The following is a 72089-nucleotide window of genomic DNA, read 5'->3' as shown; positions in this document are numbered from 1 at the left end:
ACAGAGGAATCATTCATGAAAGGATGAGTCCATTGATGTGGCAAACTTCATTGTTACCTTATAAGAAATTTCCACAGCAATCCCAACCTTCAGCAACTACAACCCTGATCAGTTAGCAGCCATTAGCATGAAAGCAAGACCCTCTCCCAGCAGAAAGGTTATGACTCACTGAAAGCTAACATGATGGTTAACATTTTTTAGCAATAAAGTATTCTTTTAGCTAAGGTATCACATTGCTTTTTAAGACATAATGCTATGGTACACCTAACAGGCTATAGTATATTGTAAATATAAATTTTATATGCACTGGGAAACCATAAAATTCATTTGACTCACTTATTGTAGTATTTACTTCATTGCAGTGTTCTGGAACTGAACCCAGAACATCTTTGAGGTATGGCTATATATTATGAAAAGGGTAAAAGGGAACCTTTTGAGATTGGCTTTTTTACAAAGCATAATGCCCTTGAGATTCATCCAAAATACTGATAGTTTGTTTCATTTTATTTCTAAGTAGTATTCTACAATATAGATATATCTGAGCTTGTTTTACCATTGAAGGATGGCAGAATGTGCCACCTCAATATATGCCACTTTGGCATAAGTATTTTGAGCTAAAGGCACTTGAAAAACAGCAGATGCAAGAAGGGTATTCTAGTTTCCCTTTCTTTTCCTGAAAATAAGAGATAAAAACTTCATGTGAAAAATACCTTCCTTGTACTAGGAGATGAATGGATGTGGCATATATATATATATATGATGAAATACTAATCAGCTATAAAAAAGAATGAAATCTTGCAATTTGGGACGACATGAATGGATCTTGAGGGTATTATGCTAAGGGAAATAAGTCAGACAAAGAAAGGCAAATACTGCATGATTTTACTGCTATTTGGAATCTAAAAAACAAAACAAAACCCAGATTCATAGATACAGAAAAGGCTGGTGGTTGCCAGGGGGAGGAGTGTTGGGGAGCAGAATGGGTGACAGGGATTAAGAAGTGCAAACTTCCAGTTATAAAATAAGTAAATGATGGGGATGTAATGTACAGCACTGGGAATATAGTCAGTAATATTATATTAACTCTGTACAGTGACAGATGGTAACTAGACTTATGGTTATAACCATTTCATAATGCATACAAATGTCAAATCACTATATTGTACACCTGAATCTAATATAATATTGTACATTGATTATACCTCAATAAAAAAACAGATAACTACAACAAAGTGATTTAGAATGATTGAAAGTAAAAGAATATGCGAAGATGTGCAAAAATTGATAGCAGAAGATGACCTTAGTATCAGACAGGTTGAGTCTGTGGCAAAAGCTTTAAATGAAACAAATATATATCATATAATACTAAAAGCTACAATCACAATGATGTTATAACAATTAAGAATATCTGTACCTCAAGTAACATGGAAGCAACATTTATATAATCAAAACTACAGGATACCAAAGAATAAGTAGACAGAAATGCAGTATTGACAGATTTATTTATTCACTCATTCCATGTCAGGCCAGTGGACAAAGAATTAATATAGAAAACCACAATTAGTAAGGTGTAGTTATTTGTTATGTATCATATACTCGAAATACAGAACAGTCGTTGTATTAAACGACCCTTGGACTATTCTAAAAAAAACTGTATATTTTGCTAGGAAAAAAAATCATTTTTCAAAATAAAAGAAAAACAAAACAATTGTGAACAATACTTATTAATTACAACTCAACAAAAGTAGAAGCTAATAACAAAACCGGGAAACAAAAATATGTGCTTTTAGACACTTTCTCTTAAACAATTCAAGGAGAAAATGAAACCTCAAATTAGACTATCTAATAACTGATGATAGTAGAAACATTACATATCAGAACCTATATGATGCTTCTAGAGCAGTGTTCAAATTAAATTCCAGTTTTAAATGCTTATATTAACAAGAAAACTAAAAAAAAAAGATGAACCATCAAGCCATAAAAGGGAAAAAAGACAAATAGAAAATCAAAGGAAATAAAAAATTAGGAATTAAAAAGATAAAAGAAAAATTAATGAAGTTTTAAAAGGGTTGGCTTTTTGAATAGCAGTAAAATTTATAAGCAATTAGCAAGGATGCGGAGAAAGGGGAACCCTCCTACACTGCTGGTGGAAATGTAAGCTAGTTCAACCATTGTGGAAAGCAATATGGCGGTTCCTCAAAAAACTAAAAATAGAAATACCATTTGACCCCAGAATCCCACTCCTTGGAATTTACCCAAAGAATACAACTCAGATTCAAAAAGACATATGCACCCCTATGTTTATCGCAGCACTTTTTACAATAGCCACGATATGGAAGCAACCTAAGTGTCCATCAGTAGATGAATGGATAAAGAAGATGTGGTACATATACACAATGGAATACTATTTGGCCATAAGAAAGAAACAAACCCTACCATTTGCAACAACATGGATGGAGTTGGAGGATATTATGCTCAGTGAAATAAGCCAGGCGGAGAAAGACAAGTGCCAAATGATTTTCCTCATTTGTGGAGTATAACAATGAAGCAAAACTGAAGGAACAAAATAGCAGCAGACTCAGAGACTCTAAGAATGAACTAGTGGTTACCAAAGGGGAGAAGTGTGGGAGGGAGGCTGGGGAGGGAGGGAGAAGGGGATTGAGGGGTATTATGTTTAGTACACATGGTGTGGGGGATCACGGGGAGAACAGTGTAGTGCAGAGAAGGCACATAGTGGATTTGTGGCATCTTACTACACTGATGGACAGTGACTGCATTGGGGTATGGGTGAGGACTTGATAATATGGGTAAATGTAGTAACCACATTATTTTTTCATGTGAAACCTTCATAAGAGTATATATCAATCATACCTTAATAAAAAAATTAATAATAAAAAAATTTATAAGCAATTAACTAACCTGATTAAAATAAAACATGGGGTGAGTTTAAAATAAAGAATGATAAAATAAGCACAGATGGAGACATCCTAAAGAATAACAGACTACTTTGTTCAACTCTGTGTAAATAAATTCAAATACCACTATGATATGGATAATATTTTAGAAAAATATACCAAAACATACTCGAGAAGATACAAAAAACCTATAACAAGCACTAGTGGTCAATAATTACATAGCATTTCTTCTTCTTAGAATTTATCTTGCAGATAAATTTGCAAGTAGGAGAAATAATGTATGCACAAAGTTGTTTACTGAAGGATTATTTATAATAGCAAAAAAATTGTACAACCTAAATGACATCTGAAGAGAACTGGTTAAAATGAATTACAGTTCAGCAATATAGAGAAATACTATGAAGCTGAAAATGCAAACCATAACAAACACATGGCAGCTTTTTGTGTTATAACAGAACAATCTCTAAGATATATCTTAAAGTGAAAACAAAAATTAGGTGCATAAATAAGTATAGTACATTAGCAGAGCCTAAAAAAGATCACTGTATTTGCTTTTGTTTGTTTGTGTATGCATACACATATATATGCATAAAAGTTTTCTGGAAGTATAACAAGAAACTAATAACATAGGTTCTGTGCATTAGAACTGAGTACTTAGGGGACAAGAGTATGAGAGAGGTTTTCATTTAATATCCTTTTGTACATGCTGACTTTTGAAGCATGAGATTATGTCACCTATTTTTAAATAAATATAATTAATTTAAAAATATAATGAGGGAAAAGCAGCAACAACAAAAAATTCTTTATAAAGACAGGAGCTGAAAATTAAGGGTGGCTTTAGGTACCTCTTACAATATACAAAGCAAAACTGGAAGAGCCTGGTATTTTTCTATTATACTGAATCACCTTGTCCTTCAGTTTCAAAATGAAATGAAAAGGTTAATATATGTGGAGAAAAAAAGGAATATATTTTTAAAATTCAAATTAAACTTTAAAATGACTGAAAGTCATTAGGAATAAAATCAGTTTCAAAATCTTACTCATATATAGTTTATATTCTACAAAGAAACAAGGCTTTGCCATGGAGACCCCAATTTGTAGCACATACCAAGGGAGAGGTGAATCTTAGTTCAGGTTTAATAACTCCTCTTCAGTTAGCTGGAAATTTTCAGCTACATTTCTGATGTGCTACAAAAATGAAAAAGTTCTGAAGACCTTTCTACCTCAATTATAGTCAGTGTTTAGGAAACAGGAGAGAACTTGTGGAAAGCAGAACAAGGTTTGGTAAATCCTAACCTTCTTTATTATTTCATTAACATATCATTAAGAAAAGTCAGTTCTTGGGGTCTAATTTTTTTTCAGAAAGGTAATGCAATTTGCACTTTAAATTGCTCTAGTTGGTGGCATGTAACATGGGTCTCATTTAACCATTGGAAATAGAATTATTTTAATGTTCTTCACAAGGTCTGTTTTTTATTTCCAGGAGTGTAAACAGCTACCTCTATAACATTGGATGACTCATAATATTTTGATGTCTAAGTCTGAATCCTTCCAAATTGGGCTGATAAAAATCAATGGCTTAAAGCCATCTTTTTATAACGTTCTTAACAAAATAATGTTGAAGCAATGGATAGTCTTGGATTGAAACAATCCCTTAGGCTCAAACAATACAAGTTAAAGTGATTTAACTTGCTGCAGAGAAAGTAAAATTATGAGAACAGTTTTAGACTATCAAGAATCATTTTAGCTACAACCAAGTACAGAAGCTACTTTAACTGTATTGCATAGATTGCTTGGTAAGTTAGGACAGTCAAGTCCATCACATGATCCATTAATCATGTAGTATGAAGTGATTAATGGCCAATTATTTTAGATTGGTCAAAGTGTTTGCTATGTATAATTTCTGTGAGTCTTTTTTTTTTTGAATTTCCTTCACCTTTACTAATTATTCTGTTTAGTAAGCAAAAACCAAAATTCTTTTCTAGAACAAGCATTTCTAAAAAATATCTTGTATTCTTCAGCTTTCATGTCAAGTAGAAGCTATCTTTCATGATAGTCTTTAGGAAAATTTTCATCTTCAATCTGCAGATTTAAATCCTGCCATTGTACAAAAATATAAATTTAGATTAATGGAACAGAATAAAGAGCCCAGAAATAAACTCATGCTTATGTGGTCAATTATATGACAATGGAGGAAGAATATACAATGGGGAGATGATAGTCACTTCAATAAATGGTGTTGGAGAAACTTTGACAGCTACATTTAAGAGAATGAAACTGGACCAGTCTTACACCATACACAACAATTAACTCAAAATGGATTAAAGACCTAAATATAAGACCTGGAACCATAAAACTCCTAGAAGAAAACATAGGCGGTAAACTCTCGAACTTCAGCCTTAGTAATTTTTTCCTGGATATGTCTCCCCTGGTAAGGGAAAGCAAAGCAAAAATAAACAAATGTAGCTACATTAAACTAAAAAGCTACTGCCCAGCAAAGGAAACCACTAACAAAATGAAAAGGCAACCTACTGTATATATTTGCAAATGATATATGCAATAAGGGGCTAATATCCAAAATATATATAGAACTCTTACAACTCAACACCAAAAACCCCCAAACAATCCTATTAAAAAATGGGCAGAGGACTTGAATAGACATTTTTCTAAAGCAGACATACAGATGGCCAGAGGTATATAAAAGATGGTCAACATCACTAATCGTCAGGGAAATGCAAATCAAAACAACAATAAGATATCACGTCACACCAGTCAGAATGGCTAATACTGACAAGAAATAAGTGTTGCCAAGGATGTGGAGAAAAGAGAACCCTCATACACTGTTGGTGGGAATGTTAATTGGTGCAGCCACTATGGAAGGCAATACGGAAGTTTCTTTAAAAAGTAAACATAGAAATACCATATAACACAGTAATTTTACTTCTGGGAATTTTTCCAAGGAAAACAAAATAACTAATTAAAAAAGATATATGCACTCTTCTTTGTCACAGCATTATTTACCATAGCCAAGATATGGTAGCAACCTAACTGTCCGTTGATAGATGAATGGATAAAAAAAATGTGGTACGTATATACAATGGAGTATTATTGAGCCATTAAAGGAATGAAATCTTGCTGTTTACAACAACATGGATGGGCCTAGAATATATTATGCTAAGTGAAATCAGTCATAGACAAATACCAGATGATTTCACTTATACATGAAATCTGAAAAATAAAACAAGTGAACAAACAAAACAGAAATAGACTCATAAACCCAGAGAACAAACTGGTGGTTTCCATAGGGAAGCAGGACAGCAGGATGGGTAAACTAGTGAAGGGGATAAAGAGGTACAAACTTCCAGTCATAAAATAAATTAGTCATTGTGAGAAAAGTACAGCATAGGGAATACAGTAAAATTATTGTAATATTTTTATGTGTTGACAGATGGTAACTACCCTTATCATTATTAACATTTATAATATTTTAATTGTCAAATCAATACACTGTACACCTGAAATCAACATAATATTGTATGCCAACTATATTTAAATTTAAAAAAATTTAAATCCTCCCATGGTGTTTTGTGTTTTGTTTTTAAACAGCTTTAATGAGGTATAATTGACATACAATAAACTGTACATATTTAAAGTGTATGATTTGACAAGTTTTGCCATATCTCTACACCAGTGAAACCATCACCACAATCAAGGTAATGAACATATCATCCATAACTCCCAAATCTCCCCAAGCAACCACTGATTTGCTTTTTGTCAATACAGATTAATTTACATTTACTAGAAATTTATATAAATGGACTCGTAAGTATGTACTCTTTTTTGTCTGCCTTCTTTCACTAAGCATAATTATTTGAGATGAATCCATGTTGTTGGGTTATTAGTAGTTAATTCCTTTTTATAACTAAGTAGTATTCCATTGCATGGATATACAACCATTTGATCATTCATTCACCATTGGGTTACTTCTAGATTTTTGGTTATTACATATAAAGCTGCTATGAAGAGTTATGTACAAATCTTTGTGTGGGAATAAGCTTTCATTTGTTCATTTGTCTTGCTTAATGACCTAGGAATGGAATGCTGAATCATATGGTAGGTAGGTATGTTTAACTTTTTTTTTATTGATGTCAACTGACATATATAATGTTTAAATAATGCATATATATAGTTTCAGGTGTAAAACATAATGATTTGGTATTTGTGTACATTGCAAAATGATTACCATAATAAGTCTAATTAACATCCATCACCAAACATAGTTACAAAATTTTTCTTGTGATGAGAACTTTTAAGATGTAATGTCTTAGGAACTTTCAAACATGTAATACAATATTATTAACCATAGTCACTATGCTGTACATTTACATACCAATGACTTAATTATTTTATCACTGGAAGTTTGTACACTTCACAAATTTTTCCCACCTCCCCCATGTCCTGCCTCTGGCAACCACCAACGTATTTCTGTACCTATGAGCTTTTTTTAAACAGATATTTTTATTTTAGCAAATATATATAAGATTTATTATTTTAACCATTTTAAGTGTACAGTTCTGTGACATTTAAGTGTACAGTTCTGTGACATTAAGCACAGTCACATTGTTAGGCAACCAGCACCAGCACCCACCTTCAGAATTTCTCAGCTTGTAAAACTGAAACTCAGTACCCACTAAACACTAACTCCACTCCCCTCTCCTCCAGGCTGTGGCAACTACCATTCTACTTTCTGTCTCATTGCATTTGACCACTCTAGGTATCTCATTTAATGGAATCATATAATATTTGGGGACTATACAATATTTAGGCTTTTGTGACTGGTTTATCTCACTAAGCATAATATTTTCAAGGTTTACTCATATTGTAGCACGTGTCATAATTTCCTGTGTTTTTAAGGATAATAATATTCCACTGTATGTACATACCACATTTTTTAATGGACTTTTAAGTTGTTTCCACCTTTTGGCTGTTGTGAATAATGCTGCTATGAACATAGGTGTACAAATATCCATTTGAGTCCCTCTTCTTACTTCTTTTGGGTATATACCAAGAAGCTAAATTGCTGGATCATGTGGTAATTCTATGTTTAAAGTTTTTAAGAATCACCAGACTGTTTTCCACAGTGGTGTACCATTTTACATGCCCATCAGAAAAGCGCAAAGGTCCAAATCTCTCTATATCCTCGCCAACACTTGTTACTTTTATTTTTTTTAAATAAAGCCACCCTAATGAGTATGAATTTATAATCTCAGTGAATATTGATTAAATGAAATGCAGGAAAACTTAATTGAATGTTCAGCATTATTTAACCACTTTAAAACCATAGAACCCTTTGTTCAAACAAACTATTACATGAAAGCTTACCCAGCAAGAGATACAATGTGACCATTCTGTTTGACATGAGGGTGGGGGCAGCAAAGCTCTGCCAATTTTCCAGGATCCCAGCTTTCTATCTTTCCCTGTGGCACTCTAAAGCAATCAAAAGTGTCAAATGGCTTGAAATATCACCACTTAAAACCTACAAGTGTTGAGACTTGTAACTTCTGCTTTGGTAATTAGTATAGCCACCATTTCATTCAGTAAAGTTCATTTAAAAAGTTAAGGCAAAGAACTAAAAACTCAGAGCTAGACTTAAAGCTACTAAATACCCTGTGTAATCCTAAAAGTGCCCTCACCTTCCTTGGTATCTCAAAGAACCTGGCAAATCCATACTATCCTTTAGTCATCTCAAATTGACTTGAAATGCATTGACATCATTAAAAACTAATTTCAAGCTGATGAACCCTTCACTGTCCTTGTATTTTAAATCTGAATAAGCTGGAATCTAAATTGCTTGAATGTCCAATCACCCTTATATGTGTGATTTTCCAACAAATATACTCTATAGGAGCCAGTACTTAGTAGGTCCCCAATGCCCCATTACTCTCTTAGTAAAATGCAAATTCATGAACTCTTTTTAAATATATAGGCATAGCAGACTTTCTGAGCGAGTCAAGAGAGTGAAAGGTCTTGGGGCCTCAACTTACTGATCTGTTAAATAGGAATAATGATATTGGAACCTATTTCATATAATTGCAATGAGGATTGACTGTAGTAATAAATAAATACTTATACTGTAATTAGAAGAGTGCTGGGCATATAGTAAACACTGTAAATAAAATTAGATGAAATTTTTTCCTTTATTGACAAAGGTTATATTTCCTTAGAGATGTCTCACATTCTACACAGATATCCCTTGACTTACAATGGAGTTACATCCTGACAAACCCATTGTAAACTGAAAATATTTTAAGTTGAAAATATTATAAGACAAAATGTACTTAATACACCTACTGATAATCATAGCTTAGTCTAGCCTAACTTCAACATGCTCAGAGCACTTACATTAGCTTCCAGTTAGGCAAAATCAGCTAACACAAAGCCTATTTTATAATAAATTGCTGAATAGTTCATGTAATTTACTGAATACTGTACAGCAAGTAAAAAACAGAATGGTTGTCTGGGTAGAGGACTGTTGTAAGGTTGCTGACCCTCATGATCTCAGGGCTGACTGGGAGCTGCCCAGCATCTCAAGAGAGCATCATGTTGCATATGGCCCAATCAGCATCTTTCTACAAAGTGTTTTAAATGCCAATAGAATGGGAGAGGGTTACTGAGAGTGCTTGCCTCGCTCCATAATGTAGTGCCTACTAACTTTTCTTGCCGTCTCCTGCCAATCTCTAACACCTCTTTGATTCAACCAAAATGAAAGACTTACAGTTATCCAAAGTAATCATGCTTTTTCAACCTCCACACCATCTCACATCCTGTTCTTTCTTCCTTAATCATCCCTGTAACATTTATTTGTCTAGCTAAATCATATGCAGTTTCAATCCTGACCGAGAAATTGTGATTAAGTGGCGAGTTTTATTTGAGTTCTGGGCATGATAACCGACTTTCAAAACAATCCTTAAATCAAGACAACACCATGGATAGATAAGAAAAGTAGAAGATAGTTCGTATTAGCTTTCTCAGCACGTGATAGTATAAAATCCATTCACTCTAATATACAACTTATTTCTCTATAGAAAAAGAAACAAGGTTGCTATGTTATATGTAACCAGAGCATTGGTCTCACTTCTGCCTTTTCCCCATTGTCCCTTTTCTCTCTCTGGACTTTGTCCCTTGGCAATGTTGCTTAGTGCTCCTGGATCAACTATAGACCATTATTCACCACTTGTTACCCTTTAGAAATTCTGGACACAGTTGCCTCATAAGTTGCCATTCTATTTCTGTGCATGCCAGTGGCAATTCCTGACTACATTGCTGTAACTACCACCAAGACACATAGAAACATATTCAAAACCTTCTTACTACTTCCCAGTCAATAGCCCCTGACATAACCACTACTCTGACTTCTACCATCATATATTAGTATTGGCTCTTTTTAAACTTCATATAAATAGAATGCAGTGTGTACTTTTTCAACATTAATGTAAATAAGATGTATTCATAATGTTCTGTGTAATATTTTCATTGTTGTTCCCTCATATGAATGCACAGAAAGTAACTTAAACATGATATCATTGGATATTTGTGTTATTTTTATTTTTGACTATTACAAGTACATTTTATGAAGTTTTTTTACATGCCTTTTCATACAGATATGCCCTTATTTCTTCTGCATATATACCTTAAAGGGGAATTTCTGTATAGTAGGAATGCACACACACAAGTGTGCACACAAATGAGTATGCACACACACACACCGAAGCTCTCAAGGACATGACTCTAAACCCATAATGAGTAAGAGATTCAACAATCATTTACTAGGTGATTCCTGTCTTTCATGACCTATACTAGGCATGACTGCCCCATAGTTTGTAAGAGAGATTGTTTTCTGATATAAGTCAGATTAACATGATGAATAGTCTTGGTTCCTTTCTTTCCCTACTCACCACTCACCTAAGCCTCTCAAATTTCACCCCTCCAGACATGCTTTGTATAACAAAGGGCCATAATATTGCTATGAATGTTCCTTAATATCTACTCTACCTAGGGAAACTTGGGATGCCAATAATTCTTAACTAAGGGCTTGTCTAGTCCTTTGTCTCTGAATAGCAGAGGGGGGAGGTGTGTGGTATACTAAGAGATGCTTTAGTTCTTCTGGTTATGTAAGGATCATGTAAATATGTCTAGTGAAAGGAATATGGCATTTTTCCAACTGTGCTCCAAAGGTGTAAGATATTGGTGAGTATTATGAGGAAAGAGGTGTTCTAGATTTCTGGAAAATGATAGCCTAAGAAAATTATGGTAGGTTTCTTTACTACAAGAATTATTGGGGTTTTTAATGTTTCACGAAGTTTTAAGTTAGCAGTGCAGACTTTATAGTTTCTCCAACTTAATGATCATGAAGCTATTTTCTCAGACTACCTAATAACATATTTTTGGAATCGATGATTATTAGAACCCAGTTTGAGAAATACATTCATTGGGATGTGATGGATGGCATGTGGCCAAATGAACTGAGTCCATTGTTTCCCTCCAGAGGGGCTAGAGAAGAATTCTACAGTGTCCTTCTGCTCAACAGTTATTTCCTGCCTGACTAACATATTCCAGGCCCTACCCTGGGTACAGGGGATATAAACATGATAAGATTCAGGCCCTTCTCTAGAGTCGCTCACAGGCATAAGAAACATTGACTTAAGCAAGAATCATCTTATTCAGGGCTAGTATCTTAGAGCAGCTTTCATATCTGGAAACATACCTAGGAGTATAATGTCTCCTTAGGGCTGAGTTATTCTTCCTGTTTCTATAAATCAAAGTATATAGTGCCCTTAATTCTGACTAGCATTTGTAGTAGTCCTGGCTTTTAGAGTTATAAGATACTTCTTCTGGGTAGTACTTTATATTTTTGCAAGATTTTGCATGTTCTGTATCTCATTTGAACCACATACCTGCTATGATTATTTGGCAAGAGAGGTGGTTAATTCTATTAGATACATGGAGAAATTGAGAGAGAGAATTAATATGGAAGTCAGCATGGTGGAGTAGGAAAAATAATTGAATGAGGTGAGAGGAAACATATGCCCTGGTTCCCTGGCAGACATTATCTAGCTGTAGGACTTTCTACAGTTACTTACCTGTTTATTCCTCTTTTGAAATGACGATAAAATAGATGCTATGTACCTGTCAGGGTTGTTGTGACTTATAATAAAATGCACATAAAATACTCTGCAAAACTTTAAGCACTAAACAAATGTTAGGTGTTCTAGCTGACTTGCTCACAGCTATAAACTCATTAGGGGTGCAGTTAGTATAAGAAACCAACCCTCATGGGTGACTCTAGTGTCTGCCACCTTATTAAGATGTGGGGAAATAATGCAAATATAGATTCTCAAATATATTCTTAGGTGTTTTTCCTGATTTCATGCTTGAGCTATAGTAGCCTGAGCAAACTTTTTAAAACATGGACATTTTTATGTCATCTCCCTGCCTAAATCTGTTGACTTCCCATTGCACTACAAACAAAATACACACTCCTTTTCATGATGTCCAACACCCTTATCTGGCTGATGCCTAGCTTACCAACTTCTATTTATTGTTTCTCTCATTTACTATACTCCAGACACATTTATTGTACTTCCTCACATTCACCAAGCTCTTCCCTATCTCAGAGCTTTTGTTCATGCTAATGCCTTTCTTGAGATGACCCCTCTGCCTTCACCTGGCTAATGGCTGCTCATATTTTGGACCTCAGATTAAATGTCACTTCTTCAGAGAGGCATCTGTGTGTATTATATAAATCATGGTGCTTTCTCTCCTAGCACACATTTTTATAAATGTCACAGTCTTTATAATCCTTATTTACCAAAAAAAATGAAGTATTTGGTTTTTAAAAATGTTTGCTTTCCTTGATGTACTATCAGTTTCACGAAGGCAGAGACCTTGTATGTTTTGTTTATCAGGTATTCACAATGCTTATCATGGTAACCAACAAATAGTAGCCATTCAATAAATGTTTGTTGAATTGTTTGTGTACTGCTTTTTATCAAAAGGATCAATGTTCTCTTTTGAGAACAAAGAATGCTACTTTCTGAGGGCAAACTTGTGACTAAGACTTTATTTTGAAAGAATATTCATAACAGTATCAAATGTTTTAGACTATATTACTAACTTTTTAACCTGTGACCCCCATCTAAATCACACAGCACTTCTCTCCTAGCTCACTGGCAGCCCCCATCCCCTTTTGTTTTTACTGTGGGTGCCTACTTCTCTGATTTCACACAAACTGGGAGAAAACCTATCCTCCTGACAAATGTGAATTTGTTGGGTAAGAGAACAGAACCACCACTAATGGGAAGGATATATTAACTCATGCATCCATACAGTATGCTATTTTTAAAGGAATTCTTGAGCATTGAATAAATATTTCCCTTAATCATATGCCATTTTGATCATGATATAAAAGGACTAGAAAAAAAAATTTTATTTATATGATATGTGCTTTGTACTAAATGGCTCCAGCAGACAAAAATCAAATGCTGAGTCATCAGATGGGATTTCATTGTACTCCTTCCTTTCTCCTTATGTCCCAAAGGACTGCTCCTGCTTTCCAAATATTTCAGTTTAAATGAAACAAATGGCTCATAGATCATGCTGCTGCTGGGGATGTCTTGCAAAGACCTGTATGTTTGTTAATCTTTGAGTCCATCTGTGGTCTTTCTGTGCCAACCCTAGAAATTATCTGTGAAATACTTAATATCTTCAATGTTTCTGGATTCCCAGTGATACCAGGGTAGTAAGCTTTGACTATAAAATATCTTCTAAATGAAGGGAAAAAATATAAAATAAAGCATGCTTTCAATTTCTATTTCTTTTTTTTCTTTATTAACACATTGTCACTAATCAATAGTTCAGTATAGTTGCAGGTCTCTATTTTGTTTATTTATCCATTCATTCCCTCATTCATTTTAAAAATTTTTTTATTTTGAAACCATTTTAAATTAATGTAATTGCAAGCATAAATAGAACAGAGATACCCCATGTGTCTTTTGCCTGGCTTTCACCAGTGACAACATCTAATAAAACTATAGTGCAATTAATTACCTCACTAGGAAATTGACATCAGTGCAACACAGATTTTATTCGGATTGCAACAGTGTATGCATCTTTTTTTTTGGTGACTAATTCTGTGAAATATTATCACATGCATAAATCCATGTAACTACCACCACAATCAAGATACAGAACTGTTCCATCACCCTAAAGTAATTCTCTCATCCTGTCCTTTTTATAGCCACACTCTTGGCAGTTCTACTCCCTGACAAACACTGATCTATTGTCCAACACTAAGATATTTCATTATTTTGAAAATGATTCATAAACGGAATCATAAACAACATAATCTTTAGAAATTGGCTTTTTAAAATTCAGTATAATGTTCTTCAGAGCCATACATTTTGCTGTATGTATGAATAATTTGTTCCATGTTATTGTTGAGTAGTATTCCATGGTAATCCACTCACCATTTGTAGGACATTTGGGTTATATCCAGTTTTTGGCTATTATAAATAATGCTGCCATAAACATTTCTCCTAATACCTAAGAGTGGAATTGCTGGGTCATCTGGTAAGTATATGTGTAACTTTCTGTAAAAAAAACTAACATATTTTCCAGAGTGACTTTGCCATTTTACATTTCTGTCAGAAATGTATGATCCACTTTTTCCATATCCTTACCAAAATTTCTTGTCACTAATTTCTATTTTAGTTATTCTTTTAGGTATACAGTACTATGTTATTATGGTTTTAATTTGAATTTTCTTAGTGGCTTATGAACTAGGACATTCTTTCATGGGCTTATTTGCTATCTATATTTCTTTTTTCTGAAATGTCTATTTCTGTCTTTTGCCCATTTTCTAACAGGACTTCTACCTTTTTACTGTTGATTTTAGGTAGATTTTTTTTAAATGCTCAGGATGTAAGTCCTTTATTGGACAGGTGACTTGCAAATATTTTCTCCGACTCTATGGCTTTCCTTTTCATTTCCTTCATAGATTTTTCCAGAGTGCCATGGTTTTAAATTTTAATGAAATCTTATTTTCTTTTTGTCCTTTTATAGATCATGACTTTGGTGTTGATTCTAAGACTGCTTTGCCTAAACCTAAGCAACAAATATGTTTTCTTATTTTTTCTAAAAGTTTTACAGTTTTACACTTTACATTTAGAAGCATGACCCCTAAAAATTATTTTTTTTTGTATAAGGTATGAGGTTTAGGCTTTTTTCTTTTTCCAACCTATGGATATCCAATTTTTGAAAGAACTGTTTATCCTATCTTCCTTGAATTGTTTTTGCATCTTTGTGAAAAATCAGTTGGCCACATCTGTTTGGGTCTATTTGGAACTCTATTCTGTTCTATTGACCTATGTGTCTATTCCTCTGATAATACCACATTTTTTGATTACTGTAGCTCTATGGTGAGTCTTCAAATTAGGTAGGTGATCCTCCAAACATGCTTTGTCAAAACTGTTTTATGCATTTTACATCTTCTGCTTTTCCCTATGAATTTTTAAATCAGCTGATTGATAATTACAGAAAATCCTGTTGGGATTTTGATGAAGATACATTAAACCTGTAGATAATTTTAGACAGAGGCAATATTTTTGCTACTTTAAGTCTTCTAATCCATGAACACAGTATGCCTTTCCCATTAGTTCAGTCTTTTATTACTTCATCAGTTCGCAGTTTCCAGCATATAGACAATATATGTTAGACATATACCAAAAATATTTCAGTTTGGGGATATTGAAAATGGCATTGTATTTTAAATTTTGATTTCCATAGGCAAAACTTGATTTGTTCATTGCTAGTATGTAAATGGCTTCTTATTACGTTATAACCCTGTGTCTGTGAGAATGCTAAATTCCCTTGTTAAGTCTAAAAGGATTTTTTAAAAATATATAAATTCCTTGGGATTTTCTACATGATAATCATGCAGCATGACTCTTTGGTATTCAGTTTATAATACAACTTTGTGAGTAGGAGACATAATGCTTTTCTCTTTTTTTTTTTTACAGACTGTTCAAAGCTTTAAAACTTTTTCTTTCTTCTTTAATTCTAAGGCCCTGAATCAAGTAATAACACTAGATAAGGTTTTGCATCTCTAACATTCTATTCCTGAATTGGAAACTCTGTCTCTTTCTCCTCCCTCATTTTGACCTGATTGTAATATCAAAGGTTATACTGATGCCATCTGCACATTTCTACAGAAAATAATTTTTGAAGCATTAAAGTGTGGAGATAAGAACCTCATAATAAAAATAGCCACAGAGGCAAATCTTTCTCTCTTGTGAAAAATGTAACAAATAACTGCAAGTTTCTTTCCAAGTATAAAAGTGTGCTTTTTATTTAGCCATTAAATATTATAACCATGAAGATACAAGACTTTCTCCAGATATGTCCTTCTCCAAGATGTATATCTAATAGCAGAAATCACATTTGTCAGCTGTTCTCATTATATATCTTATTTGCAGATGAAATATATGCGTATAGTTGTCTCTTCTGCACATCTAAAATTTCCACCATTTACCTACCTAAACTTCTTTATTATAAGCCAACTTGTACTTGCAGGACAATTAAGTATTGCATGTGGGAGTGTGGTTCAAATTTATTGCATCTGTTCATGTTTGAGTTCTTTGTTGGGAAACATTCCCCTCAGAGGGGATCAGAATCCTATGCGGTGAATTTGGGTATGTTGGTTCAAAAAGCAGCCCATTGATCACTGCCACTCCTTGAGAACTACTAGATAATATTTTCTGTGTTTGGGGTTGTACAGGGTTAACAAGAGTATTTTTAACCTAATAAGCATGGTTGTTGAAGGTCTTTCTTTCCCAACTGGATTAGTGCCATATTTTAAAATCCCACAAGGGATATATACTATTCATTGTTTCTTCTGTATCTTTGCTTAACTATTCTTATGAATTTCTTGGTGCTGATATAACATTAGTTTTGAAAATCCCTGTACAGAAGAGGAAGTTGGCACTCTTTCCCAACTTATGACATCTACCTTTAAGTCAGATGAACTGAAAAAGTACTGAACAGCTATGTTATTATTTTAAAAATAACTAAATTCTAGTCAGTGTTCATTTTAAGAGATTTTTGCCAAAATCTTATTGTTTTAGTTCAATTAGCTCAATTAGTTCAGGTGCCTCTGAGGTAAAGTCAATGTCAACAACAAATTCAAGTGGATAGAATTGATGCTAATAAGATTTTGAAATAAAAGTTGGTCTGTAGACAAGAGTGAATACATGTTTATATGATGTCAAAGTAGGACTTTTTGGTGGGGGGCAGATTTTTTTTCAGAAGGTAAACCTTACTAAAGACAATGCAATAAAATTGAGCTAATTGAATTAAAACTAAAATTCATGATGTAGCTTACAGAAGTGTGTTAGCCACTTCCTGGCAGATTCCTATTTCACTGATTTTAAAGCATTTTAAAAATAAGCATTATTATTGTTATTTGTTTCCCTTCAATTTTAATGTCCTGAGCAAAGTCCTAGTCACCCTTCCCTAGTTCAAGCTTTATTTATAAATCAAAAAGTACCTCTGTTAACAAAACTCAACTAACCACTATACTCAAGTTACTAAATTTTGCACTCCACCAGAAAAGATCAGAATTTTAATTTTTAAAAGTCATATAAAAGAAAAATTAATCCTGTGTAGCCAACCCTGGGTCAGCGTACATTCAACCCAATTTCCTAAATCAACTACCTCTACGTATAATGTTATGAATAATGAGAATGGATCTTCAATCAAACTGATAGCCTTGAAACCTTCCTTAATTATAAAGTCAGACAATTTGACAAACATATTCCATGGGACACAGAAAAGAGAGGGAGCGTGTGCTATTCAAATGTTAAAATGAATGAATGGAGAGGTAGTGCATATGTGGGGGAAATCTCTGTGCCATTTGCTTAATTTTTCTCTGTACCTGAAACTGTTCTAAACAAGAGTCTACTTAAAAAAAAAGTAAGTGGCACTTTCTGCTAATCTTCAGCTACCCTGAAACTCAAATAACCAGAATCAAACTCCCCTAAGTATGCACCAGTTTAATATGGCTTCTCTTTTTTTCTCTGTATATCAAATCAAAATGATAAATTATCAGCCATCTGTGCTCTAGGTATGAGTCCTACATCAACTGAGGCTGATAGAGGATTCTACTGAAGGCTCATGAAGCTGTACAGCATTTGGCAGTGATAAACACATTTGGCTGACAGTAATAGAGACTCATCAGCACTTGGATACTGAGTTTCATTTGGGCAACACTCAAATGAGGAATAGCTTGTAAAACACTTTTTCATGCACTTATGTTTTCTCTGCCAGTAAAGAAAAAGTATTGTGAGCATTTTTGGCTACCTCATCAGCAGGTACAGACTGTTTTCTAAATTCAGGAGTAAGTTTTGGAAATCTCAATTCTGATGGTCCCCTCCTGCCCCAATAGCTAATTATGTTTTCTGTTTCCTGGAATTGCTTCTGCAGTTGCCTGGGAAGACCCTCCTTATTAAAAAGGGTATTAGTTAATGTCAATGCAGGCTTTCAGGCTTGTAACATTTGAAAAATCAAAAGGCATGGAAAAGCAAAGAGCTTTAGCAAAAACAAGGAGAATGATAAGAAACAAAATATCTATTTGGGGAAATCTATAGCCTAGCCTGTGTGTATAAGGAGGGTAGCCCATATTCCTGTAGTTTGGAAAGCCTAAGATATAAAAGGATCCATATTTTCCTTCTATGATATACTCTAGTGGGCAAAATACTTGCCATGTAATTAGTTTTAAGGGTGATAGTTGGGAGGCTGATTTTTGTCACAGTGTTGTTCCAGTCCTAGAGCTAAGCCAATTTCCATGGCAGCAATGCTATAAAGAGAGCTAAGAGTATTTGAAAGCAATATGCTAGACTCAAAGAATATGCTAGATTTAAAAAACCGAACATAACTGTAAAGAAAATTAGAAATAATTTTAAAGTAGTCTTTTTTTTTTCAGAAAGCTTATGAATGTGTAGTGAAATAAAAAGAAAGGCATCTGTATCTTTTCCAGCCAGTCCAAAGGCATACAGCCAAACAGAGGTTACTGGCAGATGCTTTGTCTCCACTCATTAATCTGGACAGAAACAGATTTTTGCAATTGAATTCAATGTGTGCTTTCCATAATATTGCAAATACATTTTAAAGTACTGCACTTATATTGCAGTTCCAGAGTTGTTGAGGAGAAAATATGCCTGGTGTTCTTTGGAACTTGCATAGCCAATGCTTTTCAAAAGGGACTAAATCCCTGGCATCTTTCCTAAGCTTATTAAAGTGCTGTATTTGCCTTCCAAGTGTCACTTTTTAACCAGAACAGTCTCATAATTCTACCCTAACTCCATGACAGCTCCCATGTTTAAAGCAGCAGGAATTTTAATGTTATATACATACAATAAAGGAATAAATGGCCTCTCCATGAATAATTTTCATTTTGTAGAATATAACATTATTAAGCAGAAAGCTTCATTAGATCCACTGTCGTTTTAGAGATGAGAAAAAGAAATAATATGTAAGGTGATATGACTAACTGCCACTGAACTGCCCCAGTAATACTCATTAACTTCAAGTGAGGGACCATAGATTTAAAAATCCACTCCAATAAATTAGGAAAAAGTCTGTTCTAAGTGATTGTTTCAAAGAGGTTACCTTACAATCATACAATAAAAATACAAAATGAATTGATAAAATAAGTCTCAGCCAAATAAATGAAATATGGAATCAAGCTTCTTAGAATGCCTGTCTGTATCTGGAGAAAAAGATAGCAGTTACATTAAAGATATTCCACATGCAGAGAGAGAGAGAGAGAGATCTAACTAGCTAACTAGGTGCACAGTTGTGGGTTGTGTTTGACCTCCAGTGTAATGATGCAGGGAATATTGAGGTTCTTTATAATGGAGGTTTTTTTCATATATATACCTATGATATTAACAATAAGTCTGAGGGTGAATTTCTCTTTTACATTAGGAAACAAGATAACACCATGTGCTCTCAAAATTGCCCTCTATAAAAGCTTTCTCAAAGAGTCACTGAGAATCCCCTGGCTGCCAGAGAAAGTACTCTTTTAGGGGAAAAAAAATACATCCCCTGCACTAGAGAGAAAAATTACATTGCTTTATCACTTGTTATAATTGAAATAAAGTTTTCCTGAAGTGGAACTAGAGGATGGTGCCATTTGTTACTCTTCTATTACCACTTTTCATTGTCCTTATACTGTCAAATAAGTGAATAGGACATATTGATGTCTGATGCCACCTAAAATTTTACTTCTCTCAAAACTATCCTTTAACTGAGGATCAAAGGAATAAGTAAAAATAATTAAATATAACCACAGCATCTCTGCCAATTTGGGGGTCCAGGTGTATCCTTGGACAAGGGATTTATCTTAGCATAAGAATGTCCATAAAGTCATAAGAAAAACCATAAAGTCACATCATACTACTGCCATCATCTCTGAACAAGACTAATACTAACACTGAAGTTCCATTTTTCTTTTGGCTACAAATATGATAGCTCTGAAAATGCATAAGAGGAAAGCTGTACCTCATGAATAGGTATCGATACACTCCCTGTACATATAAAAGAATGAGGCATCTTAACAGTCTTACATTATCTGTCTTAAAAAAAACCTGGGATATCAAAATTGGAAGGAATCTTAGAGACCACCTAGTTGAGCCACCATATTTCTTACAGATGGAGAAACTGAGGCTTAGGGAGGGATTATACAAGATAACTCTACTAGTTAGTGATAGAATTAGGACTGGATCCCGTATCTCCTGATTACTAATCTGGAAAGATACCTCACATAACCAGACAGTTTCCCAGTTTCCTTTCTGATATTGCAGATGATTACCTAAACATAATATGTAATACGAACTTCTGTTTTTCTTTCTCTTGAAGATGAAAGAGTGTATATTTCACGACCAAAGAGAACCACATGTTCTCCCTAATGGTTTTCTCTGATAGCTGTATTTTCACATTCTATACTGAGTTGAATGAGCCTTGATATTTAGTATTGAACTGTTTCTCATTACTTACCTATTGATTCAAGGTTTCTTAATAGTATAACACATTTTTATTTAAAGCACTTTGACCATGAACTCCCAGGAGCAATACTAAATTCTAAAAATAGGAAAAATTATAAATGCATAATTTGGCAAATTCCTATCTCAGAAAAATATTGATTTTTGAGTACTTGTCCATAAAATATTTCTCAAGGTACACTATTAGGGTTTAAGTGCAGAGCTCTTTCAGTATTATTTGCATTTTAATAAGGGACCAAAATTCAGTCTCCTAAAATTTGTTAGACTAATGCATGCGTTCTCATATTATTTATTATTGTGTATGCTTCCTCTCTCCTTAGCTATATTATATATGCTTCTTTAAGTGTAGGAGTCACTTCATCCAACCCTTCTTATATTTTTTCCTGTATCCAACACTGGGTTTGTCACACAGTCAGCATTCCATACATAGTTCTTGAATGAACAGATTTATTACTTATCTCCAATATAGTGGCTACATAGTGTTTCTGAAGTACACAGGCTTCAGACATAGACAATTTTGGATAGGAAGATACAAATTCAACAGCTATGGGATCTTGCAGAAATTACTTGACAAGGCAGACCCTCAATTTCTCACCTGTAATACTGAGAAAAATAACAGTGATTTTATTACCTCATAAACTTATTATGAAATGAGGTAACATTTCTGAACTATTTAGCACAGTTCCTGCTTTTCACAATGGACATAAACAATAAATATTCAGTCCCTTTTCTTTTTGATTGGAATCAAGTAATTACAGAAATGACCTGAAAAGATCCCAAAGATCTTAGAGTTTCTCTTTAACATAATTCATTCATATAATTGATATTTGTTGTCTTTCTGCTATGTGCCTGGATACTCAAGATATCTGGTCTCATTGGGATCCTATTTGGAGGAGATGGAAGAAAAACTATCAATACAAATAAGTACACAAGTTAATTTGAGCTGGAACAAATTCATTGCAGAAAATAAAATGGAGTAATATGAAAGAGAGTGATGAAGAGGAGAGTCATTTTTGATTGGGCAGTCAGAAAAAATAAAAATATTGTTAAGAAAATAGGTTTCTCACTGAGTTATTATTTTTAAAGGCTAGGTGTGTGTATCACCTGAAAAATTCATGTATACCACCAAGGTACATGTCTTACATTTTGGCAAACACTAGACCATATTTATATTTTGAAGTAGATAGATCTGGGTAAAAGTCTCAGCTCAACCACTTACCAGTTGTAAAATTTCAGTCAAGTCACCTAATATCTCCAAACCTCAGTTTCCTTATCAGAAAAATGAGGACAACCAAAATAAATAAAATAAAAATAAAAGTCACAGGATTTTTATAAAGATTAAATGAGAAAAAGTGGTAGTATACTTAGCAGAACACTTGGCATATCATTAGAAGTCTTTTGTAAAAGTCTTATGTCAATTTTACCTTTTGGCAACTTCCAGGTCTTTTTGGTAAATAAAGGGAGACTTGGTAATTAGAAATTGACAGAGGCTATACATTTATACCCCAAAAGTTCATCACCAGGTGGTATGCTTCATTGATATTAGGTCTTTGACCAAATTCTGCCATATGTATAAATACTTATAAACACAAAAACATTCATAACTGCATGTAGCTCAGGTTAATTGCCATTCTGCACTGAGACACACAGACTGACACTTTGCAGAAAATATTTACTTTCAGGCAGATGTAATGATATTCTATAGCAGGAACAGCTAATATGGTAGTCTCATCAGGTGGCAGAGTCCTTTGAAGTAGAGGGATACAGAATCAAGGGAATTCTATTATCTTCCTAACCAGCCATCTCTCTTGAACACCACTAGTGAAACATATTTCTAACATCTCTTATTCTAATTACAAAATCTCTGGTGTAGGTTTTGATAATAATATTGGAAATGCTATGTAACTATTTCTGTTTTGTAGATTCCAACTTAAGGTACTTACTTCAACTATTAACTGCCCCTACAGTGAAGATGTCTAATTTTTACACAAATTTATATCATACTGTATATACTGTAGGATTTTTAAAGTAAAATACTTCACCATACAAAAACTCAGTAATATCAGCTGTTATTTTCAGTATAATAAATGCAGGTAGAACCTCTGCTGTGACAATTAGAATAGTTTAAAAGGAAAATCCAATTGTCCTATTATTGAATAATTATCTGTTCTTCCCATCCTTCATGACTCTGAAAGTAAACAAGGCTTTTACCAGATTAACTCTTTCTGGTCACCAGTTAACCAGAGTATTAGCCTTCATGAACCTGAAAGCCAAGCTGGATAAAACAGTATGTGTTTAATACATTCTTACTTTTGAATAGATGAGAATTTTCCAAAAATATTGACTATTGATATTATTATGACTGCTATTATTTTAAATCAAAAGAGAAAATGAAAATTAATAGTTGTCTTTCATAATTTTTCCTCCAGTTTTACTTGTTTGTAATAAAAGCAGCATAATGTGCAACAGAAATACAGAAAAGCACTCAACCAGTTCTGCCACTAATTAGCTGTATGATTCTGCACAACTTACAGCTTCTGCACTTCAATTTCTTCATCTATAAAATGTGGATCATACCCACTCTCCCTGACTGGCAGAGCCAGTTTTGAAAAGAGAATGAAGTGGATAGATGGAGACAAGCATTGAAAAATTTAAAAGCACTACACTAATATAGACTGCTATTATTATCAATACTTTTCTTTTGGCTTAATTCCTAATCAGAGAGCATAATAATATAGGAATCAATGATAACAACAATAGTCCAATTAGACATCAGTGAATGGCAGAAGGTAGACTATAAAAATATATCAGCATATATAGAAGTCATTCATTTTTCATGAATGCCAAAGTGAAAGAAACCTTTTTTTCAACTGAGAAGCTAACACTATTATTTATAGAACTGCAATAAGCTATTCACTCATTTTCCATCTCCAGCTTTTTACATTTGTGGTCAAAATATAAGTTTAGCAGATACATTTCCTTGATGTTTTTGAGTTTCATTTGAGTACACCCTCAGGTCCACTCCTGTAGGATAGGTAGCTCCCTATAAGCTGCACTTTCAGAAGCTCGAAAGGTCCTTCTTCTTCCAGTCTTACTTCTACATTCCTGGAAAAGCCAAGACCACATGCATCAACTTTTGTGAGTTTTCTTAAAGACATGGGGTGCTCTCTTACATCAGAGGAGAAATATATTAGTAATAATACTGTAGGAATTTGTTTTATTGTTGATTTAATATCCCTGTCTAGGAAGCAACTGTCCTGAGGTATTGATGATAATGGAATGGATGAAACAGAGAAGAAGCTCTAAATTATTTTCTGTCTTGTTCTAGTGAAGTGTCAGGAAGGCAGAGAGAAAAGGGACAGCAGAGGACTACTTAAGGACACAAACAGAAGGGGTGGAGAGATGGGATGAACAGAAGACCAACTTGACATCCTTCACTATTTTGCTTGAGATAAACTTTGAAATCAGAGTTGAGTTGCTAATAGACTTGGACAAAAAACTCAATTTGCCTCCATTCTCTAAGTGGGTCACTGTCTTGAGACTCCTCAAGCATCCAGAGATAGGGAGTCAATGTCAAATCATGAAAAAGCTCCCTAAGGCAAATTTTACCTTATTTACAATTTGGCCTCTAGCCAGCCTTGTAAACAAGTATAGTAGAGTGTGTTTGGGGCCTAGGAGAACTTTCCACATACTGCCAATCACCTTTGTCCATATTTTCTTCTGCCAGTAGTCTTGCTCAAAATTGAATATACCACCTACAAGCACAGTGCTGAAATTGCCAATAAATGAGAAATTGCCAATCACCACTTTCTGAAGCCTCCAGTTTCTGTGACCTTACACACCAGATCAGATTCACAAGAACGTTGCCAGCCAAGATCAAGCACAAGTTAGCCCCATTTAACTGAATATTCTAATTTAAACTATTGATTATCCCTCTCAGGAATTAGTTTTATGGTGATGTCAGGAAATCGTCCCCATTCTACCTGTTTACCTATCCTTTCCCCACTAGCTTTGAAGTTAAGCCTACTTGGGTCACTGCAGTCACCTTAACAGTCATTTTCCTAAACATAATCATAATATATACATACATTTTCTACTGTGCTTTATCTGCTCTTACAACTCAAAAGTGTAAATTACTTTCATTTTCTCCACATCCTCAAATCAGAAGATGAATATGATGGAATTACTATCTGTTAATTGCAAGAAATACCTACAATGAATTTATTGATAATCATAAAGAAAAGGAGGAAGGATGGAAGGAAGGAGAGAAAGAAAGAAAGGGAACTTATTAGGTACAGTGAAAAACAGTATTTTGGATTGTTGGCTTGAATTTCCATGTATACTTCAAATGGAAAATAAAAATCTACAGTTTGTGACACTAATGCAGAAATTTCTCCCTTGATGTAAACTCTCTTTGGTATCTGTCAGCTGGAACTAAAAAAACACACTGCTCCCTCACTGTTCAAGGAATGTTCTTACGCTATGTAAGTCACCATTAATGCAGAAATAACAATCTTTAACATTAAAAATTTATATTTGTGATTTACATTAATTTCCACAGAATGGTACTTGGCATTGTTTGCTCTTATGATTAAATCACTTATCGTAAAAACACTGCCCTAGATGGAAGATGAGAAAAGGCTACACAAGTAGGAACACAAAACATGAAGGTATAAATTGCCTTCAAATTCATGTCTGCTATAAATGGTTAGAAAACAAATTTCATATTCCTGTTTAGAATCCAAACTGAAGTGTAATTATAAGATAATGACAGTTATTTTCTCATGTGATATATCAACAAGCTATGACAGTAGTTCCCAAAGTTGGAATCTGTTCAGATTTGCAGCAATATGTGTTAGTCTATGTGTATAGTTTTACAAGGTGACTGTATGAAATGAACAACATATTTGTTTTGGGTAAGAGTTCCAATTATATTGGTTTACTAAACATCACACCAAAAATCATTGAATAATGTGAACAGAGAAAGTATTCATGGACAAGAATACAAGCTTCTACTCTCATATAAAATTGTGGAAAATATCAATTTATAAGTAGTATAAAAATTAGGGAAGTTTCACAAGAAAAATAAAATTATAAGACTATATAATTCACATTTCCTTTTATCTTAAATTTTTAGTTTTTCTCCTTAGAACTAGTTAGTATGAACTAAAGTAAGAATAGTATCTAAAAGCAACACTCAGAGACAGAAACTACTATTTTAAGGTGGTAGTCAAGAAAACTTTACTTTCTCTCTAGACAAAAGACCAATTATAACCATAAAATAACCAAAGTGAAGAGTTATGTAAGAAAGAGGTAAAAATTCAAGAAAAAAATGCATGAAAGAAAGTGGTATGAATTGTTTTATAATATCACTCCTCAAAAGAGGACATGAAAAGGGTAAAAAAAATTGAAGTATCATTGAAATTAAGACAATATCCCAGGAACACAATATAATTCTGAGGAATACCATCCAGATATAAAGCATTTTGAATGAAATTAAAATAATACACTAAGAGTCAATTATAGAGAGACCAATGTAATTTTGTGGGATATAAGCCAATGAAAATGTGAAGCTGTCATTTCTCACTGAATGGATACCTGAGAGTATTATGTCAGCCATGAAACAAATTGAGGAAACATAATAGTATCACCTAATGTTAAAATGCAATTAAGATAGAAAATTGTTGATTTTTTATCAGTAAAAGCTAAGCCACTGGTATGGAATATAGGAGTGAGTAGTTAACAGATAATTCCAAAAAGGATGGAAAAAAGGAAAACCCATTAAGAAAAAAATGGGCAAGTACTCATGAAATGGGGATTCCAAATCTGGGTAACTGACATGCCTGATGAAAAGAAAAAAAATCCCACAAATATAGCAATAACAAAATATTCCCACATATGAAAGAAGGAAATCTACCAAAAGTGACAGAAGTTCTGAGTCTCCAAATCAAATAGCTTCACTCTTCAACGAAAAGTTTATAATGGCAAAAAATACAGAGATATTTCTGATTATTTCACTTTTTTGAAATGGAGAAAGACTATTAAAGATGCTCAGATAAAGAAGTTCCCTGTAGCAGTAAGATGTTTTTGGCTACAAGGAAAAGAATAAGTGGTTTAAAAATAGGTGTTTTAATTTTTATTGGCTTGTTATTTTGTTTTGTTTCTGTTTTTATTTTCCTCACATTACAAAGAAATCTGAGAGAGGCTCTTCCAGAGTTGGTACAATGACTTAGTGATATCCACAGGGATCTGAGCCCTCTCTTTCCTTTTACATCACCATACTTTGCAGGGAGACTTTCGTCTTCAGTTTTGTCTCCCATGGTCACATGGCTATTACATCATCTCCCATCACATTTTTACACAGCCATACCCAAAAGTAGGAATGGGGATAGAGACCTTCTTGTTTGTTTGGTTTTTTCCTTTCCTCCCCTCCTCCCTCCCTCCATCCTTCCCTTCTTTCCTTCTTTCCTTCTTTCCTTCTTTTCTATATATTTTTGTTTGAATAGATGTTTTAGAAGGATAAAGGATGGAGGGGTGATGGTATTCATCATTTTTACTTAAGGTTTGTTTAATTTAAGTTTAATGTTAATTCCATGCAGTTTCAGTAAGACAATACAGATTCTGTATCTGTGGCTCCAGTCAGATATCCAGTAGTACAAATTAGCTTCAAGTTACAATACTGAACAAAAGAAATCGACTGAATGAAGGGGAGTGGGCAGACCCAGGGGACAAGGAAGGCGACGAAACAAAATATTGAACACCCATGCTGGGTTTTCCATACTGCTTTCAATGCCTACCTGCTTAAGAGGAAGAGTAAAGGTAGGCAAGAATGAGCAGGCACGGATTATTGAACTGTTATTGGCATCATGCTTTTCAGCAACATTTCAGCAGAATTTGAAGCACTTTTTACAGGAAAACAATTACAACAACTTCCCAAACAAGTTTTAACCCCTTCTAGCTAACACCCAATTAATTTCAAACATTTGTATAAAATTTGTTTTAAACAATTAGAAAAAGGAAAATGATACATTTATGCCTCCACAGTATAATTAACCTCTCTCTCAGATGCTTGCACCACTTAGAAGTCTGAGGGCTTTTAAATGTGATTTCCATTTCTAACAGTGATCTAGCCACAACTGGCAGTAGATAATACAGTAATACTGAAAAAGTATCTATGCTGTCCTGTTAAATGTCTTAAGGAAACTAAAAGCTTGAACCAGTAAAATCCACAGAAATTTGCTCTTGCCTTTTATGAACTTTGAAAAACTTTTTTAAAAAAAGAGCAGGAACCTAAATTCTGAGACCAAATGTAAAAGTTAGATTTGGTGGTTCTCAGTGACAACAGGAAATTTCTGGAGGGATGGGGTGGGATGGAGCAGGGTGATTGGAGATGGTTCTCTTGTTGGCTTGTAGGTCTCACTGATTTCATCTTCCGCATCCTGCAAAAATTGTTTATTCTGTTTTTCACCATCAGCCTGCATGTCTGGAATCCACACTGTCAGATTATCACATGCCAACTGCATGATAAGTATAGAGCCCTTACAGCTTTCTTCACTCAGCATATCCATTTCTGCAGTTGCATCATCAAAAGCTGCTTTTGCCAACCTCCAGGCACATTTAGGTGAATTAAGAATTTCATAGTTGAATATGTGAAAATTGAAAATAAGACCTAAGTGAATGGGATGTATTAGTGGAAGTTCTATCAGTGCAGTATTCTTAACAGTTTTAAAGCGATTGGGCTGTTCTCGTCAACCTCCTTTCTGTGGCAAATTCAGCCAGATGTCTGTCCTAGTCCCCTTACATTTTTTAATAGAAAACCATGGACTCGCCAGTGTTAGCTGCTGGAATGAGGTATTTGTACAATAAAACAAAACTGTCACAAACAGATTAAGTTTTTAGCTCAATCACAACCGTTTGCCAATATTCCCAAACCATTCTTAGTTTGCTCCTCCCTTATCTTCTTCTTTCTGTTCAATGCTGCTGACTATTCTACAAGGAGGATCGTTTAGCTCTGATCTCATTTGTATATGCAATGGATAGGAGGCTTCTTTTATCAGCAGTCAACTCCACATCCATTCGTGCTACTTTCTGGATTAATTCCACCTGTTTGTCCTATCCCTCAGCCTGCTCAGACAACTTCACCTAGTATACCACATCCTCCTGATTACCCATAGCAGCAGTGCGGTAGGGTCTGCACAATAGATGGAAGCAAATAGTATCTTTGATCATCTCAGCATCTCGCTCCATGTCTGGGCAGTCCATTTATCTTTATTAGTGAGGAAAATCTTTCTTAGAACATTCTAGCAAAATTCTCCATACATCTCTTCAGCTAGAACAAGGCCATATTACACACTAGCTCTAATGGAGGCTGGGAAGTGAGTACCTGACATTTTCATGCTTTATGACCAAAGATGGACTCATGGCAAGTAAGAAGTGAAAGGGAATTATTGGCTAATGGGTAGGTCACTAAAAGCATGTGCTATAGTAAACTACCAAGGGAAAAAAAACAATTGGGCCATTGTGAAATTTTCACCACCACCAGATGCCAAATGTAGGAATAATATCAGAGGAATTTTTATAGACTATATATATATATATATATACATATGCATATATACATATGTACTTAAAAGCACAGTTCATGCCTATATAATTTAATGAATTTTTACACAATGAACATACTTATGAAGTTTCCACCCAGATTAAGAAATAGAATATTACCAGCACCCCAAAATACCCTGTGGTATGTACTGTTGTCTCTTTTAAGTGGACAAATATACACAGGTTCATTTCTAGATTGTTTTGTGTCACTGGTCTATTTGTATTTTTTCTCACTAACACTACAATGCTTTAATTCCTGTAGTTTGATATAAACTTTAATATTCCACAGAGTATGTGCTCAAACTTTTTTACCGTAAGATTTTAGCTTTTTTTTTTACTTTTGCATTTCCATGTCATTTTTAAATTTGTTTTGTCCATATCAATATGTAAAAATACTTTTATGATCTTAATTAGAATTGCACTGAAATTATAGATTTTTTGCAAATTGACATTTTTACACTGAGTTTCCCAATCCAAGAGCAAGAATTATGCCTGTGTATATGTGTTCTTCATTTTGCCTAATGGTCCACAGTTGTGTTGATGTTGTGCACAATTTTTGTAAAATTTATTTCTACCATTTGATCTTCAGTACAATTTTAAGTGACTTTAATTTTTTCCAATTTTTGTGTGTGCTTATATTGGTCCTTCATCCAGTGATCCTCATGAATCATTTGTCAATATTTAATTTATTTTATCCATGTAGAGTACATTCTTGCAATGGATTTTCTTAGTTTTTCTTTGTCTTAAAAAAGTGTTTATTTCTCCTTTATTTGTGAAAGACATTTCACTTGGTAAAGAATTCTTGACTGGCATTTTTTTCTTGTACATCATTTTACAAATGTCTCTAGCCCTGCATAGTTTGCACTTAAAAACCTGATATATCATTATTCTCCTCTGTATGTAAAATATCTTTTTTCCCCTGGCTGCCTTCATGATTTTCTCTTTATCTTTGATTTTTGACAGTTTAATTATGAGGTGTTCCAAGTGTTTAAGTATGTTTTTTTTGTTGGTATTTATTTTGCTTCCTGTTCTGTGAGTTTCTTGGCTGTGTAGACCAGTATTTTTATTTTTTGGAAACATTTGGCCATTATTTCTTCAAATATTTCTTCTGCCACATTCTCTCTCATTTCTCCTTCCAAGATTCCAATTATAGATATGTTAGATCATTTGATATTGTCCCCTTCTCCTAGAACTCTTGGATGCTCTGAGGGCTTTTTATTTCTTTGGTTATTGTAACTTTTTTTCTCTTTGGTGAACCTACCTTCAAGTTCAGTGACTCCCTGAGTCATGGCTAATGTACTGATGAGACTATTGAAGGTATATTTTTCTTTTTGTATTTTTTATTTGATCCTTTTTTATAGTTTCTATCTCTGCCAAAATCCTCCATCTGTTCCTATATGTCATATATCTTTTCCACTAGCATAGGAATTGTAAAACTGCAGCCAACAACCTGTTTTTGTAAATAAAATTTTATGGGAACACAGCCATACTTTTTTGTTTGCATATTGTTTATAGCTGCTTTTGTGCTACAATGACAGAACTGAGCAGTTGTGATAGAGACCATATGGCCAGTGAGGCTTAAAATACTTACTATATGGTCTTTTAAAAAAAAGTTTCTAACTCTTGGACTAGAGAATTTAATATGTTAATCATAGGTATTTTAAATTCCTTGTCTTTTGATTCCAATATCTAAGTCAAATTGGCATCTTATTCTGTTGATTACTTTTTCTTTGACAGTGTGTTTTCCATATTTTTCTTTCTATGTTATATATGTATTTGTTGAAAACCAGACATCTATGTTAAACAGTAGACATAGGGATAAACATATTTATGCCTTAAAGTGAGCATGCTTATTCCTTTTCTAGGCCATTTGTTGTGCTGACTTTGGGTTTCACCATTGTTTACCCTCAGTGTAGCAATTTCCAAATCCTTCTACTGTTACCTTTCTTAGCATGGGGCTGCTTAGATTTTTTTTTCTGTATTTGTTCCACTCTCAAGTTTGTATTTTCCATTTATACCTGTACCTCAGAGAAGGTGTCTTTTCTGCTCTCATCTCTATACTAACATACAATTACTGTTACTAGTTACTTAACACTGGGGAAACTGGGTTACAGGTAGGGGTACATTCTAGTCTGTTCTCAATCTTAGATACTTTATTCCTGGACTTTGGAGATGGGTTTTCTCAGTTATCCTGTCTCTTCTGCCAGTATCAGGTTATGTGTAATAATTTAGGCCCAGGATATTTCTTTACCCTTAATACTAAGGTAGTTTGGGTTTTTTTGTTCCATTTCTTGATGCACAACTGGTTTTCAACTATGGCATGAGGGTGACAGGGTTTATTTGGTGCCCTTTACTTACTGGCTTAAGCTTTTGTTTCACAGGGAAGATAGTAGAGAAGGATCCAGGTAGGACTTCATATCTTCCCTCAGTAGCTGCTGTTTCACTTCCCCAAGCTTTTACACCCAGAAATTGAAATGAATTTTAATGTAGTCTAATCTGAGATCCTTCCCTGTAAGGGTAAATTACATGAAAATAGTTAAACATAGCTTTGTCACAAAATAAGCTAGTTATTCCCTTATTAAAAGTAGTACAATTAAGATTTTAGAACAATTTACTATTAATATTATGAAAATAACACAGAAAATGGTTACATGTTCAACCGATTGAAGTAACCACCATCAACCCAAACAGGAGCATACACTTCCATGTATCTTTTTCATGCTCATTATAGATACATGTCATTAAGTACTGTATCATAGAAACTGGCATTGAATAAGAGATTTGGGCATTCCTATATTTCAAGAAAGTTTGTTTATAGTATTATTTTTTTAATTTTTAATATAATTTTGTTCTCTTCAGGTACACAAATTATGCATACATATTGTCCCAATTAGCTATCATGTCCTATAGAAACTTTAAAGATCTTTTATTCTTTTCCATTTTATTTTGTTCATTTTCCTTATACTAGTCTTCCATGTCCTTAACTCTGTTTTCACTTATATCTGCTATTGTTTCCTGCTTGTTATTTACCTTTTCTTTTAGTAATACTTTTATTTTTCTTTCTTCTTCTTTCTGTTTTTTATCAACTCACAGCTGAAGTCCTTCTGTTTTTTCTTAATCACTTCCTTTTGGAAACCTTATTTTCTTTGACATATTATTTCAAATAAACAGCTTATTTTTAAATTGATATTGAGATTTTTAAAAATTTGCTATGTTCTAGTTCTGGTGTATATCTGCTATGAATGGATTTTTTTCTCTGCTTTTCATTGTTTTTCTTGTATACAATTGGTTTCAGTAAGGAGTATAAGGCAGAAGTACCTATTCTTCACTATCTTTAACACCTTTGAAGGCTTACAAACTAACATACATGGCTCATTAGGGCGGATACTCCAAGAGTTAAAGGGAAACTTAGTTCTAGGTCTGTGAAAAGACAGAGGCTAGAAAAACAGTCCAGCCATATTACTCCTGGGTCTTGCTGATGCTCTGGGTGATATCTGAGCTTGTGAACTCTAAGAGCTGAGTAGTAAGAACTGCCAACTTGGAACCCTACACATGTGGCATCCTTGGCTGAAGTTACCATTCAGGGAATGATTTCTTTTTATAAAGAAATACAGTTGCTGTATCAAAATTGGATTGGTTAAAAATAAAGTGTACATAACAGTTTTCATCACTTATACTAAATGCCCAATTAATGTTAAATATTAAATTAGTAATTTCTTAACTCTTTGGAGAAGGAACCCCTATTTATTATTAAAGGGCATATGTTATATTCCTACATATTATAATTTTGTGAAGGAAGAGGCAATGGAAATAGTGGAATGATCAGGTTTCATTTCAATTTTCTAATTAAATTCTTAGGAATGTACTATGTTAGAGCTCTGGGACTCATGCTTGTAAGGAATGGAGGCACCCTTACTAAGGAATGAATGGCAGATTTGCTATTGATTGAATATGTGAGATTCAAGTCATTAACTGAATAAATGAAAGAAATGCATTAATTTGCATGCTATGTTTATAGAGTTCACAATAGTTACACTTAAAAATATTCTAAAATTGCAGAAATAAAAATGAAATATAATAGTATTGGGAGGCTTTAACATATAGGTGTAAAAACTCTTAACAAAATATCAGCAAACTGAACTCAACAACACATTAAAAGGATCATACATCATGATCAAGTGGGATTTATCCCTGGAATACTAGGATGGTACAACATACACGAATCAATAAATGTGATACACCACATTATTAGAATGAAAGATAAAAATCATATGATCATTTCAAAGATGCAGAAAAAGCATTTGACAAAATACATCATACTTTCATGACAAAAACCCTCAAGAAATTGGGTATGAGAGAACATTAAAGGCACATACAACAAACCCACACAAAACATTATATGCAACAATGAAAGGTTGATAGTTTTTCCTCTAAGATCAAGAACAAGACAAGGATGCCTATTTTCCCCAATCTTTTCAACATAATATGGAATGCTCTAACCAGAGAAATTAGGCAAGAAAAAGAAATAAAAGGCAACCAAATTGGAAAGGAAGAAGTAAAATTATGTTTATAGACAACATTGAATTATATGTAGAAACCCATACAAATTCCGCAAAAAAACTCTGATATACTAAAAAACAAATTCAGTAAAGTTGAAGGATATAAAATCAACACACTAAAATTAGGTGCACTGCTATATACTAGCAATAAACTATCTGAAAAGGAAATTAAGAAAACATTCCATTTACAATAGCATAAAACACATAATACTTAGTGATAAAATTAACCAAGAGGCAAAAGACGTAAACTGAAAATTACAAAACACGGACCCATGAACTTAAAAGGACATAAATAAATGAAAAAACATACAGTGTTCATGGATTGGAAGACTTAATATTAAGGTGACTATATTACTTAAAACAATCTATAGATTGAATATAATCCCTATCAAATTCCTAACACCTTTTTTAGCAGAAATAGAAAAATCTACTCTAAAATTCATATGAAATATAAAATCTCTGAATAGTCAAGACAACCTCGAGAAAGAATAATTAAGTTGGCAGATTCATAATTCTTTACTACAGAGATTTAGTAATCAAAATATTGTGGTACCGGCATAAAGACAGTCATAAAGATCAATAGAATGGAAATAAACCCTTGCATATATGAGCAAATGATTTTTGACTAAGTTTCCATGACCATTCAGAGGGAGAAAAGACAGTCTTTTCAACAAATGGTGTTGGAATAACTGGATATTCACACATAAACAAATGAAGTTGGTCTCCTACCTCATACCATATACAAAAATTAACTCAAAATGTATCAAAGACCTAAATGTAAGAGCTAAAGCTATAAAATGCTTAGAAGAAATCATAGGGAAATGATTCAGGGCATTGGATTTGGTGATGATATTTTGGATATGACACCAAAAGCACAGGCAATAACAACAAAAAATAGATAAATTTAGATTTCATCAACAGTAAAAACTCTTCTGCATCAAAATGCTTATCAAGAAAGTGAAAAGATAATCCACACAATAGGGAAAATATCTGTGAACTATATATCTGTTAAAGGTCTATATAACCATAATATATAAAGTATTCATTACTCAGAATATATAAAGAACCCTTGCAGCTCAAGACCCAAAAGATAAGCAACCAATTAATGGGAAAGGACTAGAATAAACATTTCCCCAAAGAAGATATACAAATATCCAGTGAGTACATGAAAAAATGCCCATTATGACTGATTGTTACAGAACATAAATCAACACACAATGAGAGCACTTCACACCCATTAGAACAGCTACTATTTAAAAAAAAAAAACAGAAAATCACAAGTGTTAACAAGGATGTGGAGAAATTGGAAGCCTTGTACATTGCTGGTGGGAATATAAAATAGTGCAGTCGCCGTGGAAAACAGTATGGTGTTTCCTCCAAAAATTACAGAATTACTACATGATGCAGGAATTTCATTTCTGGGTATATATGCAAAAAAGTGAAAGCAGCTATTCAAACAGATATTTGTACATGCATATTTATAGCATCACTACTCTCAATAGCCAAAATTTAGAAGAAACCAAATGTCCATCAATGAGTAAATGAATAAATAAAAGGTGGTATATACATGCAGGGGAATATTTAGATTTTAAAACAGCTGAAAATTTGACACATACTACAACATGAATGATGCTTGAAAACATTATGCTAAGTGAAATAAGCCAGACACAGAAGGACAAATACTGTATTATTCTAGTAATAGAGGTACCTATAATAGTCCAATTTATAGAGAAAGGAAATAGAATAGTGGCTGCCAGGTGCTGAGGGGAAGAAGAAATAGCAAGTTATTGCTTAATGGGTACAGAGTTTCAGTTTAGGATGATGAAAATGTTCTAGAGATGGATAGTGGTGATAGTTCGTACAACAAAGTGAATGTAGTTAATGCCCTTGACTATATACTTAAATGTGGCTAAAATCGTAAATTGTAGGTTATATACAGTTTACCACAATAATAAAAGTCAGTCTTTACCCAAACCAAGATTACAGTCATGAATTATGATTGGCATTAGAAGTAGTGGTGAGAAAGATTCTCTGGCCAAATTCTATTCAGACTCCTCTGAGCCCTCTTATTTATGAGGCCTCAAACTTAACTTACAAGAACTGCACAACTTATTTCATCCATCCCTTCCACATATTAAAAAAGACTTGAAGAAACACTAGTTTCTGGTTTTTAGAATAGTTTCTAACAGCTCAAAGCTGTATCTCTAGGATGATGACTCCAACCCCCTTAGGTTCCTGTCTGAGAAAGCTGAAGGCTGCCAGAATTTACTGTTTGTTCCAGTCAACACCTGAAGATAGGGCTCCTATCTCCCAATCTCTGTAGGACCATAGGAGCCTAACTTCAGTAAGTACCAATTAACAAACCCAGATGATATAATTACATTAACTAACCCCTCTTGCTTTCTTTTTGTACATCTCTACTTCCTTGACTCTGTTCAAGCCTCCACCACGTTTCCTCCCCATTGCCTCAATTATTCCTTTAAAATGCCCAGTCACTGTTACACAAAGTTGAATTCAGTTCATGCTGAATTTTTTTCCCTATTGTAATAGTATTACTCAATAAAATCTATCCTTATCACTTTAACTACCATCTGGCTTTGTTTACCTTTGACAGTGATTAAAAGCATGGAATATAGACTACATGATTTCAAATCCCAGCAGAGTCACTGGTTGTAGAACCTTGGCCAAGTCACATACCATTTTTGTATCTCAGTTTCCTCATCTGAAAACAGGAATAATTATAGTAGGTTTGCAGACGGGATTACATGAGCTAATCCATGTAATTAACTTAGAACAGTGCCTGGGACATAGTTAAGGCTACGTAATGGTTTTTCTTAATCACTATCACTGTTCCTCAACAACATGCTTCATAGAACATGGTGAAAAACTGAAACAGGGGGAAATATTTATGTCAAACAGTGGGTATATATAGAGTTCTTATAAATGAATAAAAAGTAAATGAATGTTCTGATAGAAATATTTGCAAAAAGCAGGAACACACAATTCATAACAAAAACAAAACTGTCGATATATGAAAAAACCTTTGATCAAACAATCAAAGAAATGCAAAAACAAAACAAACCCAAAAATAAATAAATAAATATATAAATAAAAACCAGCAATGAGATATTTTTGTCCTTTGTGAGTCTGGCAAAGATAAAAGAATAATAGAGAAAATTAAAATATCCAGCACTGGTGAGCAAAGAGGAAAATGAACATTCATTCTTGGTCTCTTAAAGTTATACAATAGTAAAACTTTTCAGAAAGCAATCTGCCAAGAAGTATAAAACTTCTATGTGTATATGTACTCCAAGCAATTCCCCTACTAGGAAACATCTTTAGGAAATTATCTGGAAAAAGGAAAAATATGTGTAAAAATAGTGGCCTTTGCATTGCCTATAAATGCAAAAAAAAAATTGGGAATAACTTAAATGCCTATCTTTTTGGGTTTAAAGAGATCATAATTCCACTTAAGAGAATGTCAGCAAGCTATTTACAAATGATGCTAATTTTACTTACTGAATAAAATTCATTGACTAGAAAAAATGTCCACAATACGATGATGCATGAAAAAGCAGACTGTGCAACAGAATGTGAAAGGTAGTTATATGTCTGGTTGGCAGGATTGCACTGGTTTAATAAAAAGTTCCAGTTTTTTGTATTATTTTACAAGCATTTACTTTTGTAACCTGAAAAAAATATTGAAAATGAGAAAATTGGCTTAGTCTTAAGTAGTGGGTAAAGAGTGAATATGGAATCCTTAGGACAAAAGCAGTGAGATTAAACCAAGTGCCTGCAAAAAATCTCACTTCCCCAGCATTATATAGTAGGAACATTGTCAAGGAACATTCTACCAGAGTTCAGTTAAAAATTTATCTGTGGCCTTAGGAAAATTTGGAGAGCCATGGTACTGGTCAAAAACATAACTTGTTTTTTTCACTAGGGCTAGGGACTAAAATAAAAGAGTATGAAGAGAAGGCTTTTCCACCTCAAGTGATGCCACCATTGTTGAGAAAATAAGAGACTTTGAATGATTTGAGGAGAAGATGTCTGAAAAGTTAATGAAGAGAACAATACATTAATATATTTCATCTTTACAATAACCCTATGATGTAAGGACTGATTTTTCCTACTTTGCAGATAAGGAAACTGATGTACAGAGAGGACAGGTAGTTGCCCAAGGTCATACAATTATTTATTAAATTATTTATTACTTATTAAATACCCTAGTCTGAGGTGTCTATATAGATACACACACACACACACACACACACACACACACACACAGACCATTCCCCAGTGCTTCTCAAATTTAATTTATAGCATGTGGAAGCATGGGAATACTGGCAGAAGTCAGAAACAGGTGGTCCAGATGCAGATCCAGCTTGCAGATTGCTTTGTCTGGCCAGTACAGTGTTTTCTGTTTGCTCATTTATTTCATTTTGTTTTAAAAATATGGTAGATATTTTAAAATCAGAAAAGTCCACAAAAAATTTCAGATCACCAGTTGTTATTTTGAAAAAAAAATCAGAAACCCTGACAATACTTGTTTCTGCTCTGTAGCCATCTGTCAGGTCTGAGGACTGGAGGCAGTCCCCTTTAGAAAAGGCATGCACCCCCCACTCAGCCCGCCTCACTCCTTTATGTCACCTGCTTGGCCATATTGGCATTTGTGGCATCTGCTACGGAATATTCAAAGACCTTTAAGAACTACTCTTAATGGTTTGCAAAGGGTAAGAGATGGCAATTTACTCTTTTTGTAACCCAGATAAGACTGGTGTCCGATGAGGACAGAAACAATTCCAACTAACCCTAATACATCCTGTTATTTATATATCCTGACAAAGAAAATCCACACTATTAGCAGTATTAAGAAATTGATATTTTGCTAATTATTTGTTAGAGAAGAGACAGTCAGGGTTACATCACACCCCAAAAGCAAAATCATAGGAAAGTATAAACGTGGTATCTCTGTTGTTCCTCCAACGTTCTTCAACCACGAGCACCCGCATCACCCAGACCTGGTCAGCTCTACTGGCTTTGGCTTCTCAAGTCATGAACACTTCACCCCCAACTGTTCTCCCTTTTCTTATGCAGAGCAATGTAGCTCTTTCTCATTCTCTAAGCTTCATAGTTATATTATAGCTCTGTTAACAAAGAGCAAACTTAGGATCAACTCTCCTTAGAAATTGCAGATGATTATAAATAACTATTTCCAGTTACAATTATTTTTTCCCTTTACACTTGTGTTTTAATTCCTCTGAACTCATGGCTATTCTATACCACTGAGGCAGCGGTAGACTGGGAAGAAAGAGAACCGTATTTTAGCCCTGTCTTTGCCAGTTGCTTACTGGATTACTTCGGGTAAGTTGCGTACATATTGGGTTCTCAGACTTTTCATTTGTAAAATAAGAATAAATACACTCCTATCTATCAGAGTGACTATTAATATCAAATACAGTTTATAACCAGAAAACATGTAGAAAATGAAAACTGTAATCTTTTTAAAGAAACACTTAAAAATGTTCCAGAAGTTAGGTTTTCATATAATGAGCTGAGCACCTTTTCTTGAACACCTAGGGCGTGCAAGCGCTGTGCTGGATATTTTCAAACTTTCTATTTTAATCTTCTCTCCAACACTTTGAAGTAGCAGTGATTCATTTTCCACGTAAAGAAACGAAACTCAGATGAGTTGAGTAAATGCCAAAGGCTATCTGAGTCAAAAGTCCATATTGTTTCAATGATACCACGCTGTCATCTGCCCATTAATTTGGAAATCTCTGGATGTGTCTAGGGAGAATTACAAAATTATGCGACCTCGCAAAAGCATTTTTAGATACTCATGTACCTACAGCCTCAGGGTTAGAAACACTATGCAACCTGGGAATATTTTATATCAACAACTTAGTGTTTGAGCACAGTGTTTAGTAAGAAGTATGGTATTTATATAGCAATCAATTCTACTGACACTTCAATCTTACATCTCTCAGTCAGTTCTGGCTTCTTGCAAACTAGGGAGCAACCACAGCAAATTAGGCTCCAGGAGGTGAGAACAAACTATCATTTACATGTGATTGTTTTAATGTGCTGAAACAACACATTGTGAACAAAAAAACTGATGAAGCTAGGGGATTTTTTTCAAGGTAGAAACTAAGCATTTGGAGCCTCCTAATGACCATGAGCACATCAATTCTATCTTGAATCTTTGTTTGGTTTTCATTTTCAAATGATCTTGAGCTAACATAGCAACACAGTCGCAGAGTATATCCTCTTTTGCTCTCTTCTTTGAAGAGGTTCTTTGCAATGCTCTTTGTGGGGCAGCATTAGAATAGGACAGAGTGATTTAGCAAAAAGAACTAAAAAAGTCCTATTGGTTTTTTCCAATGTTAGAGGAAAGTTTTGCAGAAAAAAATATTATTTTCATTTCTACTTACTGAGGACTGAGTTTCCAATTTGATTGGTAATGTGTTATCACAATAAAATTAAGTTTGTATGCCAATAAGATACATTTCCTATTTCATTCTTCTAGTGATACTTGTAGGCCTTTCAATTCTATTTTGGTGGAAAGTAATAACATAATTAAGTAATAATTTGATTTTGCCCACTCCCTCATCCCCAGCCATCTATTTTCTAAGGTACTCATCATTTGGATATAAACTAAGTCTCTTCCATTTTAAGAAGACTTGAGAGGATAGTATCTTTGATCAGCCTGCTGGTGCTGTGAATTCACTTGTGAAAGTAGCCCTTTATTCAGGATGAATCTGGGAAAACTCCCAAACATCTGCTTACTCAGTAGTTACAGGGCTGGATGGTCCTGAGAGGCCCGTGAATTTGGCAAACGTAAGGAAGGTAGAAGCAGGCCCAGATGCTTTCTTCTCGCCTGTGAATTGTCAGTCATCCTTCTTCTACCTCCCTCAGGCTTGAGGCTAGTATATAGTCAGAGAAAGGGATGAGCAGGATCAGCAGCTGTGACTTCAACTTGTTGAAAATAAGAAATCTAGTGTTTCGCACGGGACTACCAGGGCACACAGAGAAGCAAGAACTCCTGAGCGGCAAAAATATCTAATATGCTGCCAAGAACAAGAAAATTGTGACCTCTAAAATAAGAAAGGGGAAAAGAGTTGCAGATGTTTCTATTTTCTTTAAAGATATAGTAGTTCAAAAAGAAGTACTGTCACAGGGATAATGGTGTCCTGTAGCTCTTGTAAATGTCAAGGGGAAATTGGGATACCTACTTCCTGAAAAAATTGGATTGATCCTTTGTGAAACTTCAGGGCCAGAGATCACTATTATGCCAAATAATAGATATACAGCAAGCTATTTTGACTAATGTATAGAGGTGTGGGTTGCATGACAACTGTATCATAGTCTATTAGTAATTACCTCTTCAAATACAAAGGAACAAGTAATCAATACCTGCTGTAGCAATCAATTAACTCAGGGGAAGAAAAACAACAGATTCAGTTTATTATTATTTATGGCACCTTACACATATTAATAAAAGGTATGACTGTAAAAGAGCAAGACTAATGTTTAAATAAACATACAAGCTTTGTTACATTTCAGTGAATGTCGTCTTCTTCAAAGTAATCATCTTAGCTGCATGATAACTATCAGTTCCAAATTACCCAGGACACAATCCAGACATCCTGTAATGTTATTATTTTTAATAAAGGGATTCATTAAAGGTAGAATACAGTATTACTTAATCTGAAAAATTTTGAAAGACTTTCACAGATATGTATAAATCATGAAAAATCTTTGGTTGAACCTTGTGTTGTGATTTGGTGTTAGGTAAATATGGTTATAGAAGCCATGTAGTTATTCTAGCAATGTGTGGCATTCTTTCTGGCATCTGCCACCAGAATCAGCTCATAAGTCACACAAGGCACTGTGAGATATATCCCTACAGCTGAGCATAAAGGCATCTCAGCATCCCATTTTCTTTGTACAGGTTTCCTAAGCTGACTTCTGAGTATAGTGCTTCCCTAACAAACTAAAATGTTGAAAAGAATATGACTTCCATTCTTAGAGGATTCATAACTAAAATGCTGAAAATGTTGATTCTGAGGACAGTACTATGACAAGGTATAGTGCTATACATTGACTGCAATGGAAGCTTTTATCCTAGGGATATAAAATACCCTCACCATTTCCACAGATAACTTCCCTAGGGATCAATCCACTAATTTACAGGCATTAATGAGTCATCTATTTGTGCCTAGTGCTGCAGTAGGTACAGGCAACTAGTGTGCAGAAAGCATTGTCAGCTCCAATTTTAATAATGAGAAATAGATGAAGAAATTAAGTCATTAGCCTGAGTTCACATAATAACACACAGTAGTCCCAGCAGAGAAAGCCAACTTTCTTAATCCTGGCTCAGTTATCTTTCATGAATAACTCTTTTTTTCTCTTTCTCTCACCACACACACAGATAAAACACACACACATCCCACTCTGTAGCTTTCTTTCTAAAATATTCAAAAACCATGGCAGTTAATGATTTTTGTTCTGACCATGTTGTATCTACTTAAGGATGTTCAGAGTATGGTATAGGGATGTGAGATGTGGGGTGGGGAAAGAGGGTGAAATCATAGCATGATTTATTCTAGTCTGCTAAAGGAAATTTAAAATGACTGCAAATCCACAAATGACTCTACTGGGCTCACCCACTTGAAAGAATAAGGCCCTTTCTACCTGAGTTGGGATAGGAAGACAGAGAGTTAACCACAGAAAGAAGCTACAGATTAATCAGGAGAGAAAAAGGTAAAGGCCATATTCTAAAAATGTAAGTTTGTATTTTGCTTACCTATGACTAAGAGGCACCCTGATACATCTCACCCTTATTTATACTCTGAATTCCTGGCTGAATGAGCTATCACATAGACCACTGAGGAAAGGTAGGGAGAAGGGTTGGGTTAAGAGCTGCAGTTCCATAGTGTCAGCCTAATGAAAAAAAAAAAAATCCTGAGGACATGGGCAATAATTATAAAATTTTCTGACAAGATGCCATAGACAATGTTTCATACCTTTTTCAATCTATAGCTGTCCTTATCTTTGTGATCCTTGGATGCCAACAAAAATGTTCATTTGGAGTAAATGGTTATAATGGACTGTTAACCACCTGAATTTATTGCCCCTTAGGTACACGTCCCTTCTTATTTATTTTAAAGGCATTCTATCAATTCATGCCCACAATATTCTTCTGAAATACGTGCTATTACCATTCCTTTTCTAGATAATGAAATCCAAGCTCAGTGAGTTTAAGCAACATGTCCTTGATCACACTACAAAATAATGATGGAACCAAAACTCTCAGTTAGACTTAGCTGGTCTGACTCCATTTGGTCCTCATAATGACCCTGTAAGAAGAGTAGATAAATTGAGTCTCTTGCTAGATTCTTTTTCATTCATTCTTTCATTCAACAACTATTTAACTTATATTCTGGACTGGTCACTGTATATGCACTGAGAATACAGTGGTAAACAAATAGACCTCATCACTGTTGTCATGGAGCTCACCGTTATTGGGGAAATATTATTGTAAACAAAATCTCCTTCCAACCCAGAAAACCTCTCCACAAAGGTATCAAAGAAAGCAATTTTATTATTGAATAAACAATAAATCAGAATGTAATGCACATTACGAGCAATTCGCTAAAAAGATTGCAAGGACAGAAAGAAATCTCTTTTACATAGCTAAATAGATACAACACATTAAATTACTGTTCTCAAGATAAAATTGCTAATTTTCTGCTCTCTTTATGATTGAAGGTAGGTTTTGCCATTTGGAGTCAGGAGCCAGGTGAATTTAGGCTTACATTCTCCCAGGAAACTAGAGATAGGGCATTATATTCTTTGATGAAGACATTTCAAAGAGATGACTCTCAGGTCTGGAGGAAATATTCCTGACTTGTGAGATGGGAAAGAGGTTTATTTAGTCATTAAAATGACTTACATGCATTTGAAAGGACAGGAAAATAAATTATGAAAGTGAAAAAGGGGAAGAGAGTCTCTTCCTTATTTTCAATAGGGAGAATTGTACTCACTTATTTTATATAATTTGTGTTTACCCTTATACCATTAAGTAGGAGAAGATAAATAATAAACAAAAACTTACATAAGTACATAATTATACATCTTGGTAAATTCTAAGAACCCAGCACACTATAAGAGAAAATAATAAAGAAGGGACCTCAATCTAGTCTAGGAATTGCTCTCTAGAAGAATTATTTTTAAGACTCATCCTGAACAGCAAGCAGAAATTAGTTACTTAAATGGGAAGAAGAGCTTTCCAGGAAAAGGTAACATGTATGAAAACTCTCATATGGGAGAGAGCACTTTGTCTTCAAATGACTAAAAGAAGGCTATTGAGAAAGCAAAATGAACTACAGAACAAGTGACATGAGGATTTTATCCACTGCTAGAATTATAGTGAGCTATCTCTCAAGGGCAATGTAGAAATAAGGGAAACATGAATGACCTCTGAGATTGAAGTTTTAAACACATAAACAATAAGAGCAGAAAGTTGTACAGGTAACTGAAAGAAAGAAAATGCCAGACATTCAAGCCTCAACAGGCACTTAATGGCAATCAAAATATCCAAAGAAAAGAATAAGTTAACAACAACAACAAAAGGATTAGTTAACAATATGGTATCAAGCACTTAAAAATATGCTAAGAAGCTAGGAAGGGCCTTAAAGATGGCAGCATGAGAGGAGAGACAGAAACCTCCTCCCAAACCACATATAATATAAAAATATAGCAAATACAACTAATCCTGAAAGAGTAATAGGAAAGAACCCTGAGACAGACTGCTTACACCTGGGGAAAACAGCAGACATCATGGAAAGGGGTAAAGTAAAAAAGCTGTGATCTAGCGGAACCCAAGCCCTTCTCCTATCCCAGCTCACGAGCGGGAGGAAGAAAAACAGAGCAGGGAGTGGGTGGAGACCTAGAACTGCTTAACACCAAACCCTGGAGATCTGCTCTGGGAGCACAAACCTACATTACATGATGCTCTGGAGATTAGTGGGTTGGAAAGCTGAGACTAGCAGAATACTCAGAGAGACTGAGATTCTAGCTGCTTGTGGAAAACAGGTACCCACAACGAGCTGCTCTGGGACAAAAGAAAGGCGGGCACTCTGAGGGACTTCCTAACAGTGAGAGGGGTGTAAAGGGGCAAAGACTGCACAGAGCTTGCTGCTAAGGGAAAGGACAGGTGGACAGAATAGTCCCAGCACACTCAGTGCAGAAGGTTGGGAACTTTCAGAAGCTTCAGGAGCTCCCCCTGGCTAGCAATACAGCTCTGAGAACCCCAACTGTGATATGCAGCCTGCTGCTCATTCCTCCTGGCCAGCAGTGGCTCGCAAACCAGGTGCCACCACCATTGCGCCAGCCAAGCCATAGGGTGGCCCTGCCTATGGCAGCTACAAGGGCATAGCATAGAAGCTCCTCCCAGTGCGCTCAGCCCACTGCCCTGGGAGTAAATGCATGCACAGCAGCCAGAAGCAGGAAAGGGCTCTTTCTTCCCAGCAGGCACCAGCACTGCTCACCTGAGACCTCCACCATAGCTCCAGGAGCTGAGCAGCTACAGAGAGTGGAGCTTCTGGGCACTAGAGGATGCCATCTACAAATATGAAACCTCAAAGGAAACTAGTTCAAACCAAAATCCCACAAACATAAGAAAGATGGCCAAGTGAAACTGAACTCATCAATTTCCTGAAAGAGATTTCAAAATAAAAATCATAAACATGCTCATGGAGCTACAGAAAATTAGTCAAGGCTAAATAGCTGTCACCAGAGAAAATAAAACCACAAAAAAGGAAGTAGAGCAATTAATTACTAAGCAAATGCAAAATTAAATCAACTAGCCCCAAAGTCAGTCAAGGGATAGACAGAGTATAGAATATGATACCTAATACATAAAGAATGGGGAAGGAAAAAAGGAGACAAGAAAAGAACCTTTAGATTGTGTTTGTAATAGTGTACTAAGTGAGTTAAGTTAAACTGTTAGATAGTAAAGAAATTACTCTTGAACCTTTGGTCACCACAAATCTAAAGACTAAAATAGCAGTAAGTACATATCTCTCGATAATCACCCTAAATGTAAATGGTCTGAATGCACCAATCAAAAGACATAGAGTTACTGAATGGGTAAAAAGCAAGACTAGTTTATATTCTGCGTACAAGAGACTCACTTCAAACCCAAAGACATACACAGACTAAAAGTGAAGGGATGGAAAAAGATATTTCATGCAAATAATAGGGGAAAAAAAGCAGGAATTGCAGGACTTGTATCAGAAAAAAAGACTTCAAAACAAAGTCACAAGAGACAAAGAAAGACATTACATAACGATAAAGAGGTCAGTCCAACCAGAGCATATAACCATTATAAATACCTATGCACCAAACACAGGAGCACCTTTATATGTGAAACAAATAATCGAATGAAAGGGGGAAATAGAATGCAATGCATTCATTTAAGGAGACTTCAACACACCATTCACTCCAAAGGATAGATCAACCAGACAGAAAATAATGAATGAGACAGAGGCACTGAACAACACATTAGAACAGATGGACCTAACAGACATCTACAGAACACTCCACCCAGAAGCAAGAGGACACACATTCTTCTCAAGTGCACATGGATCATTTTCCAGAATAGATCACACTCTAGGTCACAAAAGAGCCTCAGTAAATTCAGAAGGATTGGAATTGTGCCAACCAGCTTCTCAGACCACAAAGGTATGAAACTAGAAATAAATTATGCAAAGAAAACAAAAAAGCCCACAAACACATGGAGGTTTAACAATATGCTCCTAAATAATCAATGGATTAATGACCAAATAAAAACAGAGACTAAGCAATATAGGAAGACAAATGACAACAATAACTCATCCCTGCAAAATCTGTGGGACACAGCAAAGGCCGTGATAAGAAGGAAGTATACTGTAATATACGCTTACCTCAGGAAAGAAGAACAATCCTACATGAACAGTCTAACCACACAATTAATGAAACTAGAAGAATTAGAAGAACAAATGAGGCCCAAAGTCAATAGGACATAATAAATATCAGAGCAGAAAGAAATAAAATCAAGAAGAATTAAACAATAGAAAGAATCAATGAAAGAAGGAGCTGGTACTTTAAGAAAATTAACAAAATCAATAAACCCGTAGCCAGACTTATCAAGAAAAAAAGAAATTCTACAATCATAAACAGAATCAGAAATAAGAGGAAAAGTAACTAAAAACACCACAGAAATACAAAGAATTAAGAGAGAATACTATGAAAAATTATATGCTAACAAATTGGATAACCTAGGAGAAATTGACAACTTTCTAGAAAAATACAACCTTCCAAGGCTGACCCAGGAAGAAACAAAAAATCTGAACACACCAACTACCAGCAATGAAATTTAATCGGTAATCAAAAAACTACCTAAGAAAAAAACTCCTGGACCAGATGGCTTCACAACTGAATTTTATCAAACATTTAGTGAAAACCTAATACCCATCCTCCTTAAAGCTTTCCAACAAGTAGGAGGGAATACTTCCAAACTAACTCTATGAGGTCAGCATCACTCTAACACTCTAATATCAAAACCAGGCAAAGACACCACAAAAAAAGAAAATTACAGTCCAATATCCCTGATGAAAATAGATGCAAAAATACTCAACAAAATAATAGCAAACCAAATTCAAAAATAGATCAAAAAGATAATCTCTTATGACCAAGTTGGATTTATTCTAGGGATGCAAGGGTGTTTCAATATTCAAAAATCCATCAACATCATCCACCAGAATAAAAAGAACAAAAACCACATGATCATCTTCACAGATGCCGAAAAAGCATTTGACAAAATTCAACATCCATTCATGATAAATGCTCTCAACAAAATGTGTATAAAGTGCAACTACCTTAACATAATAAAGACCATATATGACAAACCCACATCAAACATCATACTTAACAGCGAGAAGCTCAAAGCTTTTCCTTTCAGATTGGGAATAAGACAAGGATGCCCACTTTCCCCAGTTTTTTTCAACATAGTACTGGAGGTCCTAGCCATATGCAATCAAACAACACCAAGAAATAAAATGCATCCAGATTGGTAAGGAAGAAGTCAAACTTTCACTGTTTGCAGCTGCCATGATATTGTACATAAAAAACCCTAGAGAATCCACACCAAAATTACTAGAATAACTGAATTCAACAGAGTTGCAGAATACAAAATCAACACACAGAAATCTGTTGCATTCCTATATACTAACAATGAACTAACAGAAAGAGAAATTAGGAAAAGAATTATATTCACAATTGCATCAAAAAGAATAAAATACCTAGGAATACACCTAACCAAGGAGGTGAAGGTCCTATACAATGAAAACTACAAGACACTCATGAGAGAAATTAAAGAAGACACCAATAAATAGAAATATATACTGTGCTCACGATTAAGAAGAATTAATATTATCAAAATGGACATCCTGCCTAAAGCAATCTACAGATTTAATGCAATCCCTATCAAAATATCAACAGCATTCTTCAACAAACTGGAACAGTAGTTCTAAAATTCATATGGAACCACAGAAGACCCCAAATAGCCAAAGCAATCCTGAGAAGGAAGAATAAAGCAGGGGGGATCTCACTTCCCAACTTCAAGCTCTACTACAAAGCCACAGTAATCAAGACAATTTGGTACTGGCACAAGTACAGAGCCACAGACCAGTGGAACAGAATAGAGACTCCAGACATTAACCCAAACATTATGGTCAATTAATATATGATAAAGGAGACATGGACATACAATGGGGGAAATGAAAGCCTCTTCAACAGCTGGTGTTGGCAAAACTGGAGAGCTACATGTAAGAGAATGAAACTGGATTACTGTCTAACTCCATACACAGAAGTAAACTAAAAATGGATCAAAGACCTGAATGTAAGTCATGAAACCATAAAACTTGTAGAAGGAAACATATGCAAAAATCTCTTGTACATAAACATGTGCAACTTTTTCCTGAACGCATCTCCTGAGGCAAAGGGAGCAAAAGCAAAAATGAACACAGGGGACTACATCAAAATAAAAAGCTTCTGTACAGAAAGGACACCATCAGTAGAACAAAAAGGTATCCTATAGTATGGGAGAATATATTAAAAAATGACATATTCAACAAGAGGTTAACATCCAAAATATATAAAGAACTCACATGCCTCAACATCCAAAAAGCAAATAACCAGATTAAAAACTGGGTGGAGGATATGAACATATACTTCTCCAAAGAAGAAATTCAGATGGTCAACAGGCACATGAAAAGATGCTCCACATCACTAATTATCAGGGAAATGCAAATTAAAACCACAATGTGATATCACCTCACACCAGTTAAGATGGATAATATCGAAAAGACAAGGAACAACAAATGCTGGTGATGATGTGGAGAAAAGAGAACCCTCTTCTATTGCTGGTGGGAATGTAAATTTGTTAAACCATTTTGGAGGCAATATGGAGGTTCCTCAAAAAACTAAAAATAGAAACACCATTTAACCCAGGAATTCCACTCCCAGGAATTTACCCAAAGAAAACAAGATTGATCCCAGATTCAAAAAGACATATGCACCCCTATGTTTATCACAGCACTATTAATAGCCAAGATATGGAAACAACCTGTGTCCACCAGTAGTTGAATGGATAAAGAAGATGTGGTACATATACACAATGGAATATTATTCAGCCATAAGAAGAAAACAAATTCTCCCATTTGCAAGAACATGGATGGTGCTAGAGGATATGATGCTCAGTGAAATAAGCCAGGCAGAGAAAGACAAGTACCAAATGATTTCCCTCATTTGTGGAGTATGACAATGAAAAAAAACTGAAGGAACAAAGCAGCAGCAGACTCACAGACTCCAAGAAGTGACTCGTGGTTACCAAAGGGAGGGTGAGTGGGGAGGGAAGGAGAAGGGGATTGACAAGTATTATGATTGGCACACATGGTGTGGGGGGTGTCACAGGAAAGACAGTGTATCATGAAGAAGACAAACAGTGACTCTGGCATCTTACTACACTGATGGACAGTGCCTGCAATGGAGTGTTGGGGGGACTTGATAATATGGGTGAATGTAGTAACCACAATATTTTTCATGTGAAACCTTCATAAGAGTGTGTATCAGTGATACCTTAATAAAAAAATACTGCTCTCTTTATTACTTGGGTTCTGTAGGATAATTAGCTGCAATTTACCTTGCCAATTTGCGTTCAAATTCAATTTTTAGAAATACAAAGCTCTGATCTCAAGCATTTTAAACTCTATCAATATAAAACCAACGCAAGATAATGTACTATGACAAAAGCAGTTTTGCCTAGGCAATTCAATCACAATACTGGCAAGAAAGGAGGTAGTTTGAGAGGGGAGATGCAAAGCTGAATTTGGGAACAGAATTTATCTGAGGTGGTGGAAGCATTTCCAAAGAGAGGTGTCCTGGAAGAAGTAGAAAGCCAACAAGTGGAGTGCTGGAGGGAATGTGTGGCTGGGGAGCAAATCGGAAGGTAATCTGCAGAGACTGGACAGTCAAAATGCAGGGGATTAAGGTAGATAAAAACATATCCTGGGGGAATGCTGGGAATTATGGGCTTAGAGGAAGAAATGGAGCTATCGAAAAAAGGAAGAATGAGCAATCAGATGATATTTTGGACACACACTATACCTGGTATTATGCTAACTGCTGGTGTTGCAAAGATGACTAAAATATGGTCTCTGATCTCAAGCTCACAGGTTAGTCCAAGGAGACAGATATTCTGGCAACTACTTACAATAAAATTGGTAGCAGATGTCTATGACAAGCACAGAGTGGACACACAGAAAGAACCAATGAACTACGGGGAAAGGATAAAAAAAGCACATGCGGAACATTTGGTATCTGCTTAGCAACGTTTAAAGTCTTTGCATAATTATTTATTAAATTCAAGTCCATTATGATGTAGATTCTAATATGCTCACTTTACAGATGAGGAGACTGAGACACAGGGAGCTTTAGTGACTTGCCCAATGTCTTACAGCACTGAAGTAGCAGAGCTGGCAGGCAGGTTGACTCCAGAAGTTTTATGCATGCCCACCACTTTGAAAGATAGAGCATGAGATGCTTGGCTTGGTATTGAGGAGTGCGTTAGAAATTTATCTGGTATTCAAGGTTGGAAAAAGGTATTCTAGACAAAGAGAAAGGCATGAGCACAGAGCCATGGCATGACATATTCTCTAAATAAGTCAGTACAAGCCGGCTATTAACACAGTATCCTGACTTGGAGTCTAGCCTCGATGTTGCCTAATGAAATGCTGCTTTCTGCTTCTGTACAGTTTACAATTTGTTAAATTATCAAAATTATTTTCTATTTTCCTCCATTGATCTCACTTTTAACTAAGTGCTATATAAAACTTTCTCCATCCTAGATGTTTTAGAAAGTTATCTCAAAATTAAAAAGTAGAGAAGCAAAATCTAGAATACAGAAAATTCTAAACAATACAAAGTAGCTTGGTTTACTTTGATTTATAAATCACATGCCAAAGCCCAAAGGCTCTGCCAAGCTTTGTAGGCTTTGCCAAAGCACAGGTAAGAATTTTTTTTTTACTCTAATTCAACATGTAGCTGGTGTTCCTGTCTTCTCTTATAACCTTTACACACCAATTATCACTCCCATCTTTCCCTCTTGAATCACTTTGCACCTTCCCTGGCCAGCCCTGTCATTTCTTCCCTTTCCTCTTCATATTTGCCCAGTTTCCTTTTGTTAAGTAATTGTTCCAAATTTTTCAGTCCATTCTCGATAACAACCAACAACAACAGCATCATAAGGCAGAGAACACAGAACTGGCAAGCTGCTTTCTATGCTGATGTGTGACAGAGCAATTATTACACTTCACTTAGCTGACTCGTCCAGAGATTAGGTTAGAGATTAGCTGTCATACCAAAGTTTAAATTCTGAAATATTTTCTATTATAGGAATATTTTACCTGAATTTCTCTTTGATCTTGTCCTTTTTATTTCATAGAAAAGGCTGTAGAATCAAATTATCCTGCTGCATTTTTAAGATTTTCTTTCCTTTTCTGCTTCACCAGTTTTGTTTCAACAAATTGAATTAGAGATTAATTTGTTGTGTTTGTCTATGGAAAAACATTCCTTTATAGCAGTGGCAATTATCAAGAGATGAGAAGAAAAGACTTCACGAATATTTATTATACTTCAAAATGACTCATATGCTAATAAAGCAAATGCCTTAGGACCAGTTGAGAACCTTATGCACAGATTAGAAAAGGATTAAGAGCAGCAATTAATTTAGTAACAAGGATAAGTGAAATGGGAGCTTTTCTTGAGGGAATTGTTTTTAGAAAGTGTATTCAATTTATTCCAAGTTTTATTTTGTTTCTTTTACCTGTTAACTTTTTAAAATTCAGAATAAAATACCTGTGCTCCTACATTCAGTTCACTTTATCCCTATGCTACACATGTTCAAGAGAGACATTGTTCCTATTCTCAAGAAGGTTACAGTCTCATGAAAGTGACACCACATCATATTATAACTGCCTGTTTAGTTGTTGAAAAAGAGCAACAGGATACAGGATGTTTCCATAGGGCATAGGAAGACTACCTAATGTGTCTTGTGTAAGCCAAGCTTCCTCTAAGCATCTGTAAGGAAGTAACTTCTAAGAGAAAACTTGAAGAATGACCCTGAGTTAGCCAAGAGAAGTGCAGAGCAGTGGTTAAAATGTATGCTTTAGGGAAAAATAGAGAGGACTTTAATCAACACAACCTTCTATCAAAGTAACAAAGAAACTGGAAAATGGTCAAAATCAACTTTTTCAAAATTGTAGATATTAACTAAATGCTTGCAACAATCCACGGAGCATTAAAGAAAAACTGCTGAATATTGATAAGAACATCAGCATTTGTGATAACTAACCTACATTCATCTCATTTTTATGATAGCCTTGAAAACTAGTAGCATCACAAACTTAGTAGGTAAGAACCAACAGCCTTGCACCCACCAGAGGAAGTAGACAAGATTTGGACCTCTTCAAAAAGTCTTATCTCTAGACCATTTTCCCTATTTGACCTGATGGCAGCTCCATGGAAAAAACCTATTCACAGTGTGCTATTACATGAGTTGACCTCTGAGATTCAGCTCCCTCTTATGGAAAAATTTTATCCCCAGGAAATTGTTTAACATTTCAGCTGTTCAAGGTACAAATATATGTTGAGGCAAATGAGGGACTGGCCAAAAACTTAAAAAAGAAGATCTAGGGAATGAAGAAGTCTGTAGAAGTCTTTGAAAAGCTCTGGCACATCACTAGGGATTTATAAGGCTATGTGCATGTACAGCACTATGGGTATGTCCATGAAAGAATTAAGAAGGCACTAAGTCTTTTCTTTCTCATCTCTTGACAATTGCCACTACTATAAAGGAATGTTTTTCCTAGACAACCCCAACAAATTAATCTGTAATTTAATCACATCTTGGGCTCACCTAGAGGCCTTACACAATTAAGAGATGAAGACTAAGCCAAAACTGTATGTACACCCCAGTACTCAAAGAGCACTGTAGCACTGAATGTAAACCCCAGTACTCAAAGAGCCCCTAAGAAAAAGGTGGAAGAATTATTGTCAAGATATTTAAGGACTTCTGATCAATAGCTGATCATTAAGCTAACCATGCAGAATTAAGTGGCTGGAAAAGACATGGACAACAAACATTACCAAATTAGTCCAGAAAAATCACTAAACAAACAAACAGCAAAGAGTTCTGGAGTTATCACATTATATTACCTGAAATGTCCAGTTTTCAACATTAAATACTTCAAAATATACAAAGAAACAACAAAATATGGGAAAAAATAGTCAATAGAAACTGTTCCTAAGGTGGTGAAGACGTTTGACTTACTAGAAAGACTTTACATCTGTTTTTATAAATATGCTGAAAGAGCTAAAAAAAGAATGTTTCTAAAGAATTAAAGGAAATATGATCACACTGCCTCACCAAATATCAATAAAGATGTACAAATTATAAAAAATAAAAAATAAATTCTGGAATTGAAATTGTAATAACTGAAATGAAAAAAAAAATCCACTACAGGGTATCAATAGCAGATCTGAGAAGGCAAAGGAATCAGCATGCTTAAAGACAGGTCAGTTGAGAATATCAGATCCAGTCTAAGGAACAAAAACAAAAAAGACTAAGAAAAATGAACAAAGCCTCAGGGACCTGTGGGGTATCTTAAAGTATAGTTACATATGTATGCATCAAAAGGAGAGAAAAGTCAGAAAGAATATTTGAAGAAATAATGGCTGAAATTTCCCCAAATTTGATGAATAACATTAATCTACACATTCAAGAAGTTCAATAAATTCCAACTAGGATGACCTCCTTAAGTTCCATGTAGACACATACCCTGATTGCTAAATCTGAACACAAAAGAGAATTATGAAAACAGTAAGAGGATAGCTACTCATTCTGAACAAGGGATCATCAATAAGATAAAAAGCTGACTTCTCATCAGAATCCATGAGACCAGGAGGCAGTGGAGGACGCATTCAAAGTGCTGAAAGAAAGACTAGCAAAGAAAGCCAGACAAAAAAAATCTATGTCCAGCAAAAATACTCTTCAAAAACAAAGGAGAAACTAATACATTTTCAGATAAGCAGAAAATGAGAAATGCATTACTAGCAGACCATCTCTAGAAGAAACACTGAAGGGAATCCTGAAGGCTGAGGTGAAATGACATGATACAGTCACTTGAATCCTCATGAGGAGATAAAGACTGCTGGTCACACACAAACTATCACACACAAGAGCTCATATGAAAGTCCTCTCTGTTTAGTTTTCTTTTTGGAATTGATTTCTACTTTTATTGAAACATGTTCAGAAAATATGGTATAATACTAATTCCTTTAAATTTGTTAAAGATTTTACAGGTTAATATGTAGTCAATAATATTTAAATTGTCTATGTATACTTGATAAAAATATGTATGACTTCAAGCAGGATGGAGGGGGTGGGGGAAAGACTCTTCTGATGCTTTCTCTTCTTTTACTAAAGAGAAATAAAGAATTTGAGGTAACTGTGGAGTACTCAGATGGAAATAACCAGAAGGCAGGATATGAGCACTTTCGACAGGGATAGGGGTTTGGAGGTCATTAACAAAGGAGTGTGATAATGGACAGGGATGTGTTCCAAGACTATGCCCGTTGAGTGGGTTTAGATTTGCTTGTGATCAGAAATTATATTTCATTATAGGCTCCTGGGCAGGGCAATGACATTCACCATACCCCTGCCAGCATTGTGCAGGCACCATGCTAAAATTGCAAAGGAAGAATAGGGCTCTTTGATGAGCTTATGGTATAGAAGGGAAATTCAAAAATTACCAAAAATGTTTACCTTTGCTGTTGCCTATTTAACAACTTGCTATCTAGTTAATGACTCTTTATATTATATCCTCTCTGTTCAATGACAGATTTTATTATTTAATAGAAAGACTGATTTTTTTATACAAAGCAACTCAATATTTAATGTGTTATTAAATGTATATAATTTTAAAAATGCTCACTGGTTAGTATAGTAGAAAACCAGATTTGGTTTCGGTTAAGCATTTCCTGTTACAGCTCATATACTTTGCTGAGTTTTTTTGTCTGCTTTGCTTTAGTTTTTCAGTTTGTTTGTGCTCTTCTGTAATAGTACTGTTGAGTTATCAATTAAACTTTACAAATTATTCAATTACAATGCAAATCATTAAGTAATAAGTAATATGAATTTATCATTAATTATAGTAGTTTGTTATTATAACAAGTGTATGCTTATTGTTACTGGAGTTTTCTCAGCATGAAAACTAACTAGGGCTCAAATATAGCAGAATTATATGCATATCACATAATAGAGAATTATGTTAATATATCAGTTTATTCCAGATGTCAGAAAGAAAACCAATGAAGTTAACAGCATCAGAAAACACAATATATAAAGCCATTAAACAAGAAAACTGAGAAAAATTATTTGCATGATTAAACCCATTTTTGAAAAACAGAAAAAAGTAAGATTTCAGAAACTTCTAACCTCACGAGACTGTAGCATGGATAGAACACAAACAAAGCAGACTGAGGATTTACTTTATTTTCCATGTCGATAACCAAATAATATTTTTAAAACTATAAAATAAAAATAAGTAAACAATTATTAACTAAATGTATTTTCTGCCAATTCAGGCAACTAGGAGTATAATTTGAATACTAAAAAATGGACACTACTGTTGAAAAATGGCATGGTTTGAAGTTTTATGAAACTTCTTCTACACATTCTCCTTAATGGCAAAAATTACTTGATTCTATTTATTATTCTACCTGACATAATTCCATAATTTTTCAATGTTATAAACTCTTAAGATAGAAAAAAAAAACAACTGAATAAAGGAGCACAGAGATTGGCAGCATGGGTCAAATGCTTGTTAAAGAAAGTGTAAAGCACATTAGCGATAGTCTTAGGTACTCAAAACTTAAATCCAATTTGAAAAACAAGCAATTGTCATGTTACAGACCATTAAAAATATGAAAACAAGAAAAATATTGTCATGGCTTAGTGAATGCATAATATACAGGCTCTACATTTCACAAAACAATACCAAGCACTCAGGCTAAGATTATCCAAGAAACTGTAAGAATATGATAATGGCAGTTTTATTCATTTAGTAGAAACAAACATATTTGATAACATTTATAGCTAAACATTTATGTAACATTAAATTACACAGACTACTATTAAGGATTTGAGGGAATGAAATCCAAAGCCAACGAATTAAAATCATAATAGATGTGGTGAATGAAATAACTTTGAATAAGGTAAAAACTTCTAAATATTATTTGATTATTTTAGTTTAACAAAAGGGCAATGCATAGGAAAGTGACACAAAATGGAAAGAAATAAACCTAACTATATTTCTAATAAATAGTATCATCACATTGAAGTGATACTAACTCAAAGTACTTTTGAACAGAATATTTTGATATTCTGCTCTCAGAATAAAGATAATTAGAACTGTAAACAAATAGTACATACTCTAATTGGTTAACTCTGGTTTATTTGTCCAGTGGATTGAGTTAGCAATTTTGAAACTATTTTATGTAGTTTCCCAACTAGTAGAAAAGGAATCCCAACTAGTAGAAAAGGAACAAACAAGTTAGAAGTACTTGTTTGTACTTCTACAAACAATATGTACCAAGTACCATAGCAATAATTGCTTTAGACAAGGATCATTGGTGGACACCAAAGCTGCTGAAAGATGGGAAATAAGTTATTTAATTAGTCTCAAAATATCTCTCCAAAAGGTACATCTTAATTACAAAGGGAAAACTAGTAACGTTATAATGGAGAAACCTGGCAGACACCCCTTTAACCAAATAATCAAAGTTAACGTCACCAGTAATGGGACAAATTGCCATCACGGGCCTCATCATTTGTGATAAGAACCAGTATTAATTATTTGAAATTCTTGTCAGAAATGTGTAAATTGAATTTAATCAAAAGGAAACACTAGGCAAACCTAAACTGAGGGACATTTGACAAAAGGAAAAAGAAAGACTTCAAAAAATGCCTCAGATTAAAGGAGACTAAACTGATATGAAAACAAAATGCAATCTGTGAATCCAGGAAAGGGTCCTGGACCAGATTTTTATTTTTATTTTTTCTCTCCCCATGAAGAATGTTAGTGTGAGTGTTGGTGAAACTTAATAGGGCTGAAAATTATATAACATTATTTTATCATTTTTAAGTTCCTCATTTTGATAAATAGACTGTGCTTATACAATGAATACATGTAAGGAAATGTATATTGGGATATTTAGAGACACGGAGAATTGTATCTCCAACTTTTTCCTCAATTAGCTCTGAAAAAATCACATACATAAGAGAGGAGAGAGATACAGAAAGAGAGAGGAAAACAGGCAGCAAGTGTGGGAAGGTAAAATTTTAACATTTGGGGAATCTTAGTGAGAAGTGTGTAGAATTTATGATTTTTACAGTATTTCCATAATTCTGGACATTATTTCAAAATAAAAAGTTAAAGAAAAGAAAAAAGAAAAAAGACAATTTTACCACTCAGTTTTTAAGGCATAAATGTATGAACTAGTTAAAATAGATAACAATAGATTTTTGAATTTCTGAAATATAAATTTATTTACATAAAATATGGGTGGGTATATTCTCCAGCAGATGTTACAGATTATACATGATTTTAGTAGTTTACTGTCAAAAACCAAATCTTAAGAAAAATAACTTGAGAGGCCAGGAATACTATAATGCCATAAGTATTCACTGAAAGCACACAATTTTCAATGGTATTTTATTTCCCTTTTTCTGTAAATTCTTTAAACTTGGTAGTGAATGATACAGAACACACCTCTTCTGACATCACTAGAAATTATATCATCCATGATACACAGCCAGTTTTTTGCTTCAATAAAACATGGGAATATATTGAAAACACATTTACTGAACAATTTAAAACCATTCCAAATATGCAATAAAAACTAAGTTCATACCATTATGCCATAAGAAACGTAATTAGAGTGATAATGGAATTCTCTTCAGATATTCTTGATATTAATAAATACATAGATTCAAGAATGGAAGTCAATTGTTTACTTCTAAATATTACCTGAATATGTTTTTTCTCAGTACTTATTTAATTCAATGAAGCTGTAGGAGGCCCTGCACTATTTTAATGAATCAGGTATATGCGCAAACAATGAGGAAAGCAAGCCAACTCAAATGCCACTTTCTTAGGAGGTATTCACCATACCCAAGATACGGGGCTTTGGCTTCGCTGCACCTGACAACCAACAGCCTTCACCCCCACCCCACCACCATACACACAAAGCAAACGCCTGAAGCCTCCCTGGAGCTACAGAGTTTTTGTTTTTTTAAGAACGTCAGCAGCTACCGACTTCTCAATCTGTGCCAGATTGCCGGTTACAGTGAACACGTACCACTCTCCTCACTGTTGACACTTAGATAATCACCCTGTTGCATCACTGGTCATATAATATCTTTTAACACTGAGGCATTGTATTAGTTTCCTAGGGCGGCTATAACAAATTATCACAAACTGGGTGGCTGAAATAACAAAAATTTATTGACTCGTAGTCCTGGAGGCTACAAGTCCAAGATCAAGGTGTTGGTAGGGTTGGTTCCTTCCAAGGGTTTTGAGAGAGAATCTGTTTTGTGTCTTCCTCCTAGTTTCTACTGGTTTGCTGGCAATTTTTGGCCTTTCTTGGTTTATAGAAGCATCACCCTAATCTCTGCCTTTACGTTAACATGTCATTCTCCCTATGTGCATGTCTCTGTGTCCAAATTTCCCCTTTTCATAAAGACACCAGTCATTCTAGATTAGGGTCCACCCTAATGACAATATCCTAACTAATTACTTCTTAATTACATCTGCAACAACCACGTTTCCAAATAAAGTCACATTCTGAGGTCCTGGGGGTTCAGAGTTCAACACATTAATTTTGAGGTGACACAATCCAACTCAGAGGCATTAATTACCTCTCATTCAAAAATAGTATTATTTTCAGCGTGGGCTCAGCATGTTAATGAGGAAGTTCTTTTTCTCATTGTGGGAGTTTGCTTATTGTTCCTGAAATTTGGAAGAACCATAACAAATGCTGATGTTCTCACTCAAGGTTATGTTATGCCTTCTCCATTGGATGTTCTGATGAGATGCTCTCTATGGCCTCACTCTTCAGATTTATAATTGGCCTGATTTTAAACTGGTTGCAGATATTTATGCCAAAAGAGAAATTCATTGAATGGAATCCTTTGACAAACCATTAATAAGTTATCTACCCATTGAAGATACCTTTTTATAGAGAAACGCAGTCTTGTGCCATAGAGTAAATTTCATGTTTTGCTGCCTGTTACACATTGCTTATTTTTATGCAAACTTTCACCATCTTTCATCACTTCTAAACAAATAGTTCTAGTGAAACAAAAATAGTGCAGATAAACAAGAATGCTATAGAAAAGATTATTTTAGAAGAAATTGGACACTGTGGCAGAAATAGCCAGCTGTCTACCAAAGATTCTTGCTCCCTAGCCATACTGTAAATTAATGGCTGGGTTGTGGCCATCTAGTCAAAGACATTCTTCAGTCTGTCTTGGAATTAGATAGGGGTATGTGATTGAATTCTGGTTAATGAAAATAGAGTTAAAGCAATTTATTTCCAGATATGGTCCATGGTTCACAAAAACTTCCTGTGCAACAGTACTCTTTCTTTCCCTCCATCCTCCAACTAGATGTTGAATGCTGAGTGACAGTGAAGCTGCATATTGAAGATGAGAGTGCCTTTGACATCCTGAGTCCCAGGCATATCTTTCCACCACTACCAAAAAGTCTTTATATAAGTGTGAAACAAACTTAATTGTTTGAGTCCACTGATAGAAGATTAAACTGAAAACTATCACCAAAACTAGCATAGACCTTTGCCAATGTAGACACAAACACTATCATGTTTCTTATTGCTCAACATGTCATATCTTTTTTGGCAACCAAAATAAGTCTTTACTTACTTTGCAGTTTGCCTTAAAAATTATGTCCCAAGTTTGTAAGACCTTTTTCCTTTTCTTTTCTGTTTTTAATAAATGGTAATCTTTCTACAAACTGTGGAGTGAGACCAGGGAAGCTAGTGATATTATAATTGGAACCCAAGGCCTGTATTACCTATTTCCAGATTGTCATATGTTGAGAAGTGAAAGGGCAGTGAGGAGGTGAGACAAAGATTGTATTCTTCAAGGACAATGTCAATGGCTTACTCAAACTGATAACTTTAGCATCTACTACATGGTAGATATTCAGTAGGGTTCTTGAGGAGTTAGAGAGCAAAAGGGTAAGTAGCCTTTCTGCTGGAGTGATCCCTCAAGGGGATTTATCAGATCAAAGTGCCAATATCAGGTAATTCCAGACATTTTCTTTGAACATGGAGAGATGATCACAAAATAATACCTTATGTTAGCTTAGGGAAGAAAGTTGGATTTCTATGATTCAATGTTGATTCTTTTGTCTGCTGAACTAGGTATAGCTTAGAATAATTTCGTAGTAAAAAGAAGTATTTTTGAAGCATGATTTGCTCTTTGCTTAAAGTTTGCTATCAATACATCATATCTAAAGTGACCTAACTCACATCCTATAAAGCATGCAATGCACCTTTCCATTTCCCTATTTTCCACTGTTCTTCCTGCCTGGATATGTCCCTCTCTGTTTTACTGTATCTAAATTCTGCCTTCATTTCAAAGACTAGCTCAAATCCTACCACTTTCCCCAAACCATTTCAAACCCAAATGACATTTTCCTTCCCTAAGTTCTCAGACTCTGCATTCTATTTATCACCCACAAGTTGTAAATTTAAAGTACTTTGTTTCTTTATCTTTATGAGTGTACATTTTACTTCAGTTACATGAAAAATGCCTTAAGAGTACAATCCCTGTCTTAGACTACTTTTCATTCCCCAAACCAAGGACAGTACCTTTGCCTTACACTAATTAAGTATCAAATAAATGTTTAAAGAGAAGCATATATGGGGCAGTGGAAAAAATACTCAACTGGAAACAAAAGATGTAAATTTGAGGCCAGATCCTGATGTTTATTAGCTTAGTAAACTTGGATAGGCATTCAAGTTCATTGGCTCTTTGTTTACTCATCTGTGAAATAGTCATTAAAATATCTGTTCAACCTACTTCATAGATTGGTTCTAGAGATCCAATGGGGCAGAATTTATCTGAAAGTACTTTGTATACTCATAAGTGGTAAAGTGGTATGCAGAATTACTTTTTCATGAGGGATGGTATGGTATGGTATCCCCATAACACTGTTATGTTTTCAGCTCTCAAGGAATATTTGATGAAAGAATGGACAGATAAACTACAGATTATCTAATTAAAGCATTGCTAATAATGTAAATAATATAAATGATGAAAATAGTTCTTGCCATTTAAGATCCCTGAAACATCCATTGGTTATTTCAAGTTTTATATTTCCCCACTATAGAACAAATAGCCTACCTGGCTCTTCATTTCTCCTCACTCAAATGTTCTAACAGGGGAAATACACTGGCTTCTATCAAATATTACCTCTCTGCACATGTTCTGCTCTTCCAAGCTAATTTTCTTTCTTTTTAAAATTCTTGTCAGTCAATATAGAGATACCTTTTTCTACGCTAACAAGTGCTTTTAGCTATCACAAATCTCATTTTCAAAGATTCTTAGAAATTTACTGTTACTACAATTTTTTGAAATCGACAAAAATGCAGTGCTTCAGTGTCTAAACTCTGGAGTCTAATTGCCTTGTTTCACATGTTTCATAACTGACAATTAATAATTGTGTGACTTTGGCCAAGATGTTTAACCTCTGTGCCTCAGTTTCCTCAACCCTAAACTTGGGGATAATAGTATCTACTTTCTATAGCTACCATGAGATTAAAATGAAATAATACATATAGAAAACCTTAACACACTGCCAGACTGATGGTAAATGCTCAATAAATGGCAACCACTACTATAACATAAAATAGAAAAGTTTTAAACAACCTCTACTTCCATATATTCTTACGAAAGATTTTCTACTATACTGAATCTTTAAAAGAAAATACTCCTTTCTCTCTGTTCCTCTTTCCCTGCTCTCTCCCTGTCTATGTCCCTCTCTTGCCTTTCTACTTCAACATGGTGAAGTAGAATTGCTTATTAGTTAGAAATAGTCTTTGAGAAATGGACAGACCTGTGTTTTAAATCCTGACATTACTGTGCTATCTGACCTTGGCAATGTTATTTAACCTCTTTAGGCCCCAGTTATTTCATTCTTAATATGGCAATACTACTACATCTCATAGGGTTGTACTAAGGATTAATGGCATTTTTATTAAAAAAAACATGTGTTTTAAATAAATTACCCAGTAGCTGGCACATAGTAAATGCTGAAAAATGATAACCACTGATATTAAATATAGCAATTTTAAACCTCTTCTGACAACTTTTTCACAGTAATCTCTCAGTATCTATTACACCTTACACAGTAAAGGTAGCACTTGATTTGGACAGGAAAACAGATATAGCAGAATAATTTGATGTAATTCCCTCTGCATTATCCATCAATTAAAAATTACTGTCATCTACATATTAGACTAATTTGATCATATTTAAATTGAGCTGGTGTGTGTTCTGGTAGGTGTAATTGGTAGGTAATTTGATTATACCATACGTATACTTATCACAGTGAAATTAAAATACAAGAATGTGGATATTCCCTTTTAAGTTAATTGTAACATGACTTGAAGTATTAATTAACTAAGCAAGTATTTTTTGAGTTCAAATAAATTCCAAGTATTGAATTGATGCTTGCTATACAGTGGCAAATAAAACAGACATGCTTACTTTCACATTAGTTTAAAAGTTCTATATCAACCACATTTCACTTTAATGGATCACGGGGGAAATTAAAACTGTTAATATAGTAAAATAATTTTCTACAGTAAACCTCTATATATTCTTTAAAAAAAGTACTCCATAAGCTATTATGTAAAAACTAAAAAAACTTTTCCCAGCTTCAGAGACTATGATGTAATAAAGAGAAAACTAGTATCTTCAAAAGTTACTGTTGGCTTACAAATATGGAAAATTGACTTTAATCATTTAAAACCATATTTCAACTGAAATTCAATACTGTAAATAACATTTGATTATTGAGACATAATTCTCACTTAAAGACTGAATGGAAATTATTATGTTATAAAATATGTTTCTAAAGCATACATACCCAGGAAGTATGCTGTCTCACGAAACGGTTTCAGCCCAGGGGAAGTTCACTCTTGATTCGGTGAGACCGAAAAATGACAATGGAATGTTCTTGGGGTGAAAGGGTTTATACCCAACTTTATTCCCATGGTGGCAGGTCAATCACCAGAATCCTGTCCACGCAGAGTGAGTCTGCATACAACAAGCCGGTCTCTGCCTCTGGGCCTCTCTGCCCCAGCAGCCGTCTCAGTCTCTGTCCTCAGTGCTGCCACCTCTCCAGCTTCTGCTCTCCTGCAGCTGTGCAGCCCAGCGCACCAGGCGGAGCTCCTTATATAGAGTCAATAATAACATATTGTCCACACATGCGTACTGAGCAAGTGGGCCAGAGCCAGGTGAGAACTTTCACTTTTTCCACATATGCCTTCTAAAAATATTAAATCTTACAGAACAAAATATCAATACTGACTTTAGTTCCAGTGGCATCTAATTACCAACTCCACTCTTGTCTGGTTCACTACTTTCCACAGATTTTCATTCACTTAACTAATCTTTAAATACAGGCTTCCTTTATAGTCTGATGGAGAAAAACTAGTCTTCTTCAGCTTTACAACCAAACTCCCATCTGTATGTGTTCCAACTACACTGACATGTATGTGATCTACAATGGGAGGTAGAATAGCAGAATTCCCCTAATGTCAACATGGTAACACAACTACATTCAAATATTTTCTTATCATCAATTTGGAAATTTGATGTGAAAATAAAAATAAAAATTATACAGTATTATTTCCACTTGTAGGAATTATTGCCACATGTAAGCAAGGAAATGTGTACAAGAATGCTGTTTGTATAATTTCTTCATAAAAACTAAAGACTGGAAACAAGTTAAATGCTTATCAATGGAGTATTGGTGAAATGAATTATGCTACATCCACACAATGGAGTATTTTGCAGCAATTCAAATGAAGAAGCCTACTCTATGCATGCAGGGAAGTATCTGCAAAATATATATTAAATGAAGAAAAATAGCAAGATAGTATGTGCAATAGTCTTTGTATAATAAAAGTTATGCTTGTACAGCCATAGACATTTCAAGGAGGATATACAAGAAACTGTTAACATTTGTTATTTCTGGGGATTAGAAAGGAAGGCAGAGATAATGATGGGTCTTAAATTCACAGTAAGATTCCAGTTAAGTCATTTGCTGATTGATTATAGGAATTAGGGACATGTCTATTTGCATAGTTAATTGACATCTACCTCTCCACAGCGTGATAGTCAACAGGTACAGGCAAGAGCATTAGCCAGTCAGAAGAGATCAAAAACCCGCAGATCAGGTGAGCACCTGTTGAATACTGGTCCTGCTTCTCAACTGATTTCCTATGTCAGTTGGATTGGTAGTAAATGAAATTTCAGAATTACACTAAAAAATGATTCCTTAGAAAAATGTAAAAGCTAAGCACCTTTGCTAATGAAATTGTTGAAATACTGAACTGATGATGAGCAAAGCCCTCTCTTGACATTTAAGATGTCTGTCATTATTCACAAGTCCACCCTCTATTCCCACCCCTGCCACTGCTTAACAAATTATAAGCATAACATCCAAACAGTTCAGTGAAGAAAACATCCACTGAGGGATTCCTATTATAAAGGAAGCCACGTTTATCCTCTTTGTTTTGACAGCAAAAGAGACAGAATACAATTCTGTCTACCGGAAAACCGGTAGTTTTTTTCCAGGCCAAAGGAAAAATTATCACCATAGCCACTAGGTGGCCCCCATATATTTTTCCCGTTATTATAATAAGAACATGAAAGAAACAGAACAGGTAAATGAAAAAAATATAATAAAATAAGGTATCGTTCTTAACCTTTTGTCTGAATAGTCACATATAGAAATTATGACTCCTCATTTACCACGTATTTAGCGTACCTTCATATTGTGGAACTAGTGAAACTTGCCTACATTTTAACAGTATCATTTTCAATGGTTATTATGAAAATATTTTAAGAATTAAAAGTCCTAATGTTCAATTTCTTCTCGAAAACACTGAAATTCTTCATCTAATTTTATCCCTGATGGCTAGCAATAGCAGTTGTTTTTCTAACTTTTGAGTCACTTCTATGATTCCCACAACTCTACTTGTCTATCTACTTTAAGTAAATCTTCCCTCTTTTTAAGCTTTATGAGTTTAAATTTTGAACATAAACAAGTCATTTACTTACAGATGGGCATGACTTTCTTTCATTTATCATACTGTATATATTAAAAACCAATCAATTTTTCATGTAAAAATGACAAGTAACTTAAAATGTCAGCTGATTTGTATTTCATTTAGCTCATAACTATTTAACAATCAGTTGCTTCTAAAGAGGTGCTTTCATTATTGTGCATTTATAATGGAATACCTGAGATTCCTAAAAATAGTAAAGAATAAGTGATTGCCTTAATGATTAATCACCTGTAGTTTGGCTGGTTAGAGAATACCAATGTGTATCACATTTCACTAATGATCATTACCTTGGTTTTTTCATTTTCTGCTTTCCATAAAGAAAGGGCTCATCAGTTCCATGTCCTGTGAAATTTTAAAAAGAAAACAAATTTAACTTCCCCTTGCAAATTATATTTTCCCCAAATGCTATCCATAAGCACTAAAGTCTGGTTCTGCACAGCCTAAATTCATGCATGCATAGATAGATGGATGGATGGATAGATAGATAGATAGATAGATAGATAGATAGATAGATAGATAGATAGATAGATAGATAGATAGATAGATAGATAGATAGATAGATAGATAGCTGTATCTCACCTGTTTAGAAAATCTTTAATTCTGACTTCACGTTTTTATGGACAATTTCCTGTTAGATTCTGTTTCCTAAGGGCATTGGGCACTACTGAAAAGACCTGAAATGCTGCAGCCTGCAATTACCACCTCTTTCCCCACCTGGTGGTCAGGCTTGCTTCCTTTGTTAGCTCTTTTATTTATTTTCCTCAGCCCTTGGAATCTGCTTAATTAGGAGGAGGTTTTAGGGTTTGAGAATGAAAAAACCTTTGTATAGCATAAACACAACTCTGACTTCTTCAGCCCTTGGAATCTGCTTAATTATGAGGAGGTTTTAAGAGTTTTAGAATGAAAAAATCCTTGTACAGCATAAACACAACTCTAGGGTAGCCATCCTACCCTAACATTTGGTCTGTGGAAAAGGAGAAGCTGAAAAGTGACTGAAGCAGTTCTTCTAATCTATGAAAGATTTTCCCTCTTCTATACTACTGTGGGTAAAATTGCAATATTTCCAGAATCTCTTGCCTGGCTTTAGTGTCTCTCCATAACAATAGGTGTTTCCAAGGGGTGGAAAGAAGTAACCATCTCCATATCAATAGGTGATTACAGGGGCGAGCAAAGGCTTATCTGGGCCTGAGAGGTTGAGAGGAGCTCTGTCTTCTTCTGCAGCTGGGTTGAGAGAGACATGGGATGACTGCTTGTAAGAAATAAATGGGTTTCTCCCACTTTATTTCTCCCATTGACTGATTTCGGTTTCAAAGGTATTTTGCCCCAGGATTTCCCCCCCCAGAGTTACAACTATTAAAATGGCAATGATTTTTTGCCACTACCAAATCAGCAGGTTTTTATTGCACTTAGATCTCTTTCCTCGTGAGAGAAGTATCCCATGAAGACTCATACAAGCCCAATTTTGTTTCCTTGTTTGTTCTATGTGTTAAGAAGCCATTAAAGGCAAGGAAACATGACTATGAAAAATATCATCTATGTATAAGGTCAATTTTGTGCTTTGTTCACATTCTCCAGCTAGGTGTAAAAAAAGCTTCTTAAGTCTAGTGGGGCACTGGGACACATTGCTCTCCTGTCAGCTCCCCAGGTGATTTGTTGGTGCTTTGCATATAATAGTCTATTTTTCTGTTCTCTTTATACTTTTGTGCTTTTTATTTTTCATTCCAGAGTCCTTCATTGAAAGGTTAAGAATAATATCTGCAAATAGGTGTTTCATCAGGGGGAAACTTTGTATAGAGTCATTTGAAGGACTCTTTCTCTTTGAATGGCTTATCAGAAACCATTCAAAAAACACATTCCCTCAGGCAATTTCAATCTATTCATATTCGCAGAGAACTTAAAAAGTTAGTTCCTAAACTGTTTCACTGTGGAAGTCTTCTCAGATGGCCTTGTAGGAAAGGGATATTGAAGAGAAGAAAGGAGATGATTTCATGACCCCGCCTTGACTTACAAAGACACCATCTGAGAAATGAACTTGCTTCTGTATAGGCTATATTTACCTGTAAATTTGAATTATGGAATCAGGAACTTACAGGGTAAGGAAGCATTGTAAAATCATTTAGTGCTAATTCCTCTTTATAATATCTCTATCAAGTATTTCCCTAGCTTCTATATAATCTTGCTCAATTATTTGGAACTAACCACCATGGAGGCAGAGTTTTCAAAAGCTTATCAGAACTTCAAAGATAAGGCTAAAACTGTGTTATCCATGCCTCATCCTCCATTCTATCTCAGTCCCCTTTACAGAGGTAACCAGTATTTAAACTTTCTTCCTTGCTGTTTACTATGTTTATCATCATATTTAAGTAGTCATAAACATATTTGATACGTTTATCAAAAACATATTTGATACGTTTATCAAAAAAAGGTTTTTTTCTTTGTCATTTTTATTAAATAATGTGGCTGAGAAAACTTTCCATGTCATATAGACATGTGTCAGTCTTTTTAACTGCTGTATAGTAATCTGTAATATGAAACAGTTTATTTAACCATTCTCCTTTTAGGTTTTTCCCCTTTTTCACTATTATTTATAGTGCTACAAACATTCTTTCTCATGCCTCCTTTTGTGTATGTTCAAGTGTTTCTCTGGGCTAGATATGGAGATTTGTTTTTTGGCTAAGAATTGGGGAGATAACTGACATTAACTATAGCATTTTCATTCAACAAATCCACTCAAGAAATATTTATTGAGGGCCTACTAAGTTCTAGATACTGTTCTTGGTACTAGGGATATAGCAAAGGAATAAGACAGACAAAGCCTCTCTTACCATTTTCTCATTTAATTGTCATGCAGGGGAAGGACAGGGAGTAGCCCTGTCTAGTTAGGACAGGATAAGGGCCTCAGAAAGGATAAAGGATACCTGTGGACCTGAATAGAGATGACTTTTAATGAGATTGGTTGAACCTGGTGTTCTGGCGGGAACCAATAGAGAATAGACAACTCAGTTAAACCTAAGGTATATAGTCCTAGGCAAAGCCTAGATATGGGCACTCTTGTCCCCTCCCAGCATGCACTGGGAGTTCTGTACCTTTGCTTTCTCTCTCTCAATAAAAAGCTTCTTTCCTGCTTGCCTACCTTGAGCATTTGTGAAGTTCATTCTTCAACTCCATGAACAAGAACCCCCAAAACATCATAATTACCTACATGGTTGCCCATTTCACAAGCAAGGAAATCAAAGCTCAAAAAAGCAACTTTCAAAGGAAAGAGCTGTGATTTGAACTCAACATCTATCTGAATTGAGAGTGCAGGTCCTGTACCTTCCCTCACATTCTAGAGAGCTCTTATTATTGAAGAGATTTTTTTTGTCTGTTAACTTATAATCACAAATCCTTATACATTTCTGCTGTTTTCCTAGAACTTCTTTTGGTGGTCAAATCTAATTCCACTTTCACATTACAGTCCTTGAAAAAAACAATACCAGCTATCATATTTTAAGTATTTACTATACACCAGGCCCAACAAGTACCTTATGTATACCAAGGCATTTAGTCCTAGCAAAACCTCTTTGTGGTTTATTTTATAAACACTGATATCACAGTTTGATATTAAGTGATATTGAGGAATTGTTTTGAGTGCTTCGAAGATAATAGTTCAGTATATCCTCAAAATAATTCTAAAGGATAGGTGCTTGTGGGTAAAACTGCAATATTTCCAGAATCTCTCGCTTAGCTTTAGTGCATCTGCATATCAGTAGGTGTTTCCAAGGGGTGGAGAGCTTTAGTTCATCTACATATCAATAGGTAATTACAAGGGTGTGTGAGGGTTTATCTGGACTGGAGAGGTTGGGCGCAGTTCTCTTTCCTCTTTTGCTGCAGCCGAGTCAAGAAAGAGACATAGCCATTGCTTGTAAGAAATAAAAGGGCTTCTTAACTTTATTTCTCCCTTTGACTGATTTTGGTTTTAGAGGTATTTTGCCCCAAGACTTTTCCCTCTGGAGTTACAGTGCTATTATTATCTAAATTTTATGGAAGAGGAAAATGAGACTTAAAGAGAGATTAAGTAATTTGCTCAAAGTCACAAATTTGTTTAGTGACAGAGTTGGTATTTAAACTTAAGCAGTGTGTCTCTACAACTTATTTTCTTACTATACTATGCTACCTTTCTTTAAAATATTTGAGGATGAGTGTGGGCTAAATTGCAAAATTTTCAGAATCTCTCACCTGACCTCAGTCCACTTACGTATCAATAGGTATTTACCGCTGCCGCTTCCCACAGCCTCCAGGGTAAGGGATGGAGAGATAACAGCCATTCTCTCCTCCCCTCCATTCCTGGTATGTAGTTGGTTTGGGGTCTGCCAGTCACCAAGGACCTGCCTACATAATTGCTCTGAGAAGGGGTGGGCAAGGAAGTGAGCACAGACTGTGGCTGCAGGGACAAGAGTACCAAGCAGGCTTTGCCAACCAGGACCAGGGAGAAAGGGAAGTAGAGAGCATGCTGAGAAGGCAGAGCATGAACCTTGGCCAGAGGGGAGAGATGGAGCCGGGCCTCATTGTGAGCAATAAAAGGGTTGCTCCCAACCTGCCTTTCCTTTGATTTATTTTGGTTCCACTGGTTTATTCGCTTCTGGCCAGGAACACACTTCCCCCACGAGCTACAATGAGTGTCATGTAATCCCCTGTCTTTGCCATCTCCCAGTATTTCTTATGACAAGGATAATATTTCAAATGCCTTGTTTTGTTTGGTTATACTATGTCTTCTGAAATTCCCTTATCTACAAACCGATAAATTCATTAAAAAGAAGATTGACTTACAGTGGTTTGTTTTTATAAAAGAGCTGGTCAGAAGTTACTTGGTTATCTTGTGAAGTCTATATATATTCTGTATTGTTTAGTAGCCATTCATTCACTTATTCAAAAAATATTTATTGAGTACCTACTGAGTGTCAGACACTTTTCTAGGTTCTGAGGATAAAACAATGAATGAAACATAAAATTTCTTAACATCATAGATATCACATCATATTGTAAACAATCAGTGCCCTATAAAGGATAAAGAAGACCCATAGAGTTTATTTATATTGGAGAGTCAGATGCCAAATGCAGTTTACTGCTTGTTCCCCAATGCTATGATCTTCCATTTTGCAACTTCTATAGCTACAGACTGAGGGATGCTTTAGGGCCAGATGATTACTACTGGTCAAAAAATGCCTTAGGGGTCATAACTTCCAGTCTCCTAGGCTTAATCTCTTTTAGCACATCCTCCAAACTATCTTCCCAGCAATTTTATGATTACAAATCCTCAGACCTAATGGTATTATAGTGATACTAGCTAGAGTATAAGGTGGGATTTAGACATGCTTGCAGTTTTCCAGGCCAAACAGGGTGGGGAGCTGCCAGACTTTTTGCATGGTAGACTAAGGTATGTGTGCTACAAAATCTTCATAATGAATCCATTTCATTGCCCTTTTCATCTTCTAGAGGCCACTCACATCACATGGCTCATGACATCTTCTTCCCTCTTCAACACCAGCAATCAATCAATCAAGTCAAGTACATCTCACATGAACATCACTCTGACCACTTCTGCTCACTCTTCCTCTATGAAGGACCCTGGTGATTACACTGAACTCACTGGAAGAATCTAGGGTAATCGCCCCATTTCAAGACCCTTAACTTAATCACATCTGCAAGGTGTCCTTTGTCATGTAAGCTAACATATTCACAGGTTTCAAAGATTAGGACATGGACATTTTGGGCAAGTTATTCTTTTGCCTACCACACACTCATTCTGGTCTGAGTTGTATTTTCTTTCTCTGTGAGTTATTTTTTTACTCTTTTTTATTGAAGTA

At 34.8% G+C, this 72089-nt stretch overlaps 1 pseudogene; it reads right to left on the bottom strand.

Annotated features, from left to right (window-relative positions):
* Positions 1-28347: 28347 nt before the first annotated feature.
* Positions 28348-29203, bottom strand: LOC130681808 (14-3-3 protein epsilon-like; annotated as a pseudogene).
* Between the last annotated feature and the right edge of the window lie 42886 nt (positions 29204-72089).

This window comes from Manis pentadactyla, chromosome X (genome assembly GCF_030020395.1).
Source record: "Manis pentadactyla isolate mManPen7 chromosome X, mManPen7.hap1, whole genome shotgun sequence".
Taxonomy (NCBI): Eukaryota; Metazoa; Chordata; class Mammalia; order Pholidota; family Manidae; genus Manis; species Manis pentadactyla.
This window is presented reverse-complemented; position numbering and strand designations above follow the sequence as displayed.